The following is a 72089-nucleotide window of genomic DNA, read 5'->3' as shown; positions in this document are numbered from 1 at the left end:
TATGAGAGTGTAGGGTCACTACAATCTTATCAATTTTTTTAGGTGTAGGTATGGACTCTCATAATCGAGTCCATGAAAGTTCAGAAGTACTTGGATTACTCTCAGTTTAAAATCCACATTTCTTATATTATATGGAAACACCATGCAGGAAGGTGCAGTCACCCTCACTGGTTGTAAGTAATCACAGGTGTTCTAGGTGGGTAAGCATTATGTACATCATTCTCATCTTGTTGCTTTTTAGTGAGATTGTGAGTTAATTTGCAGCCATACTTTCTTTTAACTTAAGAGTTCTAAGGTGGTGTTTAATCAAGTGATGGACATGCAGCCTTTCAACTAATCCCCATTCACTTAAGAGACGTAGGGTGTTGTCACAAACCCACTTAGGCATGAAACACTCTCAGCCTAAGTTTAAATTAAAACCTACTTCAAAATTTTTTTTATAAAAATTAAGAAATTTGAAATACCATAACAAGATGAGTTGGAAGGATATTACTATATTGGTGATTCTATGTTAGGCACTACAAAACATAAGAACAAATTCAGTATATGATAATTTTTTTAAAAAAATAAAAACTAATTTGGAAACATATAAAAAATTAAACATAATCCTAACTTAATTCCAATACTAATGTACTTTAAAAAAATGCAACTGAAGTCCACGACAATGCGCTAAAAACTTATTATGACAACCCTAAGTGCAAGATTGTGATGTAGTAATAACTCGGTGACACCAAGGTCGTACACATAGAGACTTGCTATTGTCTATTGTGAGATTTTTAGAATACATTAGAACTATAACTAAAAGCTAAACTAACTATTAAAATTTAGTTTTAAAGAGTAATTGTGGAAGAAACTATCAGAATTAAAATATTAAAATGCCCAGGATCCACTCATGGTCATTTTATTGTTAATTTATGTTGAGACTCAAATATTACATAATTTTCTCCATTTATATCTTGGTTTTATAAACATAAATCATCTTAATATTCTATTTTACTCATGTATGTGTTGCAAGGTGAATGTAAGAGCTTGGATTGAAAAAGGGTGTTAAAAAGTAAGAATTTGATGCTCAAAAAATCATCAAGGTAAGGGATGGATCTTAGGAGATCAAGATTGAAGAATTCACATGCCAAAGATCCAAGAAAACCAAGCGAGGAATAAAGAGAATCGAAGATTTAAAGTGAAGAATCCTGAAATCGTTCTAAAAAAGTGTATTATAAACCTGTGAAGTTTATTTTGGAAAACTGCGCAGCAGGAAGTCTGTTTTAAACGAACTATGCAGCGAAAAGTCTATTTTGAAAAAATATGTATATTTGAGGCATTTTCTATGATTTTCAACTTTGTACGAAAATTGGAGTTCCCTACTTATAAATAGGGCCTCCTAGGGTATTCTTAAACATCATTAGAAGCATTAAAGAGCAATATTTAGGGTTTTTTAAGAGTTTTTAGTTTTATTAAAGCTTTATAAGTTATTTTTTTTTTTATTTTAGATATTTTCTATTTGCATTTTTTTCTTCTTTCTTTCTTGTTGCTTTTTATTTCTGCAATTTAATTATGTTTTTCTAAGTTCCCTCTAGCCCAAGCTAGAAGGGAAGCACATGGGTTTATTATTTCTTTAAGATTATGATGATTGATTGTTTTAATGATGAGAATAATGGTATATGCATGTTATCTATTATTTAGGTTTTGTTTTTTATCCTCTTGTGAGATCTATATGTTTCCATCATATGAGATCCACATTGATGGATAGGCTTAATCTAGATCAATCAGATTTCCTAGACAGGAGATGTTCTCGACCTGTTATATTTCTTTGATATTCATTATCCTATAGATATTGAATACTTAAAATCACTGGGGCTTGAGAATATATGTCAATGGTGCAAATCCATTATTTTCTAATTTTTTATATCATTTATTAAAATATTTAAACTGTTTTATTTTCCGATTAGGCTAACCATAGTGCTCAGATCCTAGTTGTGTTATCCAAGTCATCATGATTTTGGAACATTAACCTATGTGTGAAATTTTGAAGCTTGGGTGTTATTTTATTCAGTTGAATTACATCCATTCAAAAATTCGAAAATCAAATCATCAGTTTAGTTTTTATTACTTAGTTTGTTTTACATTTGATTTTTTTCCTCTCGCAATTCATCTCCCTGTGGGATCGACCCTGTATTAACAGGATATTACTTATGAACATCTGCACTTGGAGGCAAGCAATCATTAATTTACTTGATTCAATTGGATCACACAGCTGTAATCGAACTCTTATCCTATCCATTTGGATAATGGAGCGGTTAAATTATCATTCATGCATCGAAATGAATTTGAATTTTATTAAATTGGTTCCCTCCTAAAGCATCAACGATATGATTGTATTATATTCAAAGTATCTATCGTGCCTGAAATCAACGATAGATCAATTGATTCTACATATTAATCCCTTACAAAATAGGTAAGAAAATATTCTTAGTTTTCCTAAGCATCCAATGTACCCAAAGTTGATAGTGGATCAAAATAAAATAGAAATACATCTTCATTCAAACCAATTATATATGAATTGTTCAACATATAATCAAATAACTTGGATCAAAGTAAACTAAATATTAAGAAGAATTACAAGCTTCACCTCTTAGATCTAGCTAAGAGATTAGTCAACCATATACATGATTGAACCAAAACTTTAAAAAAATATATAAAAACTAACTAGAATCGAAGGATTGGAGAATAAAGATGTAATGTCACAGAAAAATCCATATAAAGACCCAAGTACCACCTCAGGCAGAAATTACTAAGGACCAAATCCTTTAGAAATTAGACGAAGATTAATTAAGTGCTTAACTAAATCACCTGTCGAATTAGCTTGAACAACTTTCAATATGAATTGCAAGACCCAAAATTAGTAGGATCGCTGACGCTACGTTACCCTAAAGCATAGGATCAATCTTTAAATTCGGTTGCTCTCGGGAGCACGCCGAAACTTCGTATCGGACCTGAACCGAATGTCGAAAGACCAATTAACACGAAACTATACGCTTGTGACCACCTTGTTGGACTTGACAACCACCTCAAAAATTAAGTCTTAATTGTGTCTAGAAACGCACAACTTGAGCCCAGAGCCAAGTGTATGAGAAACACGAATATATTTAAAAAATGAACTGAAACTTAAGTGAATTGAGTCGATTCACTTGCAGGCCAAATATAAGGATTCAGACCATCAGAATCTGACCCAATTACACTCTCGGATCAAGAAAAATTTTCAACACATGTCAGTGTACTTGTGGCCCTGATCGAGGACTGGTGACAGTTGAACTGAAACTAGTCCGTCACGGTCGATCTGTAAATCCGTCGGACCGAAAACCTAGCTTGGCCTAGATCCATAACCAGGGAGCTTAAGTCCGACCACATTCAGCAAAGGGGCCTCCAGAAGTGCTCCGTTGGATCGGAACAGACATTATTTGGCTGTAACCTAAGTATACCTTGGCCCTGGGGTCATTCCCATCAGTTATGGGCCTATATAAGGGCCTTAAACCCTCTCTCTCCCTTGCCATACGAATTCATAAACCCCAAAGAGAGGAAAGAGAAGAAAGAGAAGGAAAGAGAGAGAAAGTGAGAGAGAGAGTTGGAGTTACTCCTGAGATTCTATCCCTGCCGCTCCACGTACTTAACCACCACGTTTGTATTGCTATACCGATGATTCTGATTCCATACTTAGGTAAGAAATCCTAACCCTAATTGGTTTTAGGGATTTGAGTAGAGTAAATGATGAAATAGCTAACCTATTTCGTGCTGTAGGTTGCCCTTTTACCGTAGACAAAGACATCGTGTTCAGACTGAGCTCGTTACGAGTCTACCGGCGAAAGGTACGGACTATAAATGTTTAGGTCATAGTTTTCAAGGCTTTCAATGTTAGTTAATGATTTATGACTGAATTGACTGCGATTACATGTGCTTAGATACGATGTCTTCCGTATGTTACATATATATGTAAAACTATGTTGTTTTCAATGCATTCCAAGTGTTTGTTGAAATGTTTGAAGGAATGTGGAATTATGATTTGTGCATGCCATGACTATTGATTGCAAATACATGATTGTTGTATACGTGGCATTTCCTTTGTGAAAGGATTTGCTATAATATATGTTTTAACTAAGTTATTACCTATATGTAATATGTGTAATTTAAGTATTTGATAAAATGTCTCAATGAGGAAATACTTGTTGAAATGCATGTAATAAGGGTGTTGAGATAGGATTCTCAATTCCTTTAACTTTGACTATAGTTTCCTTTATGTAACCTATATCGTTACAACGTGTTGTATAGTTGAAATGCCTATGTATGATAACGTGTACCCTATGTGTTTGTTGAAATGCTCATATGAGATTTGTATTTGATTTCAGTTGCCACATGATGTTTTGGCTTACTATATGTGAATGTTATTGTCTGGAATGTGAGTGGGACTACTACATAGTCCAGGCAATCGATAACAATTTCTGTTGGAGTAGCTGAGCTAGTCTCACTACAAGTGATACGTTTAATGAATCCGAGTCATACGATGATTATCAACAGTGGTTAGCGCACTATGTCGATTCATTCAGCGTACGCTTGTACCAATCAAACTTGCGAAGTAACTCGATTTGCCTAATGTATGTTCACCATGTATAGACGCTACTGCTTGAATCTATGATACCAAACTCACCAATGAAAACTCATTTAACCTTGGTACCTTGATCCGCTAAGACTCATGAGCTGGGCATGGTGGTATGGGACACCGTGGTCGAGCTGTCGGCCTACGTTGGGGTGACGAGCCTCCCTGTAGTGACCAGTGAGCAACCCCAACTCGTGAGCCGAATACGGTGGTATGAGATACTGTATTCGAGCTGTCAGCCTACCCTTGCGCAGCTGGCTGTGGTCCCCAGTCGGGTTGGTGACAAGCCTTCGAAAATAGACTGTTAGTTGGTAGGGTGTGGATGGTAGTGACCTCGAGTGTACTCTGAGACTGTTGAGGCGACGAGTCTTTTCGTAGCAACCAGAGTACAAACTAGGCCTACACTGATCAGGTGACGAGCCCTTTGTAGTGACTTAGAACGCAACATCGTATAAGATTTGCTAGGACTGACGACCCTAGAATGGATCATTGTTTGGGAATTGATATAAGAGAAGTACATTAACTTCTCAATCCTGTTGTATGAATAAACCTAAGAACCTGGCTAATCACGTGTGTGCACCGCATTACGTGTGCATTTGGCGTTGTAGGTCAAGCACTGAGAAAGGGTTGCATGCCGTGATCGTGAGAAGAAGTCGTCGAGGGAGTGCAAGTAAGGGCATGCATCATTATTTCATATCATTCTTACATTAATAAGAGTACTTAGGACTTAATTGTTGTATTGCGTTATCACTACTGCTTGACTGAATTGATAACATATTAACCTTTGCTTTATTGTTCCACTGAGTTGATCACTCACTCCCACGTTACGGGACGGTGTTTTAAACACCCCCCAGACCCTGTTTTAGTTTCAGATGATGGCGATGCGTATGAAGTGGAGCCGGACTTTTATGATGATGAGGAGGGTTTCTCCTATATGCAGCTATCAGGCGGGTCTATGTAGACCATGTTCTGATCGACGGGATTACAGAGATGCTGATTAGATGCCATTACACTTGTTATTTTGCACATTTGAAATACTCATGTATCTTCATTTTGTTCATTTTTGGAGTATACATGTATATATTTAACCTGGAATCATGTTCACACTCTGGAGACTTACAACGATTTATATATTTTATATATTTATCACAGTCTTCCGCTTGCGAATGTAAACTGTCTCTGGAGTATGATATGCTGTTTTGGTATAATCTCACTCATGTTTAATGCACTAATATGAACAACATTCAATCACCATTATCTATGTTGCATAAGTGATGCGTTGGAATTGGGGAGTTGAGCTTCTGCTCAACCCCCGATTTTCAGGGTGTTACAAAAGAGGACTCCCTGAAGCTCCTTAACTCTTTGCTCTACTTCTTCAACCCTAATTCGCATTTATAAGATCTTAAAATACTCATTTATATAGCTTCAATTTGCACCGACTTTAAAATCAACTTAAAATTACGCACTTGATCACAACTTTGATGTCATTTTGATGGTATCGAACTCCTATCGAAGATATCAACTAAAAACGAAAAATTGTCCAGCAACGAAATTTCGAATTCAGGTATTTTCTTGATGAAATCGAACACTCCTTCGATGACATTAAACACTCTTAAAATTGGTGCATGAATATGTCTAATAACAAAATCATAATTTCATGATTTTTGTGATGGGATCGAGGATGTCTTCGATGACATCGACACTTACTTCGATGGCATTGAAGGTATCGTCGATGTCATTGCAGGGTCGATTTATGCACTTATGATTTTCTGCCCTTTCAATATTCGATTTTCTTCATTTCTTTCTGGTTTCCTTGGATCTTGGACTCTTGAATCCTTCAATCTTGACCTTCATAGATCCAGTTCTTTATTTGGTAATTCGTCGAGCTTAAATTTACACTTTAAGCGTCATTTTCTACTTAGCTCTCAAAATCACATCATAAGAGAAAACATGTGTAATTAGATTGATTAAACGTATTCATGCTCATAAACCAAAGTATAACATGGAGAAACATATAATATTTTATACTCAATAATGACGCTCATTGTGATTCATTGTTATGTCACCTGAGATTTCGGGTAATGTCAATGGCGTCTCTTGTAATTTTGATTTTTATATGTCATATGAGATTCCCTAGTAATGCCGACGACATCTCTTGTGATTTCAAATTTTTATGTCACCTGATATCCCGGGTAATGCCAATCACATCTCTCAATAGTTCATGTTTTTATTTAGCACGTGAGATTTCGAATAATGCTGATGACGTCTCTCGTGATTTCTATGAGTTGATATGCATTCATGCATTAATTAAGATTTATATGTGGTGGAATTATTATATATATTTGTTTTTTATTATGTTTGTAAAATATACTAAACTGTGATAATAAATGTGTAATTTTGGGGGAAAGTTTTCATTAAGCTAGCCACTCATGCTTTTAAATTCGAAAAATAAACAATATTAGATGTGGGTCTAGAGGAGCATGGGGAGACATCAAAGGCCTTATGTGAAACACGTGGATGAGGAGTTGTACGTGAGCGCGGAGGGTTTGCAATGGATTTGTTTTACACTTTAGTTGAACTAGGAGTACCTGTGGATTATTTCATTTTGTAATAAATACCTAGTAGAGTGGACAATTTAATTATTAATGTGTTCATTAAAACTCTGATTTCAACTTCAGTTTATTTTACTTTTTATGATGCATACCATAAGAATGCGAAATACAAATTGAGAAAAAAAGGACAATGTTTTATGAAGAAGTATTCGTTCATTTTATAGTTAACGCTATCGAATTAAGGATATGAGTATCAAAACTTGGGTGTCGGGTTTTGGGGTGTTACAACTCTACTACCTTGTCAGCTTAAAAAAAGGTATGATTGTGCCATTACTCTGCTCAACTGTAAGAATATTCAAATCAGAAGAAATTATTTAAGTCAATTAATAGAGTTGGAATTGGGGATATTCGACTATTCATTTTTTAAAAAATAGGGTGTCAGGTTTCTTCTTTTTCTTTTCACACCTCAAGTCAGCTTGCATTTCAGTCCACACATTCCAGACACCTTAGCAGTACACACTCGCCTTTTTATTTTATTTTTGTGATTATCTTTATTGTTTTTATGTATTTTTTTCCATTTTGTTTGCCTACTCGGTCTCTTAAACCATGTGAAGTAAGGATAGGTGTTGCTCATCTTATTTTTTCATCTGCCCAGACTCTCAAACTCTACGAATCACAAATAGATGCAATGACGCTGAAATTCTATTGAATTTCAAAGAGTTGTAAAATCTCATAAAGTAAAGACCACACATTGTGTGGGCGAAAAAGGGTATCAAACCCATTCCCTTTTCATAATAAGGCTTTTACTCAAAATCTACGATTATAAATTTATCGTAAGAGTAACTTGAGTCGGGAATTTTATGATTCTCCAACATTTAAGCAATTATATGGTTTCTAACTAATCATAGAGTCTAATATTTTATTTGGCTAGTGTCGACTCCAAGTTAAATCTATCTTTACATTTGAATCAACTACACACTCTAACCGAACCAGAACCAAAGCAAGAGAAGAAAACCGAGTAAGTGAGGGCATCTGTGCTCATATAGGGGGCGTTCACATAACGTTATAAGCTTCTTTGACCCCTTATATATATGTATGTATAAATGTATAAGTATCTCTTCACTATCTTTCTTAATTATTCCATTATACTATTCATTATTACTTTTGCAAAGCAAGCGTAAGTATTTTTATTAATAAGTTGATAAGTCATCCACATTAATTATAAATCTCAAGACAAGAATTATAAATCTCAAGACAAGTCGATTACCCTCAGCAAGCAAGCCAATCACCTACTCGCATGGGATGCTCAACCCTCACATATGAATAAATGTATATTTAAGATTATATTTACAAAATGAGATGTAAACCACTAGTCGTAGTGACTATTGGAGGATGATAATATAATGAGATAAACAATATAACCACATTCAATTATGAAAAATGAATATAAGACTAATTAAAAGTTGAAACAACATAATCATAATTCATTTTCATATGTGGTGACTTGGGCCTTGTGGAGCAACTGTGCAAAACTTATCTATTTTATAATGTAGATTTATAGGCACCTGCTAGGACCCCTACTCACTGGATGCTTTGATTTGATTTGACCATTGCATCACGCCAATAGTTGGTTTCATAGGTAGGGCTATCCATGGGCTAGGTTCGAGCCGAGTCTTAGTATTCTCAGGCTCGAATTGTTCGAGCTGGGTCCCATTCAGTTCGAGTAGGATATTTTAGTTCCCAAACCTCAGAGCGTTAACGTGTCCTGTGAGCTTCTCCTATATCTTATTAGGCCTAGCCTACAAGGATGCACTTGGCGAATTGAGTGGATTTTACATACACAACACATGGGCTCCACAAAGCTTGGGTGGGGTACTATTATGATCCCAACGGTTTAATTGCTTAATGAGTTTTATTAGTTATAGTGCTTTTGGTATATTAGTTAGGTTCTTAACATTTAGTATTAAAGCCAACCCCACATCTTGTATTTAAGTTACAGAAGGAGTGGCCCGTGAAAAATGATAACTTGAACAAGAGTAAGAGCAGCCATGTCATAGAGAGTAAGTGGACATGGTTACTTAGAAAAGTGGCTAGAGTAAGTGTCACTATAAAGTGTGCTAACATGGATGTTAAGCTATGAAGTGTGATCAAATATTATAGTTTCGATGATTTAATAAATTAACTTATAGATTCTATTGGTTGCAAGGATTTAATAGCCTAACTTGACATGTTACATCAATTTTAAGATGTTTAATATATAAGTTAGATTAGGTGTTACTTAGGTAATAGCTTAGTCAATGTTACCCTTAGCTTGGTAGGGCCTACACTGATTGTATTTTGTATATCCACTCTACCCAATCATTTTTACCACCTATATGAGGACACTATTCCATAAATTAAGTATATCCAAATTTTGGTGGACCACACCACAGGAAAGATTGAACATTCACCATTAAAAACTACCTAAAACTCATTGTAAGCAGATCCAGAATGTTTATTTACCATCTAACTCGTTGATGAAAGGAAAATACAAAGATTAGCTCAATCAAAAATTTTTGTGCCCTAAAAAAAGTTTTTAATGGTCACTCACCACTTTTTTCCAGTGGTGTGGTTCACAGAGATTTGGATCTGCTTAAGGTTTTTTTTATATAACATCCTTAAATGAGCTGTAAAAACAGATGGGCGGCGTGGATATGAATAAATTGATCACGGTGGGCCCCACATGGTAAGGGTAAAACACACTAAGCTGTTACCCATTGGTTAGGTTATTAACAGGTGCGTAGCGTAGTTGTCTGCTGCGTACAACTCAAATGATGTTGGGAGTTCAGTTGTCAAAGGGAGAACGGATTGACTACTTCCCCTGCCACCAGCCCCTTAGCTGGTGGTCGGTCCTCCGTAGGCCCCACCATGATGTAAATGCTTCATCCATTCCGTTCATCCATTTTTAAAGATCATTTCAGGGATTGATGCGAAAATTGAGAGGAATATAAATCTCAGGTACACCACACCACGGGAAAACAATATTGATCGGATATCCACCATTAAAATCCTCCTAAGGTCAACTGTACTGTTTATTTGACATCCAGTCTGTTGATTAGGTCATACAGACCCAAATGAAGGGAAAAAACAAATATTAGCTTCATCCAAACTTTTACGCCCCCAAAAAGTTTTTAATGGTCGAAATTCATTCAAAACTGTTTCCTATAATGTGGTCCACTTGAGATTGGTATATAAATCAATTTTTGTCTCATACCATAAAATGATCTATAAAAATAGATGCACATAATCGATGAAACACATATATCATGGTGGGGCCCACAGAGCACCGAACAACAACCATTGGCTAGTGGCAGGGGGAGCAGCCAATCCTTTTCCGGACCTTTTATCGGTGGGTTTAAAGGGTGTAACGACTTTGGAAATTCTTGTGCTAATCTTTCCTTAAGTAGTTGTTTTTGGGGTAATTAGCGCTATACTCGATTACTTGTGAAATTCGCATCAATCACTTTAAATTGTATCTGCATGGCTCTAAACTTGTAGATTAGTTAGCGCTATATTACTCTGAAATCTGGGATCCATAGCTAAATCCAGTTGTTCTGGAAAATTTTTGGAAGATCTGGATCGGACCTGGACCGCGCGTCGAAAGTCCGATAGCGATGATCTTAGGCTGTTGCGATCACTGAGTTAGGCTTGACCATCACCTCGAAAATTAAGTCCATGTGATGTTCTGGGTCGATTTGATTGAGTCTAGAGTGAAGTGTGTGAGAACGGTTGAAAATTTAATAAGCTTTTATGAAATCTGAGTCGTGTCGCTTGCGCGACGATTTTAAGCTATCTGACCGTTGGATTCTGACCCAATTTTACCCTCTGATCAGGATAGGTGGCCCAGGCATATCCTTATGCTTGTGGACCTGATTGAGATTCCGTGACCGTTGAATTGAGTGTGATCCGCCACAGCTGATTTGAAGAGCCGGTCGGTACGAAAACTCAGCCTGACCTAGATCCATGGTCAATGAGCTTAAGTCCGACCTTTCGTGGTTATAGGCCCACCAGAAGTGCTTCGTTGGATCGAGAGAGGCATGCTTTGGTTATAACCTAAGTATACCTTGTCCCTGGGGTTATTTTCATCAGTAATAGGCCTATTTATAGTCCTTAAACCCTAGCTCTCTTTTCCATACGAAGAATCTCTAACCCTAGCTTGGAAAGAGAGTGGAAAAGAGAGAGTAAGTGAGAGAGAAGTTGGTGAATTATCTTGGATTCTTCCTTGTTCTTCTTCATCCTTGAACCTTCACTTTGAATCGTTATTCTAACGATTCTGAGTTCATTTTGGGGTAAGTTAATCTAACCCTAACCTGTGTTAGAGCTTAGATTGGTCTTGGTGTTGTTGTATCTCATTTCTATCATTGTTTTAGGGTATTCTATCACCGTTGACAAAGACAACTCGTCTAAATCAGTTCGGTGTTCTTTTCTGGCTTAAGGTGCGGACTTTAAGTGTATAGGTTATGGTTTTCAAGGCTTTCAATGCCAGTTAATGATTTATTCTTGTTATAGATGAGATTTCACATGCCAAATGTTGTGTTTATGTTGCTTTCCTGATATGCATGCGTTATATTGAGATTTGTGTATTCTATGTGTATTTATAAAGTACCGTATACGTATAAAATATGCACTTATGTTTGCCATGATTATTTGTCATGTATGTATGCTAGATGCATGTATGACAACTCCTTGGTAAAAGGAATTGTCGAAATGCATATATTTCAACATACGTCATGTATGTTGTTCCATGTATGCTAAATGTTTGTAGAAATGCATGAATGATCTAAAGTGTAACTTATTACACTAATTGCGGGCATTGAGAATTAATTCTCAACACTCCCATTGATGTTCATGATTTCCTTTATGCAAGTTGCATTCCATGTTATTTAAATTCAAGCATTTCATATGCTTACATTTATGTTAAGTTGATATTCTTCAGATGCATATGTACCATGATTTAAGTTGTTGCTCCATTACTATTTTACATTCAACATGAATATCTGTTGTAGTGTAAGGTGTTTGGGACTATGCATTAGTTCAGGAAATCGGTAATTGACCCTATGTTCGTGGTTGAGGTTGCTTTCGCCACGTAGGACGTATTAGATGAACCCGAGTCGTATTAGAGTTGTCGGCAGTGGTTTGGCCACGCGGAGTGTTTGCGCACTCTATGTCGTTCAATTCAACGTGCGCTCGTGCTAGTCGAGTTCGTTAAGTAACCCGATTGTCTGATGTGTGTTCACCATGTATGGACGCTACTGCTTGAATCTAGGGTACCGAACTTACCAGTGAAATCCTAATAACCATGGTACCTTGATCCGCTAAGACTCATGAGCCGGACATGGTGGTATGGGACACCGTGGTCGAGCTGTCGGCCTACGCTGGGGTGACGAGCCTCCCCGTAGTGACCAGTGAGCAACCAAACTCGTGAGCCGATTATGGTGGTATGGGACACTATATTCGTGCTGTCGGCCTACATTGATTGGTGACGAGCCCTTTGTAGTGACCTCGAGCATACCTGGATACCGCAAGGAGGTGACGAGCCGAACTGTGGTAGTAAAGGTATGAAAGGCGTGCATTGATTGGTGACGAGCCCTTTGCTACGACCTCAAATATATGATCGTATGAGACGACTAAGATTGACGACCCTAGAATGGATCACTGTTTGGATGGTGATATGAGGAAGGTATCTTAGCTTCCCAATTCGGCTGTGTGAAATGGACTAATAACAACTTGGTAATCATATCCATGCACCGCATTTGCATGTGCTTTGTAGATGTGGCGCACTTTGAGGCGATGTCATGCGTAACGTAAGATGAAGACGCTGAGGGTGTACGCGTGAGGGCACACATCATTTTGCATACATCCTTGCATTAATAAGAGTACTTATGATTTATTTAATTGTTCTGCTTTATCATTACTGTTTGATTGAACTGATAACATGTTAACCAGTGCCTTATTGTTCCACTGAGTTGATCACTCACTCCCACGTTTCTGGGGCGGTGTTAAACACCCACCAGACTCTGTCTTAGGTTCTGATGTTGCAGATGTTGATGCGACTTCTGAGGCAGAGCCGGAGATGGATGATGATGAGACTGCCTTCTCTTATATGCAGTTTTCAGACGGGTTCTAGCGAGCCTTGGTCTGATGCGCGGGACTCTGGGATTATTTTTGAAAATTTAAATGATGTAACTTGATACTTATAATTTTGTTAAATAACACTTTCATACGACCTGGCTTGTATATGTACTTTAGGGATTTACACTTGTACACATATTTTTCTACAAGTCTTCCGCTTGCTTTATTCACTCATCCCTGAATTATATCTGTGTTTTGGCTTAATCTATTCCATGTTTTGTGCACTAATACAGTCAACATACATCCATTGTTAAATATGTTGCATAAGTGATGTTTTGGAACTCGGGAGCTGAGTTATGCTCGACCCCCGAATTTCAGGGCGTTACAAAGGGGCACGAAGGACGCGAAACAGCTACTGTCTACTGACAAGTTGAGTAGCCAGGCGGGCTAATGGAGTGACGTCACCAAGTTCTGTGGGCCTCACTATGATGTATGTTTTGTATTTACACCGTCCATCTGTTTGAAGAGATCATTTTGGGGCTAGAGCCAAAGAATGAGTCAAATCCAAAGCTTCAGTGGGCCCCACCGTAAAAAATAGTGGGGAGAGTGACGCCCACCATTAAAAACTTCTAAAGGCATAAAAGGTTTCGATCAAGCTGATATTTGTTTTTTCCCTTCTTTTGTGTTAACTTGTGAACAGGTTGGATTTCAAATAAATATAATGGTGGGCCTCAAGAAGGTTTCAACGGTAGGCATCACTCTCCCCATTGTTTTCTGTGGTGAGGTTCACTAAAGCTTTAGATCTGCCTCATTCTTTGGCTGATGCCCTAAAATGATATCTTAAAACGTATGGACGGTGTAGATACAACATATACATCATAGTGTGGCTTACATAACTTGGTGACGTCAGTAGCTAATCAGCATCCAGGCATGAAACCGTTGTTTTAATGCTCGGATGAGCCTGATCTCAGTCCATAATATGGTTTCAAATTATGAGCTAACCCTCACCCACTGATTCAGTGAGTCACGACTCAGTTTAGATCGGGACGAGTTAATCTGAGTCACAGTCTTTTGACCCCCCTTAAGAGCCATCTGACTCTAGTCGGATCTAGATCCATTGTACCCGTATCTGCCACTTTCTCTCGGGTCACGCTCATGCTAGATCCGAACCCGATCCTGTGATCCGTTAACACTTCCAGGCACTAATCTTTAGTGCACCCTCAGAGTACCAGACACTTGGTGCGCAAACGGCAAACGCCCTCCAATTTGAAATTTTCGATGCTGGTTGAGGCCCAGTCAGCCACTAGGGTTTGGATGGTGGTTGATGCATGCGCACCGATTATTCATGCGCATAGATGCACGTGATCTTTTCACCTTTTTATGAAAGAGATATTGCTTGGGAGCCTCGCACCTTCTGCCCCGTCCACATGCTGAAAAAGCCACTCTATCTAGAATGCCACAGGGTAAAAGCATCAGCGTTTATAGATCTACCGTCCATACTGAGGTGGTTAGAAATGAATAGTGTAGGATTTAAAGCATGCTTATGGAAGTGAGGCCCGTTAAAATCAGCGACGCTTTTTCATTGTAGGACATCTAGGTGAGACCTACTAGATGAACGGTTAGGATCGTCAGATGGTGGGATAGAAGGGACGAGCCTCTTGTAAGAACCCTTGCAGCAAAACCTTTGAGAAATGCCAAGGGGGTTCAGACAAGGAATAGATTCAAGGCGAGATTCTTAGCTAAAAATAGGAGAAATTGGCCACTGTAAACGCCACCTTTTACTCACCGTCTTTTCCAAACACTCCCAAACTTTACTTTCCCAAGCTAAAACATTCCATACGGACATATGATTTTTAGACAAAAATACCCTTGCATTCAGCACAGTTGCACTGTCCATTCTATAGACCTATAGCTACGGATTATAACCATAGATAGTGTAGCAACTGGGTCCCGAGCCTTTGCAAAACATACTTAGTAGACCTTTGCTACCACTAGCTACGGTTATAATCCGTGGCTATAGGTCTACATAATGGACGGTACAACTGTCTGAACGCAAGGGTATTTCCCTCCGAAAATGGTGTGTCCATGTAGAATGGTTTAGTCTGGGAAAGTAAAGTTTGGGAGCGCTTGGAAAGGATGGTGGGTAGAAGGTAGGGTTGACAGTCGGAAATTTTTCTAAAAATAGTAAACACGTGTGAGATCAAGACCACTCGCGAGGAACGTGGATTACCTGCGACAACGGATCCATATGGTGCGACCCTGACAGTGGGGCCGACTTTGATGTATGTATTGTATATCCACGCGGTCCATCCGTTTTTCTGGCTTATTTTAGTGCATGGTACCAAATATGAAGCAGATTCTATTAGTGTTTTCCTTAAAATGTTAGATGGCAAATAAATATTAAGTGGGCTTAGGAAGTTTTTAATGGTGGGTGTTCAATGACCATCCTATGGTGTGGTGTGGTCCACCTGATATTTATATCCGCTTCATTTTTGCCAACACGCCCTTAGATGAGCTGCGAAAATAGAAAGATGGCATGATTATACAACTCATCCATGGAGGTGGGCCCCACGGTCAAGATTGCACCCACGTGGCCCCACTGATGTATGTGTTTTATCCATGCTGTCCATCCAATTTTAACCTCATACTGTGTTTTCTCTTCGTTTACGTCTGGCAAATAAATATTACAGTGGGCCTGAGTAAGATTTTAACGGTGGATGTTCACTCACCACCGTTTGACTTGGATTTGCCTAATTCATGAGCTCATCCCCTTAAAAACATGCCAAAATAAATGGACGGTGTAGATATAAAACATATATCGTGGTGGGCCCGCAGGGATTTTCCAGCAGCACAAGGGAACTCATCTGTGCTGTGTGCGACATCAGGCAATCCGGGTCCACCAATCAGGTGGACCAAACACATCAATTTACTACAGAAGTTTTTCATTCTAAGGATCAAAATTTCGAACACATGTGGTCCACTTCATGAACTGATGGGCCTAACTTTTTTTCTATGAAAAAATTACGGTACTTTCCACTTGATGAATGAACCAGATACCTTACATGCTATTTGTGAAGGCAAGTGTGCCGCGAAGCACCTCTTTAGTCATTCGCGCGCATCGCCTTCATATTTTACGTAACTTTTTGTTTGGCGAGTGTGAATAGGTGTGAACAGGGAAGTCTGAAGTCAGATTCAGGATATATGGCACGACTTGTGGGCCCTACGTTATGTATGCGTTTTATCCACGCCGTCCATCTATTTTGCCAGCTTTTCATTAGGGCATTTTTCAAAAATGAAGGTATCCAGGCCTTAAGTGGGCCACACCACAGGAAACGGTGGACAATGACGTCCACCGTTGAAAACTTCCTGGGGCCCACCGTGATGTTTATATGCCATCCAACCTGTTCAGATTAGGTGAGACCCCGGACTATTGGGCTCACAGTGATGTATGTGCCTTAAATCCACACCGTTCAACCATTTTGACAGCTCATTAAAAGGCATAATCCCAAAAAATAAAGCAGAATCAAATCACAGTTGGACCACACCACAGGAAACAGTCAGTGATTGAATCCTCGTCATTAAAAATTTTATGAATCCCAGCAAAATGTTTATTTTCCATCCAACCTGTTGATAATGTAAAAAACACCAGGATGAAGAGACCATACAAATATCATCTTGATCCAAAGCTTCTGTGGCTCACAAGAAGTTTTTAATGGTTAATCACCACTGTTTCCTGTACAATGGTCCATTTGGGATTCGATCTGCTTCATTTTTTGGACCATATCATTAAATGAGCTTTCAATACAGATGAACGGAGTGGATGTAGTCAAATACATCACAGTGGGCCCACAGTCAGGGGTCCCACCTCCCTCGGTGGGTCCGGTGTCTCACTCAATCCTTCAGGTGGTTCCATTCGCACAGCCACGAATGAAAGAAAAAACAAAAACGAATATCAACTTGATTCAAAACATCTCCACACCGATGATTTTTTTAACGGTGGGTGTTCAATCTCCACTGTTTTCTATTGTGTGGCCCACTTTAACTTTGGATCTACCTAATTTTTAGGATCATGCTCTACAATGATCTGAAAAAACGTATGGACGGCGTGGATATAAGTAATAAATCACGGTGGGACCCACAAAGTCGTGCCATCAGGTCTGCCCTGGTCTCGGGCGCGGCAGGCAACCCGCTTCACACGTTTCTCCGGCGAGCATCTGGAGGAGTTAAGCGAATTCGAGCACGTATGCTTTTTTGGGAACTCTCGCACCTCACACGTGACAGCATGTAATCTTTAATAAACATCCAAACCGTTCATCAGGTGCATCCTACGTTTTATTTCATTTTGAAAAGAAACGATGTTTGAATTATCATGTCCTCCACAAACCTCTGCCCAAAATGGATGGTTCGTCAATTTATCTTAGCCTTCTTTTTTATATTGTACACGTGTTGCCCCACCTAATGAACGACTCATCTTGTTTTAACAGAATCCATCAACAGTTGCAACATTATGATCTGCTTAGATCTAACTCATATGTGAGATGAGTTACAGAAAACATGTGCTCCCTCATGTATTTGAAATTTGCAGTTTCGCATCATAATCCGAAATCAGACGATAAGGATCAAATGGAGGGAAGCGGATTGTGTACTGAGTAACTCAGTAGGATGTGGGCCCCAATGTAATTTATAAATTTTATCTACTCCATCCATCCATTTTAAAAGATAAATTTAGGTCTTTAACCCAAAAAGGAAGCATATATAATTATTACGTGGACCACACCACATGAAACAGTGTGAATTAAATGTTTACCGTTGAAAAAATCTAGGGAGTCACAGAAGTTTTGGATCAAGCTTATATTTTCTAATTATCTTCATCAATGTCTATGGAATATTATGAACAGGTTGGATGAGAAATAAACATCACAGTAGGCACTAGAAGGTTTCAACGGTGGAAATCATTGTTCCCACTTTTTCCTGTGGTATGGTCCATTTGAGACTTTTATATGCTTAAATTTTTGGATCAACCAGTAAAATGATCTGAAAAAATGGATGGACGGTGTGGATAAACCACATACATTAAAGGTGGGCCCAATAGAGTTTACTCATTATGATATAGGGGTACTGTGTAACTCAGTACGGAATCCGATTTCCAAATCAAGATAAGTGGCACTTTCGATATTTTGAAGAGGAATATGAGCCTTTTCAGTTCTAATCTGGTGGTATGCACCATCGATTCCATACTCCCGCAGGTTAGCTGTTCAAAAAGCCAATCTCAAAGCTCCGAGTATTTCGGTTTCGGACATTTGGGGTTCTTTTTCAACCGAATGCCTGAAAATGGAATAAAAATACTCTATCTTCAATCCCACAAGATAAAGATTCTTTTGATTTCTTGGTATTCTTTTGCTGCTGCTTTCCATAAAAATCTTCAAGAAAAGAAGGAAAAACCAGAAGAATCAGTGCTTTTTTCAGGTATTTTCTAGTGTTATTCTTTCAATTCCCAACGAGCTCATTGCCTTTCTAATAAGTTTGATTGTGGCCAGGTGGTGTTCTTGTAAATTAGTTGAGTTTTTTGAGTATTTGGTTCTTGGTGCTTCTTGGGTTTTTTTTTTTTTTCCCGTTATTTCGAAGAGATTTTTCAGCTTTGATTGGGGTTTTGATTTTGAAAACAGTGGTAGTATGTAAGTACTCAGAAACTCATTTGTACTGAGAGGTTTCTTGCATGTTCGGTTATTATTTCTTGTGCCTTTTTTGATCTTTTGGAATGTTTGGAAGAGATTACTTGGCTTCTTGGGGGAATTTGATTGAAAATCTGTTCATAAATCTGTCAGTACTACAACTCTTTTTGAATTTATTCTTCTATATTTTCAATTTATATGATTGTGCCCGTATTGTGTTGTTGCTGAGAAATTGAGTTTTTCAAATATTTTTTACTGTTTCTTGATGGGCTCTTTCTCTTTTTTAGTTTACAGCCTGTTTCATAAGCGGGAAAAGAAAGGAATCCACGGTGTGGAAATGGATAACTGCAATGATAATTTCCATTGATACTATTGAGAAAGTATATTTGTTTTGCAAGTGGAAATCTCTTATTTATTAGACTATGGTCACCTTGTATCTTGTCTAGAGAATTGCAATTGTGGAAAAGGCTAATGTTTACTTTGGGGAATCCATGTTTTTTATTTTTATTTTTATTTTTCCATATCAAACAGGTAAAAACGTCTTGTCAAAGGCAATTGTTTTCTTTTCCTTTCTTTTCCCGCTTATTATTTAGAATGTTTGAATTTGGGCGCAAATGGGAATTTTCAGATCCATTAGATTGGTGAAAGGAATAATTCATTTTTTCTAATTTTCTAGCTTGTTAAATAGGGTTTACCGTATTTAGGAGTTCCAAGTAGCTGCATTATGGTGCATTTGGATTAGATGCATATTGCCGGTGGAGCGGATATTTTGCGGGAATGGGTGGTTTTTTGTTATGCTGTGAGTTTGAGGCAGGATTTTTCAGGGAGTACTTTTCTGTGGTTCCCACTTTTATGCCTTCCCATACAAATCAGTAGAAATATTTCAGATGATAATTTCTGTGGAAAAAGCATACCTTCTGCTTGGCCTTTTTGGGGCTTCCAAGCATCCTATGGTTTTCTCTAGTAAGAGAGGAATTGCATTACATGTGGTCCATCTATACACATGGCATTATGCGCAGAGGTATGGAGTGTTTCCCAGTGGGCCCTACCATGGATAGGCCATGGTCCAGAAACTGTATTATGGAAAGTGTGATCAGTGAGTTGTTGCTTGTTGAATGCGCGCTGCTGTTATTTTAGGAGTTTGTGGCCGCACATTTGCAGGCTGCCAATTGGACTGTTAGGATGGTCCAATTTGCATGGTTTTGGGGGTGGGTTTGTCTAGGTCATCATACATGTTGCCATGGGTGACATGGAGATGGCCTGATATAATTACAGTTCTGGTGTAAGATGTCTTTTTGTTGGAATGAAATAAGGGGTTGACCATAGTATTTGACTAATTTATTTCGAGAGCAAATGCTTGCTTAGTGGAAAACTAATCAGGCCTATCACAGATCTGATATGTTGTCTACTGCATTATTATCATTATAATTTTTACCATAGGATTTAGATGCTGTCTCCTATGAATTGGGTGACGTAACATGTTCTTATGTCAGTGGATGATGGGAAAATTATCTCAGTCACATTGGCACTTAGAAATTTCCAGAAAATTGAACGACCAAAAATGATATAGAATTTATTGATCAAAAGGGGAAAACTTTCAGTTTTGATCTGTACGAGGATGAAACAGAACGTAAACCCAAATCGGTCCAAAAGGTGGAACATAGTTGCTGACAAATCGATTGTTAGATTGTGATGCACCTTGATTTGGAGAACATGGGTGCTGACAATTTGATTGGTAGATTGTGATCCGCTTTCATTTGGAGTTAATATAGTGGAACAAGTCATATCTGCAAGACTATGGAGAGTTATGCAAAGGTTTGTGAGTTTTTCCCACAGAATGACACGTATCACGTTTTGACCGCATCGTGGTTGATTTGTCAGTGGTGTTAATCATCAAACCCAGTGCTAGTACTTCCTGTGAGCTCAAGATACCCCTTTGAATCTTGGGAAGGTAAAGATTTGAAAGCTTTGGTTAATTGAAGGTTGTTGGAAGTGTTGAAAATCATGTTTCTGATTGAGGAATAACCTATTTTCTCTATAGAAGAATAAGAAAGAAAGTTAAGGGTTCGAAGTCTTGCATATCGTGAATAAATCAAAGTTCCATGGAAGATTATGGGGCGGTGTTATAGCAGCTCTAGTGTCTTTATGATGCTAGACATTAATTTTCAACTAATAATATCACACAGTTCACAAGAAATTTATGAATTATGGTTTTTTGAAGATTCAACAAGTGCAACTAAGATCAATGTGCTGAACTGAAGAAGGTGAAGCTATTCTGTGTAGCAAGTTCCAATTGAAGGACAAAATGGCTTCTATATGCATGTCTATACTTGCTAGAAGTGTAAGGGGAAGTAAAGTTAGGTTCTAGAACAGCTGAACGGGGAAGCATCTGTTTCAAAATGTTTCCAAGTTGAAATGGCTAAACAAGAGTGGGGAGTGAGTCCTAAGCGGTAGTGGCACCTTGGTAGAAAGCATATGCAATTAAAGCGTTTGTATCGAGTTCTCTATCTCACTTTACCATTCTCTTATTTCTCTTCCAAACTTGGCACTTGGACTTGGCTCTGTTGACCGATGAGTCAAAATTTTGATTAGTGGACCCAGTGATGTGACATAGTTTCATAGATATTGACCAAGTGTAATTAAAAATTAATAAAAATGGGAAATTGGAAGGTTGATTTAATCTTTCACAAAACAAAGTGTCAAGACTTATCGTATATATTAATATAACATGGAAACAATAAAAGGTTTTATTAAATCTTAAAAGTGTAAACCTTCCAACCTAATATCATTTTGTGACATCGCCCATCCATGATGGTGCTCGTCGGGTCGAGGTTGCGATGGCTAAGATTGATTGTTTGCCACTGATGTTATTGCTAAAAATGATCATTTGTGATCATTTAACCAGAAATCCAGAATCCATGATAGGGTGACTCACTATATTAGTGATCCCTATCATATAAAATGCTAGTGATGGGTTGACTCATGTGATTTAAATTTGAAAAGCAACTTTCAAGTTTTTTTAGGGGCAAACTTTATTTTATTTTTTAATTTTTGAAAATCAGCGACCATTTTATTAAACAAGTGGCAAAGCTAGAAATAGAAAACGAAACAAGCCTAAAATAAAAGAAAATTACAATCTTCCAACATCAAATTTGTGCAGCCCACTCCACCTCTTGAAGCATGGCTGTGGTTAACAACTCGTTAACCGGCATGTATGTATTTCAGAAGCATCTGCCTGTCCTCTCACTCCACAATGTCCAAAGGTGAGCCAGTAACACCAATTACCTGCATGCCTTCCTATTTTCCTTGAGTCCGACTGTGTGCCAATTGCTAAGCCAAAAGGAAATCCCCAAGTGACTTCAACATCATCCATTGGATGTTGAATTTGCTTAGAAATGTAGCCCACATCTTCTGGGCACAACTGTAATGAAGGAAGAGATAGTCTACTCTTTTTTTTTTTTTTTTTTTTTTTTTTTCCATCTTTGTAGCACATTGTAACGCCTTAAAAATTGGGAGTCGAGCATGGACTCAACTCCCGAGTTCCAACGCATCACTTATGCAACATAGATAATGATGATTTAATGTTGTCTGTGTTAGTGCATTAAAGATGAATGAGATTAAGCCAAAACAGCATATCACACTCCAGAGACGAATAAATTTACGCAAGCGGAAGACTGTGATTGATAAATATAACGTATAAGTTGTTGTAGATCTCCAGAGTGTGAAAATGTCACTAGGTTAACCATATACATGTATACTCCGAAAGTGATCAAAATGAATATACTAGTGTGTCCCAAAATACAGAACAACAGTGCAAGGGCATCTAGTCAGTGTCCCTGTAGCCCCGGCGATCAGGACACAACTCACATGAACTCGCCTGAATACTGCATATACGAGAACTCCTCATCGACATCAAAATCAGGCTCCGCTTTATAAGTCGTGCCGTCACCTGCAGCTAAGACAGAGTCTGGTTGGTGTTTGAAACACTGTCCCGGAACGTGGGAGTGAGTGATCAACTCAGTGGAACTATAAAGCAAAGGTTAACATGTTATCAATTCAATCAAGCAGTAATGATAAAGCAGTATAGCAAACATGTCCTAGATACTCTTGTTAATGCAAGAATGATATGCGATAATGATGCATGCCCTCGCCTGCACTCCCTCAGCGTCTTCATCTTACGACGTGCATGGCAACCACCTGAAAGCGTCTTCCTTGCCAAAGCACATGCAATGCGGTGCATGCTCATATTAGCCGATACTTAATTAGATTTATTCATACAATAGTTTTGGGAAGCTAAGGTACCTCCCTTGTATCATTTCCTAAACAATGATCCAGTCTAGGGTCGTCAGTCCTAGCTAGTCTCATACGATGTTGCGGTTTTAAGTCGCTATAAAGGGCTCGTCACTTGATCAGTGTAGGCCTAGTTTATACTCTAGTTGCTACGGAAAGGCTCATCGCCTCAACGCTGTCTCAGAGTATGCTCGAGGTCACTACAAAGGGCTCGTCACCTGATTATTGTAGGCCGACAGCTCGAATACAGTGTCCTATACCACCGTATTCGGCTCACGAGGCGGTGTTGCTCATTGGTCACTACGGGGAGGCTCGTCGCCCCAGCGTAGGCCGACAGCTCGACCACGGTGTCCCATACCACCATGTCCGGCTCATGAGTCTTAGCGGATCGAGGTACCAAGGTTAACGGGGTTTCCACTGGTGAGTTTGGTACCTTAGGTTCAAGCAATAGCGTCCATACATGGTGAACATGCATCGGGTCGATCGGGTTACTTGACGAGCTCGACTGGTACGAGCGTACGTCGAGATGATCGACATGAAGTGCGTAAGCACTCCGTGTGGCCTAACCACTGTCGACAAACTCCATACGGCTCAGATTCCTCGAACACATTTGTTGTGGCGAAGCTAACTTAGCCACTCGTTCAGGAACCGTTACCGATAGCCTGGACTACGTAGTAGTCCCAAACGCATGTAAATATAATAGGATAACATACGTGGTAGGTATATCAAAGTTAAACAATTAATTCAAGTAACATAACCAATTGAACATTTCACAAAATACAAGGTAAACATACTTTGCATAAATGCATTTCATGCTAAATCACACAAATTTAATCTAAGTTACATGAAGGGATATATACACATAGCTAAGGTAGTTGAGAATCTCACCACAACACCTGTATAACATACATTTTACTAAATATTTACTCATCCAGACATTTTCACAAACACTTAGACTACACACATCAACATACATGACGTATGTTGATCACAACATGTATTAGGGCAAATCCTTTCACTAAGGAGTTGTCACGAATACAACACGCATATATCCACGACGGATAATCATGGCAAGCAGGGATTCAAATTCCATATTCAATCATTTCCACAAACACTTAGACTACACACTTCAACCTACACGGTACAACTCAGTTATAAGCTATATTAGGGCAAATCCTTTCATAAGGAGTTATCACGAATTCAACAATCACATGTTCACGGTGAATAATCATGGCAAGCACAAAACCAAATTCCCGACATATCCTGTCATTTCAACCTACACATGGAATAGCCTATATTCAACATAGTTCATATATAACCGTAAAGCGAGGAAAACAGCGTATCTAACATGTGAAATGGCAACCCAGTCGGTTATAAATCATTAACCGACATTGAAAGCCTTGAAAACCATGACCTATACGTTTATAGTCCGCACCTTTCGCCGGTAAACTCGTAACCGATTCAGTTTGAACACTCCGCCTTCGTATACGGCACAATGACAACCTATAGTATGAAATAGGTTAGCTATTTCATCACATACCCTATCTGAATCCCTAAAACAGATTAGAGTTAGGATTCTTACCCGAAAACGGAATTAGAATCATCGGAATAGCGATACGGTAGTGGTAGCTAAGCACGTGGAACGATGAGATTGAGTCTCGAGAACAATCTCCCACACTCTCTCTCTCTCTCTCTCTCTTTCCTCCTCTTTTCTCTCTCTTCTCTTTCTAGGGTTTGCAAATTCGTATGTGAAGGGAGAGAGAGGGTTTAAGGCCCTTATATAGGCTCAAATGTGAGCTCAATGGCCCCAAGGCCATGTTATACTTACGTTATAGCCAAAACCCATCTGTTTCGGCTCAACGGAGCACTTCTGGAGGCCCCTTTTCTGCATGCGGTCGAACTTAAGCTCCTTGACATTGGACCTAGGTCAGGCTAAGTTTTCGGTCCGATTGGATTTCCAGATCGACCGCGGCGGACCAGTTTCAATTCAACGGTCACCGGTACTCGATCAAGGCCACAAGTTCACTGACATGGGTTGGAAATTTTCCCTAATCCGAGGGTGTAATTGGGTCAGATTCTGACGGTCTGAATCCTTAGATTTGGCCCGCAAGTGAGACGACTCAATTCATTTAAGTTTCAGTTTTCTTTCTAAAGGTATTCGCGTTTCTCACACACTTTGCTCCGAGCTCAAGTTGTGCGTTTCTGGATATAATTAGGACTTGATTTCTGAGGTGGTAGTCAAGTCCAGTAAGGCGGTCATAACCGTATGGTTTCGTCGTAATCGGACTTTCGACGCGCGGTTCAGGTCCGATACGGAGTTTCGGTGTGCTCCCGAGAGCAACTGGGATTAGAGATTGATCCTAAGTTTTACGGTAATGTAGCAGTAATGATTCTGCACGTTTTGGGTCTTGCAGATCATATTTAAAGTGATTAGTGCTAATTTCACAGGTACTCTAGTTTAGCACTAGCTAATTCTCGCCTAATTTCTAAAGGATTTGGTCTTGAGTGATTTCTGCCTGAGGTGAAACTCGGGTCTTTGTACGGATTTTTCCGAGACGTTACACACATCTTGCAAATATTGGGAACCACCATTGATCATTTTTGCAGATTGTCCACGGTCAACACCCTTATCCTCTCCACTAGCCAAGCAAACACCGTCTCTTTTGGGGGAGCACCGTTAGCCCAAACAAAAGATGTACAAGCACACCTCTCATCTATTGCCCGAGGCTGGAGAATGTGATAAAACAAGTGAACCAAGAAGTGTCCTAAATTTCCCCCTTCCACTCGATTCTATCCTGCTTTGCCACGTATGGTGAGCAACTCTAATGGAGGCCTTGGAACTTCACAAAGCTCAATTTCCTCTTTTGCAAGGTTCCTTTTGGCACGGAGGCGTCCAAGTAATCATGTTGCCAACCCTGGAAAAGCATCAGGATATGCTAATCTTTTTCACTGTTGTTAGATTGCTAGTCTCGGAAAGATCTCCTTAGGCGCTTTGTCTCCTATACAAATATCCTCCCAAAACCGCACGTTGTCAACCTTTTTTTATTTTGAAAGATTGAAGTTTATTAAAGGATGCCAAAAGCAACCCAAAAGAAAACAAAGCAAAAGCAAAACCAACAAAACAAAACAAAAGCCAACTATACAACGTGATGCAAAGAAACAAAAACCAAAGGAAAACAAAAACTAGAAAGCTAAACCAGCCATACAACTTGAAACAGAAAAAACACACAAGACTAGAAACAACCAGCCCATTACAAGCCTAGAATAGAGGAGATAACACTATAGTCTGGAGAATGGAGACTATGCAAACAAATAAACCAGCTATACAACTCACCTTTGCCAACTACGAATTTGATTCCTTCACAAAAAATGTTCTTTAACACTGCAACTTCCAAATGCATGAAGTCCTATATAAAGATGAATTTTGGGTCCACTGTCCTCCTTCCTGGCAACCATATTTTTCTTCAATGACTTTTCTCCACAATGCTTCTTTTTCTGCTTCAAATCTCCAGATCCACTTTCCTATTAAAGCTTGGTTAACCATCTCCAAATTCTGAATGTTGGCCCCTTTCTCCTCATATGGCCTACATACCTTCTCCCACGTAAAGGTAATTTCTCCTTATCTTCCATTAAGGAAGTCCTGCCTTAGCCTTTCCAATTCATGCAACACTGATTTGGGGCATTTGAATAAGGACATGAAGTAGACCGGCATATTTGACATTGTTGCTTTTATAAGCGTTTACCGACCCCTGAGCGACAAATAGCAGCTCTTCCTTTCCATCCTTTTTATTTGTTGGGGTAGACTCTACCAAACCTTATGGGTCAAAATTCATGGGATAGCTATAAAACCAGCTGTGCTTTAGGGGATTGAATGTTGGTAGATGAGGCGCAACATGTTCATAGGATGAGTGTAGCTGAAATGAAGACGTTGAGATGGATGAGTGGCATAACAAGGAAGGATTGAATTAGAAATGCATGCATTCAAGGGAACTTAATAGTAGCTCCAATAGGTAATAAGATGAGGGAAAGTAGACTTAGATGCTTTGGTCATGTGGTATGGGGCCCAAGAACAGTGCTGGTTAGAACAAGTGAGTTGGTACAAGTTAAAGACTCTAAAAGGGTGAGGGAAAGGCCCAAAAGGACGTGGATGGAGGTAGGGAAAAAAAGACCGGTGCCTATGGTCTAATCGAAGGTATGGCCCTTGATAGAGTGGAATGGCAGAACATGATTCATGCAGCCGACCCAATTAATTGGGATAAGGCTTAGATGATGATAATGATGACGAGACGTTAGTAGACCTTGGGGACATTAATGCTCTTAATTGCCTTGTGTTTGAAGTGCATGGATGGTCAAATCGTTGATTTGGATTGTCCATTAGATTCACACAACTATTTATGGGCCATGATGAAAAATTCAGACTGATTAGAGGAACCTTACCATTGCCATAAAAAATGGCCAGTTTGGGTAAAAGGCCTAACAAGTAATAAAAATAGTCCATCTGATGGAGTTCACTTTGGCTAATATGTCTTCAAAGAGCCATTTTTATATGGCCATAATCATCCCATCTGTGGCTTGACAAATTGAACGGTCATAAAATGAAAAGCCAATGTTTGCAAGGTTAACGTCATCTGATGGATATGAGCTTTTCATGGTGGCCCGTGGAAAGTGGGGTGAAACTAATGGATAATTCAGATTGATAATTAGATGATCCATGTCTTAGTGGGCCCAAGAGATGTTAAGAGCATTAATGTGCCCTAGGGGCTATAAATTTTTTCCGTCTGTATACAATTAAGGCAATTTTTGCAAATGTACTGGTGGCAAGGTACCTTTTTTACCTACTATGGGTGGGAGGTTGAAATCCTCATTTTTGTGTTTTTGTCAAACACAATTTTACCAAACTTGCCCAAGTCATACAATCAGCTGATCCTCCAATTCAGGGCCAAATTCGGCCATGTTTATGAGGAATTAGCCACTTCTTGTATGGAGTTGAGTCATGTGGGAAATTGACTCATTTTGAGGCAGATATGGGTCGAGTCGGCCAATTCCCGAGTTGAGTCCCTGAGTTTTCAGACAATGATCTAAATGAAATGACCAAGAAAACATCTACACAACCTCTTTGGTATGCACAACCTCCACTCAAGGTACATAAAAAGTATTTATTTCCAGTTTTCTACTTCAAATGTGCCCTGGGAGCAATGGGCTTCTATTATATTTAAATTTTAAATAATTAAGGCAACTTTTGCACAGGGCGTGTGTTTTAGTGGTAAGATACCCTCTTTACCTATCGTAGGTGGGAGGTTTCAAATCCTCACTTTAGTATTTTTGTCAAACACAACAACTTTTATCGAACTTGTCCAGGTCATACATCCTTAAAAGAAAGAGGAAAAAGCAAAAAAGAAAAGAAAAGAAAAACCTCGTCTGGGGCATGCACAACTTGGCCAACCTGAGTCAATGCCAAACCTTGGAGAATTTTGGGAGGAATCAGCCTGTTCTTGTATAGACTTTGTCTTGTAATATTGGAAATTGGCTCTTTTTTATGCTGATCCAACTTGACTTGGCCATTTGATGAATCTACCTTCGGAGTTTTAAACAGTGTTCTGGACAAAGTGACAAGTGAAATAGCTATGTAGTTACTTTGCTACACACTAACTTCCACTCAATATATATATAAATGCATATAATTGTAGTTCAACTTACTAGTTAAAACTTACTAGTTAAACTCCACTAACTTCTGAATATTATTTCAACTTGAATTCTAAATAAGAAATCTTCTTTTTAATAAGAAAAACCTTGAATAACTAAATCTGTTCACTAGTATGGGTGAAGTGGCTAGATGTATAGTTGACTTGGCTTATTTATTATAGGATTCTCATAATTAAATGTTTAGTTTCCTTAGATTAGTAGGTTCAGCTATCATAGATTGACATGAAGATTCCTTCATGTTATTTTGTGTCCAGTTATTAGAAATTTAGGTCGTGTCCGGAAGTTCCCATTCCCTGTTGTTGACATGATACGATAGTGCCAAAATGTATGTGAGATATGTTCCAGGCCTTTCTGTACAAATTTAACTTGTGATTTGGAGCAGAAAATTTGGAAAGATCTAGGTTATGTTTTCCACATTGTTCCAAATGCAAAACCCTCCTTAGAAGTTCCAAGTTCCAACCTTAACTTGTTTAGTCCTTTTGAGTGTTATTGTTGCCTAGGACAGTCATCTTTTAATCTTTTAAGTGATAGATTTTTGAAAGGAAAAAGCATCAATTTTTAAAAAATCAAAATTTTAACCCTCAACTCTTGTTCCCATGTGTATGTAATTAGTTTCTAAAAAGATCTAAAACAGATGGTTGACGTCATACCTTCACTTGTCAATAAGAGTGATGATTTGATGTTGTTCCTTCTCTGACGAAGGTCTCTCCTTGATCTATGTCCAATGAAGGGACAAGTGCAGAGTTAAGAGTCTTCTTCTTACTACACTATAGGGTTGTTTTAGAATAGGAGACTGAAAATCGTCCACAAGGTGGACTACACTGATGATGACTACACTGATGATGAGGTAGAATAGGGGGTCTCTCTTTCCCCCCCCCTTTTTCTCTCTCTCTCTCTCTCCTCTTTCTCTACTTGTTTGGACATCCAAGGGAGGAGGGGATGTATGACTCTTGGGTTTATCCTCCTTGGATAGGTTTTCGCAAGGAGACAAGAGTTTCCTAGTATGAGTACAAAATGGAAACAATGTGGTGCTCCCAACCCCTATGGAGTATAGTGTCCTACAACATCAAAAGTCCATATTCCTACATATCTTATGCACTGTAATGATTAATGAACCCAAATCCTTCCACCATCAGTAGCATCTACTCTTTGCCCAAGGTCCCATGCTAGCACAAGAGGTGGACCACAAAAATGGTCCCACCATTTAATTTCCATCAAGCTTAATCAAAGCATTTTAATTTTTAACAGTGAATCAAAAGATTGTTGAAATCAATTGTAAAACTTTTCGGGAACAATTGGAAATGCTGACTGAATATGTATAGCTTGATGGACCATCTAATAGCCAAGATCTAGCCACAAACAAAGTTCCGGGTGCTAGTGGATCCCATGTGGGAGTATATTGGGCTTCAACCGAATTAATGCATGTGCCCAATCACACCTGTGTGCTGGGCATCAATAGGTGTGTTAAAGCCATTACACTAAGACCACGAAGCCCCTTCGTAACCTCAGGTTTAATGATAAGTCCAAGCTGGTGCACGATCAAATCAACTGTGCGAAACATGATGGGCCTCTTGGTAGGTGATATGATGCAATACAGTAAATGTAGATGAGATTTGCATTCCTGTTTGGTAAAGGGTATAAGCAGCTAGATGCTTGATGATGGAGATGAAGCCATCCTAACTCGTCATTGGTTCACTTCACTCAGGATAACTAGGAACCAATTCTGGGAAGCCAATTATGATGGAGTGTTTATGGAGTATAGGGTACTCAACAACTGTGGCACAACTCTCAGCCATCATGGCTGTAGTGTCCACTTCATTCATTCTTCAAGGGCCCACTAGAGACTCCATAAAGGAATCTACAGTAACCCACTAAGCATATACGTCCAAGGTTCCACACACAGTTGATAACAATAGGTCACTAATTCATTCCATTCGTCACAAGGTGTTTGCTAATGGCCAGCTCCAATAAGCAAGAACAATTGGCCTTCCAAGGCATAGGCATCCAACATCCAGATGGCTAGGTTTGTTATTTGCAAATCTATGGTAAAGAGGTGTAATTATTTCATAAGGTGGTAACAAACCTAACTAAATTTTGCTGAATGGAGCAAATGCAATTCAAGCATCAATTGGCTCTTTTCTTCTCTCTCTCTCTCTCTCTCATTGTAAGAGTTTGGATACCTCATTTTTTGTCCTCTAAAATTTATTGGCATGGGAATCACTAATGATGGTGCAAAAATTTCTGTCATTCTAGCATGTTGTTTGTTTGAACTCGAAATTGTGACTTGCAGAAATGCATCTGCAATTGCCAAATGCAGGCGCCTATGTGCCAAAATGGCATGCATATGTGAGATCCAGGTAGTTCAACAAGTGACCACCCCCAGCCCAATCCAACACCCACGCAGGTAAAAAATCAGGTTAATATACTCATAGGCGGTTCAAGTTTGTAGAAAAAAGTACAACTAGAAGATATAACCAACAGTCCACATTCATTATACATGTATACCTACCTCTTGAGCGGACCGGTTGGATTTTTTTAGGCTAGGGTACATTAAAAGCGGGCCCACCTGATGAATACATGCAATATCCCATGCAAGTGCCACATTGGCACATTTGTGAATGTCTGCATCTAGCAACCATAGATTGCTTGTAGACCATTGTTTTCAGTATCGATATCGACGGATGTATTGCACTGTTGGGATGTGGAAACATATCAGGTATCGCATGGAAAATATCAAATGTATCGTTGTTTTTGGAAAATATTGGGAAAGTGGTTGAATTTTTCAATGAAACTTCCGAAGATGTCAAAAAAGACATCAATACCCACTTAGAAATGAAAATATCACAAAAAAACCAGGTGCACATTATAAGTTTCCTTTTTAGAAGGTCCTAAACTATGCGATGTGTGAATACATGAACTAATGTACTAAATAATAGGATCTTAGTGCATTCAATATACTAAATACATAAATATTAAGGCTAAATATCCGTTGACCAATCTGGATTTTTTAAAATTGATTATTTTTTGATATTTTAATCTTAAAAAGTAAATTTTTTCAAAAAACCCAAAAACCTCTGTGAATATGAAGATCAGTCTCCAACATGTTTAACGTGATTTTTCCATGCTTTAATTGTAATTTAAATGGGTGAAATAGGAGAAATTGTGGATTTTTTCAAGTTTCCCAAATTTGCAAATTAGAGTGTAGTGATATTAGTTAACACTCGTAGACACTTATAAATTTAGGCTAAATAACCATTGATCAATATGGATTTTTTGAAAACATTTTTTTATTTCAAAAAATTCAAAAACCTTCGTCAATTTGTAAATTAGCCTCCAACATGTGCAATGTGATTTTTTCATACTCTAATTGCAATTTAAAAGGGTGAAATGTGGCAAATTTTGGATTTTTTTCTAATTTCCTACTTTCCTTAAATCTCCAAATCATAGGCTGAAATCCATGATTAAGCGTGCAAAACATGCAAAATCATGAATATCCATATTAGTTCTAGTGTTTCTAAGTGATTTATAGAAAAAATGGATTAAAATAAAGAATTTCCCACCATTTGAAAAATTAGGCTTACCCACTGTTCAATATTGATTTTTGCACCAAAATCTAGTTGTTTCCCTAAAAAATGGAAGAGTGTTGGTTATAATTACCTCAAGAATGAATTACAAGCAAAAGATTTGAAGAAAAATAAGATTTTTAGGTTTTTTTGGGGATTTTTTTTTTTCTGAAAAAGGAAAGGGGGTGTTAGCTGGGAAAGTATCGACGATATTATCGAATGTATTGTCAATATCAAGTAGTATATAACAAGCAATCTTTTGAGATTATTACATTGTATCGACATATCGTTGATACAATGCGACCTTTGACGATATTTCATTCAATACCCATAAATCAATGACTTCCGCGTTGTTTCATATCGATCGGCCTTAATATCTATAGTATCGACAAATATACTATTGATATTGCAAACACTGTTGTATACAAGTGCCATTTTGTTGTCTTAATTTTGAATCATACATGGTATATCAATATGTGCACACATGGTCACATACGTATTTTGATTATTCATCATCATTATTATAGCCTTCTATCAACTACTTAGGCATCACGCCTTGCTAATAGTGACATGGAAAAATGGACCAGCCACAATCCTTCTAACCAGGTACCAACGCTTGAATTGCACTTTGAAGTTGGGCTCCTACTTCCGCATCATACTTGCTTATACTTGAAATATTTTGGAAGACTTGCTTCCTTGCTCCCTCACGTGAATTTGTTGCCGCTTCACACTTACATTGATGATTGGATTGTTTCATGCATCATTTACTAGCTTTAGGCATTACTTAAAAAAAAAAAAACTTTAGGCACTATGCCAATGCACCCATGATCCAAACTAGTCCAATTGGCCCGAACCAAAAGTCCACATGATGTCATAATTAAGTAACTATAAACAAATAAGGAAGCCTTCTAATCATCGTCGTCGTTATCATAATGTAAGCTTTATGCCAACTAATTGGAGTTGCTACAAATATCCCGTTCTGCCATTCATGTCAAGGATCATATCCTCAATTAAACCACAAGTCATCAAGTCTTTTCTTACTACATTCACCCACATCCTTTTGGGGCCTTCCCCTCCTTTAGAGCCTTCAATTTGGACCAACTCACTCCTAATTGATGCCATTTTTAGTTTTCATTGCACATGACCAATCCATCTTAGTCTACTTTCCCTCATCTTATTACCTATTGGTGCTACTTCTAAGTTCCCTCAAATGCATCCCTTTCTAATTCTATCTTTCCTCGTCTCGCCGCTGATCCATCTCAACATCCTCATTTTAACTATGCTCATCTTATAAACATTTTGTTCCTTGACTACCCAACATTTTGTCCCATAAATTATGGTTGGTCTCATAGCTATTCTATCAAAATTTCCCTTCAATTTGATTGGTATGCAATGATCACATAATATACGCTACAGGCACATGTCTACTTCATCTAGTTAGTTTTGATTCTATGAGCAACATTCTTCTCAATCTCTCTGTTCTCATGAATCATCGACCTAAGATATTGAAAATGGTTGTTTTTTGTACTTCTTAGTTGCCAATCTTAACTAATTCCTTGTTTTTAGTCCCAATGTTGCTAAAATTGCATTTAATATACACTTTTTAGATCACCTGCTTTTAAAACCTTTAGATTCTAAGGGGTCCCTCCATAGTTTTGGCTTTATGTTTACCCTCTCCCTCGCCCCATCAACCAAAACTATATCATCTCTAAACAACATACACCATGAGACCTCTTCTTGTAAATGGTTCGTTAACTTGTTAAAAAAAACCCCCTTCAACAAGTGGTGAAGAAGAAGAAAATCCTATGAGATGTCGGCATGGAGGTTAAGAGTAGATGCCATAAAACCTGACCAAATGTAGTCTCCGGCAAATGGTTGTGGAGGTTTGGAACGGAAGAAGGGGTTGCCGAGGGAGTTAATTGCAAATAAGTATGGGACTCAGGAAGGGGGATGACGAGTAAAAGAATCTTCATTATGTAGGGCATCAGGTTTGTGGAAGGAGGTTAATAGATTTGCAGTTGAGTTTAAGGAGGTGGCTAGCTTTTCTCTTGGGTAGGTAAAAGGATCCATTTCAGGGAGGATGTGTGGGTTGGAGAGAGATCGCTCCAGATTGAATTCCAAAGGTTAGCTTGGGTTTTTCTGAAAAGGAATATCCCTATTGCTCAATGCTTCTCTGCATGTGGTGATGTAGTTGTTTTAATGCAGGGGCATTTTCACACCAGGCTCGAGTGGGGTGGCTTGTGGGATGCAGGGGCACATTCGAGGTGGGCGACTCATGTGAGGTGAAACCCATGTGATTTGGGGCCCACGAGGGGGGTTCGGCCGAGGACCCAACCTATGTGATGTGAGGCCTGGGCTATGAGATAAAGGGATTGATTCACCATGCTCTATCAGTTCGAGCTTTTGGAGCAAGTGGTTAATTGTCCCACATCATGTTTGGTCTTCTTGCCATAAGCAATGTTTGCAATATTGATTGTGCCGATGCTATCAGTATCAAGGCTTGTTAGTTGTTAATACGAAACAAGCTGAAAGTCTATGGACTTTTTGATATCGTACGAAATGTCATTAAATAAAGCGTTTTATTGGCGATATGTCGATATAAAATGACATTTTCAAATTATAGCCCGTTATATACTACTTGGTACTGACGATACATTCGATAGTATTGTCGATATTTTCCTAACTGACAATGTCTTTTCAATTTTTCTAAAAAAATCTAAAACCTAAAAAATTCCATTTTTCCTTAAATCTTTTGCTTGTAATTCATTTTTGAGGTAATTTTAACCAACTCTCTTTTCGAGAAACAACCCAATTTTTGTGTGGAAATCGAGATTAGACAACGGGTGGGTTCGATTTTCAAACGGTGAGAAAATTTTCGATTTTGATCTTTTTTTTAATTTCTGTAAATCACTTGGAATCGCTAGTACTATGATGAAAATTCATGATTTTGGTTGTTTTACATGCTAAGTCATGGATTTCAACCTCTAATTTGGTGACATTGGGTAAAATATAATTTTTTCCTAACTCTTTAAATTGCAATTAGAGTATGAAAACATCACATTGGACATTTTAGAGGCTGACCTACCAATCGATGGAGTTTTTTGGTAAAAAATGTTTTTAATTAAAAATATATAAAAAAATAGTTTTTTTTTTTTCAAGAAATCTATAGATTGATCAATGGTCATTTAACCTTACTTTGTCAGTGTTTACGAGCGTTCGCTGATCCTAGTATCAATTACACAATAGTTTGTGAATTTGGGGGAAATCCAATTTTTTCTCATTTTGACCATTTAAATTGCAATTAGAGTATGGATTAGACTTGTTGGAAGCTGATCTATAGATTGAGGGAGGTTTTAGTATTTTTTGACAAAAAATATTTTTTTAATTAAAAAATATCATAGTTATATTTCTATTTCTTCTTTGACTTTTTGAATGTATTGTTTATGTTTTCATTTAGATTTATAAATGATATAAAATGATTTTGATTATTGTTACATCACTTCAGTCAAACGGCGCATAGTGTAGGACCTTATAGAAAAAACAGTTATTATGAACACTTGTTTTTTGTCTTCTTTTGTTTTCTAAGTGTACAATGGTGTTTTGTTTAACATCCCCTTGAAGTTCTATTGAAAATTTTGACCAGTTTCCCTATGTTTTCCAAAAATAACGATACATTACGCGCTACATATGATATTTTCCATGCAATACCCAAATTGTTTTCGTATCCCAAAGGTGCGATACATCCGTCGACACTGATACTGAAAACATTGGCTATAAGAATTTGTGGGATGAGGAAGCAGATGAATTCCAATAAGGTTTTGGAGTGTCTTCATTGTTGCTAACCATCTCTAGGTGTAAGGGATGTGATGGTGTGGAACAAGAACAAGTTGGGTTGATTCTCTGTCTGCTCTTTCCACAAATTGCTTTGGAAATCTTTGGTAGGAGAGTGATGTGGTCACAACTTCAGTGTTTGGTTCTATGGCTCGCCTCCTAAGATAGTGGTTTTTGTTTGGCTAGTGGGGCAAGAAGAGGGTCTTCGCAATAAGACAAATCGTCAAAAGGGTCGATGATGGTGCTCGCCAACATTTGTGCAAATGTGCATGAAAGATGCGAAATTTGTTAATCACGTGTTCATTCACTGTCCTTTTGCTCAAAGGGTGTAGGAATGCTTCCTTGATATTCTTAGAGTTCCATGTGTGGTGCCGAGGTCAATTGAAGTGTTGCTATTGGCTTGGCAGGGAGGGATTGTTGGGAAAGAAGGGTGGTGTGGTGGCTTGTCTTAATGGCAGTCTTATGTGTTATCTGTAGGGGTGTACACCGAGTCGAACCTAGTCGAGCTGGCCTCAGCACTACTCGACTCGGCCACTAGCTTACCCCATCTTGAACTTGGCTCGGCTCGGTTCAGTCAGCAGCTCGGGCCAGTTCGAGCCAAAATCGAGCCTCTGCGGCATTTTCACAAACACATGTAGGGCATTTTTTATTTCTCACTATATGTAAAACAGCAGTAGCTGTTTACAAGTATTTTATCCAACACCTTATAGGCAACATCAAAATCAAGGAAAAATGGTATTTGTTTCATATACATACCTTCCTTGCCACTAGCCGACACTTTGTTGAGTCATTTCATCAAATACTTGGTGAGCAACATTAATATCAAAGTAACCAAGTCACCAAACTAGTTCGATTCGAGTTGGGGTTCGATCCGAGTCGAGTCGAGCTTGGGCAAGCTCGAACTTGGTTTGAAATTTTTTCGAGCTTAAAAAATCAGCTCGACTTGGCTCGAACTCAGCTTCGAATCGAGTTGAATCGAGCGAGCTAACTGAGCTAACTGAGCTAACTCGGTTCGTGTACACCCCTAGTTATCTGGGGAGAAAGGAACAATCTGTGTTTTCAGGATCAGAGTAGATTGGTGTGGGAGGTGTCCAGTAGGGCTAAGTTAGATATAGTGGGATTGGCCTCTTGTTCAAAGGCCCTCGATGATTTTAATTTGTTTTCCTTGTTTGGTTTGTAGATGTTTTTCTTGCCTCAGATTCTTATGGAGCTTTTGTTTAATAAAATTTCATTACCTTAAAAAAAGAAAAAGAAAAACAAGTTACCAAATACTGTAGAGGATATATACCCTGCTGGATGTCGGCCAAGAGGTTGGAGTAGATGCTGAATACCCACTGAGGTAGGTGCTAGATATCCACTGGGGAATGCCTTTGGAATAATTTTTCTTTCTCGAGTAAAAGAAGACGTAACTCAAGCAATTAAGCGACCTCTTCTGCATTTATGATTTTGTCTTTTCTTTTCTTTTTTCTTTTTTCCTTTCCTCTTCCTTTTCCTTTTTTTTGAAGCAAAGAATACCTAACTTAAGAAATTTAACAACCTAGACAGTTTGATTAAACCTGCCCGGGTTGGGCAGTCTGATGGTTGACTCACTTGGCCTAGACAGTTTTCTAGCAAAAAGATACATAAACAGCCTGGTCATTTCTGCTCCAAAAATGGTCCGATTCTCCAAACTTGTCTCAACAATTAAGTGACATGGATGGTTTGCATAAACCTGCCCTAGTAAGATGATCCTGTCCAAACAGTGCCTCAAATGCAACTAGTTGGATCACTAAGTTAGCACATAATTGCTAACATGTGATGTCATACATATCCAACCCATCCAAAAGGTTGTCCCCACCATGAATATCACCTACTGCATAAATTAGGCCAATCCACTCATCAGGAGGGCAACATGTATACTGTGGATCAAATCAGCTGGTGTCCATAGTTTTCTACACTGCTGCCCACATGATGAGTGAATGAGACCGACTTTCTCATGAGGTGTTCTTCATGCCGGGGCCAAGCTTTGGACAGGTGGATGCTGTATACGCTTAGACACCTTTATACTGTTTGGACAGTAACTTATCCAACTAGTTGCTCCTTAGACCTCACGCACACACATTTGCACATCCTGAGCATGTTCAAACTTCAAAGTTCAATCAGAGCAGTTCATAACTTGCCAATGTACATGCCTGCTCACACACTCAGACTGAGTATGTTTAAAGTTCAATAAAACCAGTGACATTATAAAGTATTTCCATGCCAAAAAGTTAATGATCAGTTCACTTTCCAATTAGACTTTAATGAGTGGTCTACGAAATTTAGGATTTTGTGATCAATATACTTTAGAATCTGTCAAACAACCAGTTGATCTAAAAGCTTGAGCCCTTAAGAGGATGGCGTATCAATGTATATCAAATGATTTTAACACTGCAACACTCCCCCACACGTACGGGGTGGAACGCCGCACGGGAACATACTAGGCAAGGGTGGAGGGACACAACTCACACTTAGGTGGAGGGACACTCACAACTCACACCATAAACAGTCCCCCGTGGGAGTATATTCTGGTGGCATATTTATTACTTCCGGGATTTGAACACTTAACTTTCTGCTCTGATACCATGTCAAACAATCAGTTGATCTAAAAGCTCGAGCCCTTAGAGGATGGCATATCAATGTATATCAAGCGACTTTAACACTGTGACAGAATCTATAGTGGTGAATCACCAAATAATGTTTCCTCAAAGTGGATTGGGATTTACACTGAATGAAACTGTTTCAGGCCTAGCTTTTAATTCTTTGGATTCAAGCTGATGGTGAATCAGGATGAAGATCATTACCTCAACCTCCCACGCAGAGAACTTCAATGGTTATGCAAGAAACATGGTCTTTCTGCAAATAAAACAAATTCTCAATTGGCTGAGTTGCTAATCTCCTTTTACAAGGTAATTTCTGTACCCCACATGCCATTTCATATTTGCAATATATTGTGTAGGTCTGATGGCTTGAAACATGCATGCATCTGTATGCAGAGGAATTATTGGGCCCTGATACATCTGGATGTGAATGTTACCCTATCCCTATCTGCCCAACCTATACAAGATGTGACAGTTGATATGTAAAGCCCCACTATGGACTGTTAGTCTTGGCCTCTTGTATTTCTTTTTGCTGGACAATTGCTGTATTTTATTTTTTTTAACCATTTATTTGTGTGCTGCCGATTAAATGGCGGGGCTTATTAGTTGTGTTCTGGATCACCAAACCATGGACCCCACTTGGATGGACTGGGCACATCAGGGTATCGTTCACATCCAGTTGCATTAGGGCCTGATTTTCATAGTCACATTCATTTAACCTCAATGTTCATTGAGAGGTAATGACATTCTTTGGTTTGTTGGATGATCTCATCTGTTAAACCCATTTCTGACTTTCTCTAACTGCACAGGGTCAAGATGCTGGTCCAGCACCCACACAGGAGGAGAGATCCAGTGAAGAGGTCTTGCCTTCTGCATTACCTGCATCAGATTTGAAACTTGGAGTACCATTGAAATCTTTGGAAGAACCCAACAGAGGTACAGATCGTCTGCAGATTATTAAGAACCATTTAGTAAGACAGTCCAGATCTTAGTTGCATGACCCTTCTCAAGACTCCTCTGCTGCTTCAAATTGTGCCTCCAGCTCCTTCTTCCTACCTGTGTATACTTGAAAACATTTTGAAACAGACGCTTCCCTGCTCCTGTACCTGAATTACTTTGTGATTTCCTTCATGTTTCGTGCCACTATAGTCCAGATTACTGTGTATTTTCCACCAATTTTTAAATGTGGCGACTCATCCATCATATATGTGCCGTACATTTATTTCAATGACACTGCCGCGTCTGATGAAGAGTAAGTCAAAAACCAGACTGATCCGATGATTCTAGCCAACCTGCTGCTGGCCATCAATGAACAGTTAGAAAATGGTCAGAAATCCAAATTCAACAGCCAGTCTGTAATGGTTAATATCAGTGTGATGTTTGGGCGCTGCTCACAATATGTTCCACAAAATGGATGGTATGGATTGATGTGCATGTATGCCACATGCATTGTGGATGAGGATACACCATTTAAGAAACGTGGAAAATGCTTACCTAGTCCAGCCCCAGGAAGATAACTAGTTCATGCTGGCACCAAAAAGAGTGTACGTCTTATTTTGAAACCCGTCTTATTGATGTTCAGTGCGTAAAAGAAGAGTGGAATCTTCTGATGCTGATTGTGATGGACCATCCTCTTGTTCCAAAGGTAAGGGAGGTGATGATAAGATGCATCCTCAAACTGTTAACTGCACGGAAATTAGTAGTCACGGGGCAGCTCACCCTTTGGATGAGGTACGGTTCTTGAGCATACTCACCCTCTTAATGTGAATTTATTAGAAATAAGGGAACAATTTCTGTTTACAACTGTGTGTGTCTTCCAAAACCATACGCATGTGAGCAAGAGTTGGATTGTTCATGACAGTCCATAGTATATGATTTTACCAAGTATCCAAATTATCTAATCCCAAGTACCTGGATGGCTTGGGTCATCTAGTCAATGAAAATTTCAAGCTATGGGCCATCCATGATAGGATCCATTTTATGAATGGTCCTGATTTCATTCACATGTGCCATGTGTACAGTTTTGGTTTGAGCACATGATTCGCAATTGAAGCATTTCCTTATTTGTAATTATTTTGATAATAGTTCCCAGGTGTTTCTGTTTCCTTTGTTGTACTTGTTTGCAAAATAGTTCCCTTCTCCGTAATTTCTCCTTGAATTCCTTCATCTCTTTGGAAAATGAGTCCGGGCAGAATTGAATTGCTTAATCCATTTTGTGATTTCTTGATTATTTCTCATATATTTTCTTTTATCTGGCAAGTTCATTTTGCCTAATTCTTACATTTTGGTCATGTTGATGACTTGATGCAGTTATCAGATACCTCTGCAAATGTGATCTGTACACATCCTTCTGATAACAGAACTACTGAAAGCTTCCGATGTTCTAGTTCCAATCCTAGAAACAAAGAGGCAGAACCCATGTCCCATCTTGAAGCAATCACAGTGTGCTCAAAATTTGGTTCTGGGCACGAGGAAAGTGGTGTTATACGTAGAAAGATCGAGTCCCTGAATCATGGGGAGCTGAGAAATTTTGATGGCCACTTGTCGAATCCCACTAACAACAGGGTCAGTAGCATTCCCCAAATTCAATGTAGGAATATAGAGGTTGGTGCACGTCCTGTAGAGAGTGGTGTGGTTTCCTCAAGCGAGGCCTCCATGGAAGCACCTCCTGCTTCTTTCCAGTTCTTTGTCAGGTCAGAAGAGGGGATTAACCTCCATGTTGATTTGAGCTCAAGCCCATCTGATTGGGTCAAGAGACTGAGGGATGAAGTGTGTATGTACCGGAAAGTGCACCGTAGCAAGCCTCGCGTCCTTCATAGGGAGCTTGGGTGTTTAGGAGATGGTGGTGAATGCATGAAGACTAAAGTGGCAGGGTGTCCAGAGACGAGCCTACAAACTAAAGGCATCGAGAGGAACATTGATTCCTTCTGCATGAAATCTTCCTTGAGTTCAACTGACGTAGAGACTTCAGATTGTGGGGCCCATTGTCAAGATGCAGCTAATGAACCTTCAAGTAGCAATCCTATAAATGTGTCAGGACATCCGGGTGAGGATAAGAGGGTGGTTTCATCATCCTTGGGTAAATCTGATTCTGATGTACAAATTCAAGTGAGACCCACTTGTGCGTTACCCCAAAATTCAGCTGCTGCTTCTGTTAAAATGACTACAACAGCAGACAGACTACATTGCCCCAACTCATTGGAGTGTCGGACTTCAAAATCTACTAGCAGTTATCACAAAAATGCTGAAGCACAATTTGTGGGCATTTCGGACATGGTTAGTAGTGTTTCAGAGAAAAACAGTCTTCCATTGTCCGGTGAAACTTGTGAGGGTTTGTCCCCCCATGATTTGGGCTGTCTTGAGAAACATAGTGAAGTGTGTCAAGGATCCTCAGCAGGTGGGACCATGGAGATGCATTTATTGAGACATACTGCTCACTGTGATGACGCGTCAGCTTCACCCCATCAATTTGGTGGCCAACCAGAAGTGGATTCTCCACTCGAGGGGATGCCATCAGGAAAGGGACGATCTGGAGAACATCAGCCTGACGACAAGAGATGCAGTAGTCCTATTGCCGAGGCTCCAACATCTGCATTTCCTGAAGAACAGGTACTATCCTTTTCTTATCTTAGAGGAATTATATGGTGCTGAGTCTCAGCAGAAACTGCAGGATTCCTTGCATTTGGATCCGTGGTTCAGTCTTTGATACAGCTTATCTGATGGGCCTTAGATGAAGGATGCCTCGAATCTCCTAGATTGGAAGATCCTAACCATTTTGTCATTGCCGCTGCCCCCCCCTCAATTTTTAGGGCACTGATAAAAAGGTTGGGACTACCCAATCTGGGGGGTTTTTGGGTTATCCGTTGTCCACTGTGGAGTCCAGCAGACCAACGGTTTAGATCACTGGAATATGACCCCAGAGATGCAGAACCATGGGTGTGGGGAAACTGTACTTTTGCTGAACTGCTTGTCATATCTTACTTTAGGCATTACCAACTTTTTAACAATGCCCAGAAACTGAAGAATGTTGGAAGTGGGTGTTGAGATTTGGGAAGTGTAGTGCATTTTCAGTATGTGTTTTCTTTCTTCCTTTTTTTTATATATACATATGCAAAGCTCATATCAAACTAAGTTTTATTTCTTCATTAGGTAAGGATGATAGCATATATTGTAGCCAATAGCCTGTAATGGTGTTGTAGAAGTGTGCAGCCTTTATTCAGAAACATTTAACAGAGAAATGATCATACACAATGGCTTTATAAGTTATGACACAGCTAGTTTTTTCCTTGCCAACATGTCACTACATGTGTAGAAAATCTGAAAAGGTGAGCTATCGATGTCTTAGAGGGCCTCAAGTGGTAGACTGAGTGAAGATACCCTCGTTTCAACACTGAGGTCTTGGTATCGATTCCCTAGTGGGGGTGGCTAACAGTGGGCTGTGTACTGACAGTGGGGCTTGTACTAACAAGCTAACCCCCCCCCCCCCTCTAAAAAAAAAAAAAAGAAGATGTCCTAGAGGGGGGGTGAATAGGATAATGCTAAATAATCAAAATAAAAGCGGAATATATAAAGAATATAAATCTCAATCGTCCAAGTATTGAAACCTTGATTTGAAATAATTCGAGGACAAGCTTTACCTAAAATATTAGGCAGGACAACCTTATTTCATGAATATCGTTAAAATCAATCTTTCAAATTAGCAAGAGAAAATAAAATAATTACAGCATTCACCACAAGAATGAAATAAATAACATACCCCACAAAAAAGAATAAAGCATTTACCACAAGGCACAAGGGGTTATAGTAGTTCGGTGCTTTAAAAACCACATCTACTTCACTCCCAAAATTACTACGCTCGTAATTTTGGCTTTCACTATAACAAGGTTTTCACAGGTTCAGCTTAACAACCTAATATAGTTCTTTGTGATTTTCATGGGCTCACTACAACAAAACTCCTTTTGTGATTTTCACGGGCTATCACAAATCAACCCACTTAGATTTTCATAGGCCATCTCAGAAAAACCTAAATGAAATAGAATAATAGAGTACTTATCTTCAAACGTAAATTTGAAGATGCAGTAGAAGCTTGTAGCAAAGTTCTTCTTTCTTGTATCTAAAGGAGGCATTATTCGCTCAAACGGAAAGAGTATAGGGTTCTAAAGATTTTTTAAAAATAAAAAACCCAAATGCTACTGATTCAATTCTCTTAAATTTCCAGAGGAGTATAGATTACTCTTTAAAATAAGATTGAAATAATCTCGATGAAGGGAATTGAATAAGCTTAAAAAGAATTTATAAATACCACATAATTAGCTTGCCGAGGACCTGAGCTTCTCTCTCACTTGCAGAAGATTTAGAGTGATTTTTCGTTGTAGTTTAGAATGAGAGAAGGTCTCTTTTTATTGTCAAAGAGATTGGAAATTCGGCTAGCCTAAGAATAGCTTTCGCTGGCCGGATTCTACTGGATTCGTTTCAATGGCTATCGGATTGCGTGGGTTAAGATTTATCCAAATTCGTCTGGCCTGAGGTGAAATTCGATTGGTCGAATTCTCCCGAATTCCAAAAGATTGCATTGCTGGAATTTGACCCGAATTTCACTCGAGTTGGCCGAACTTCAGGTTAGGCTGACTGAATTTTCAACAAATTTTAATTTTTAGCCCGAACTTGAAGGTAGGACAGTCGAGAAAATTAGGTTGGCCGAACCAGAAGTTAGGCTAGCCGAACTCTAGAGCAAAAATACTATTAATAACCCAAAAATGAAATAGATTTTTGAACGTACCTAACCCAAGGTCTCTCTAGGGTTATATCACCTGTTGTTTAGCAAATACATAGTTCAACTTGTCTTCAACTTCTCTTGAAATCAGGTGACGTCTTCTTGAGATGATAAGCCAATCTTGAGCTGATCTTCGGACATGTAGAGTAGTTGCAATTCCATACTTGCGATATGACTTGTATTACTTTTGTCTCACGAAATTTGACAACTATATGTGTGCTAAACATATAAGCACTTACAAAATCCAATTTGTTCAAAAGTTGGGTTATACCATGATTATCTTTTATCTTAAAAAAAAAAAACCCATGATTATCCCCTGAAATGGAAATCAGGACAATCTACTCATTAGGTGGGCCAAACCAGTACACTGAGTTCTACCGTTGGATGCCCATTGATTTTGATGTTATGTCCTGATCAATTTGGATCAACCTAATTTCCATAACAGGTGTTTATCATGGTGTGGCTAGCCTTTTCATGGATTGGATATTCAACACGTGACATGCTGGAACAAGGTTTTGAATAAATGTATCGGCGGGCGTATCCGCCGGGTCTAAAATCGATATTATGCGGTGCGTGTAGACCTTGTCAGATCTGCATAAGACGAAATATGTTTTTTTTTTTGGCCCAAGCAATCTTGAAAAATGAATGGGAAGTAGGAAAAATGTAAAACACCAAAAGAAAATTGTATGTTGGCTTGACCTACTAAAAATCGACCATTTATGCCCTAATCAAATAGAAATCACTCATTTTTGGTGGAGTATGGCCCACTGCATTGAAAGACAATGAAAAGAGGATTTAAAAAAGAGTGATGGTTTACCCTTTTTCTTGCTTCTCCCCAAAATGTTCCATTCCGTTTGGATTCGTGGAATACTTGAATCCCATTCAAATCTAGTCTTAAGTAAGTTTTGATTCCCAAAATAGGCCTAGATCTAATCTAAAGTTTCTAGCTTCCTCTAGTGTTGAAACGAAAGGAAAAGTGAAATAAAAGATAATAAAAGAAAAATAAATAAAAGTGTCCGTTTATGGTTGTATGGCCCTATATTGGTGGCAAAAAGCTGTATTGGTCAATACGGACTGATACAACCACTTTTTTCTAGTCAGCCGATTCACCCCTCTATCATGTAACGGTGGGGACCAATATTGCCGTATTGTAACCGTTTTCAAAAGCATATGTTGGAGGGGAAAATTGGTTGCATCATAACTTACGATACATCCTCTATATCTAATCAAATTTCTTTTTAACATGTATATCATCATATCTAAGCCGTATCCCAATTAATTGGGATCGACTACATGAATCCTATACAACCATTCCACTATCAAGGGCCGTACCGTCAGTAGACTATAGGTGATCAAGTCTTTTCGTACTACCTCTATCTACTTCCTTTTGGGCCTTCCCCTCGCCCTTTTAGAACCTTCCAACTTGTACCAACTCACTCCAAACCAGCACGGTTCTTGGTCTCTGTTGCACATGACCAAAACGTCTTAGTCAAATTTCCCTCATCTTATTACCTATTGGTGCTTCTCTAAGTTCCCTCTGATGCATTCATTTCTAATTACGCCCTTTGTCTTGCAGTTCATCCATCTCAACATCCTCATTTTAGCTACACCTATCCCATGAACATTTTGTTCTTAAACTGCCTGACATTCTGTCCCATAAAGCATGGCTGGTCTTATAGCTATCCTATAAAATTTCCCTTTCAATTTGACTGCTACATGATGATCATGTAGAACTCCAGACACACATCTCAATCTCTTCTACCCAGCTTGAATTCTATGGCAAAATCCTTCTCAATCTCTCCATGCTCTTGAATTATTGACTCAAGGTATCGAAAGTGGCCATTTTGGGAAACTTCTTTGTCAGCAATCTTAACTAATTCCTCATTTTCACTCTTATTATTACTAAAATTGCACTCCTTATTCTCTGTTTTGGTTCGACTAAAAATCCTTTAGATTGTAAAGCACCGCTCCATAAATCTAGCTTTTTTCTTTTTGTTTGGGCCCTTCCTCATACATATCCTTAATCATGTCAATATATCTTCTTGAAACTTCTTCCTTTACCAACACCCCCTAGATTAAATCTCTGTCTTATGCTTTCTCTAAGTCAACAAAGACCGTGCAGAGATCCATCCTCCTTTCCTTATGTGTCTCTGTCACTTTTCTAAGTAGGAAATTAGCTTCTATGATAGGCCTCCCAGGCATGAAATCAAATTGATTTTCTGATACATTCGTTTTATGCCCCAGTCTTTGCTTATTCACTCTCTCCCAAAATATCTTGGTATGGGTCATAAGTTCAATCCCATGATAGTTAGTGTAGCTTTGTATCCTTTGTATCTCCTTTATTCTTATAAATAGATACCACGATACTTCCCCTCCATTCGTCTGGCATTTTCTTTGATCTTACAATCTTGTTGAACAACTTTGTCGACCAAAATAACACGGTATCACCCACACCTCCAAACTTCTATTGGTATACCATTTGGTCTGAGGGCCTTCCTGTTTTCTTCTTTCTCAAAGCTTCCTTCACCTCAGATATCCTAATCCAATGATAGTATCTATTCAAGTCTTCTTTTTCATCTGTATATGTTATTCACAAACTTTTAAGCAGGTCTTTATACAATGTGTGATGTGTTGTTGGTGCTGAAGTTGCAGTACTTAGTCCCTTTCACTTTTCTCTTTTATGCATCTGTTTTCTACATTTGTTCTTTTCAAGAAACCTACCCGGACCCTTCAAATCCTATAGGGTGCTCATTTGGGCATGAGATTCATTTGTATGGGAGTGGTATCCATGTAGAGGATATGGAAAATGTACCAATTTTTTTAACCAAACAATAATTAGAACTGACAAAGTATTTCATCACCATCATCATTGTAGCTTTGTCCTAGCTATTTGAGATCAATCTTGCTTTTCCAATTACAGTCGAAACATGAATTCTCGTGATTTCTTGGCAAAGTTCTATGAACAGCTGCCCACCTGATATCAATGCTTCTCCTTCACATGGGCTTGGGATCAGCTGGTGCACGGGTCCCATACCTATTGACATTTGTTGGCTCTTTTCTTTCAATTTTCAACTTGAATGCTAGAAATGAACTTTATATGTTTCATGTATGCAGGGAAGGGGCGCACTAGTAAACGAGAAAGAGAGCTCAGAGTAATGTCTTTTCCAAAAACAAAAATCAAAAACAAAAAAAGTTCTATTTCACTATTACTTCTGATTCACTGTTCCAAATGTAAAACTTGCGTTTTTCTTCAGCTTTTTGCAATTTGACAACCCGTCGGGCTCAGCCGGTAAAAGAACTCATGACTCAGAATTCCCAGAAGAACTCCAGAGTAAAAGACAGTGCGGTGATGGTCAAAATCATGACAATGCCCACACTGAATCCACAATGAAGAATTTAAGAAGTTCAAAGAATTTAGCAAGGGAACAGCTGCCTCCTAGGAGATCCAAGCGGCTAGTGCCTAAGGTTTTATCTTCTCTTCTATGAAATTTATCGTAGCCAAGGAATTAGAGTATGGTTAGTTTCTGCAAGTAAATCAAAATAGGGGAATTATAGGTTCCTTAAGCTGAAGATATGCACAGCATGCTTGGGTTTCTTGGACAAGCAGGACCTATGGTTAGTGATCGAAAATATTGGTCTCTTGTGCGCTACCGCAGATGGACTATGCCCTAACAATCTTCTTGATATGACAATGCTGACCTTTCAATTTGTGGCCTACAAATAGGCAGTTAATAAGAGAGGGATGAGGTCCACATGCAACTGGAAAAAGTTCCAAGATGTGGTGGCTAGGATCTTCTAATCTGGGAGATTTTAGGTGTGATCCATTTAATGTGGGTCCAGCAGACTGATGGTCTGGATTAGATCAGGCAATGGGTTGAGTCGGGTCCACAGGCCAGCTCATCTGACCTTGCTTTTTTGTTAGGTTTAGATGTCTATTAAGTCAACAGGGCGGGCTCTAGCTGACCTGATGTAACCTGATCAAATTATATGATGGTTATAAATCCATAAACCTCTTAAATACTGCTAATGGGCCTAAAAATGAGGTCCATCAAGTAAATAGGTACATTTGAGTGGGGCTTGGGCCTGATAATTTATTTTGGGTCGCTCAACTTAATATTCTAGACCTATTTAGTATATGCATGCTTCATCTTCAAAAAAAAAAAGAAAAAGCGTCATGCTTAGGCCATGGGCTGTAGATTGAGCTTGGATTTCAATTTTTGGCCCATTTAGTAAATGAATGAGACCATGGCCGAGCCACCGACCTCAAGCTTGAACTAATCCTGACCCACTGCCACATCTAGTCTGGATCATGAGTCATGCTCTCCACTTGTCCAAACAAAAAACCCATGTACATAATGCACTTTCCACAGCCAAAGGATCACATGATTTCTCATCAACAGAATACACATTCGTGGGCAATGGTGTGATTGTTTACCATCATCTTCAAAATTGTGGTGACGCGTCTGCCGCACACATGGCCTACACGTACAGCAATCCAGGCTATCCAAATTGTATACTCATTGTGGATGGATCATAGCTTATCAGCCTAACTGAAAAATCACGACCATCGGCTATCAAGTGGGTGGTTAAACATAAAGTGGTTGGTGGTCAAATATTCAAATTCAATAGCTGGAATCAGATGGTTGATATCATCTCGGTATGATTTTCGGGCTATGTTCCATCCAGTATGGGGTCCATATAGTATTTTTGGGCTATGTTCCGTTCAGAATGGGGCCCATGATTTTGGCAGTCCAGATTCCGGAACATTTATTCCACAAACCTAGTGGATGCAAAATGTGGGTGAACTACATGGTCTCTTAGCTCCACATTTCTACATGAATGGTTTAGCTGTCTGGATGTTGAAGCAGTTGAAGTTTAAAAGATAACCACATAACTCATTCCACACCAATCAAGTCTGTTCATAGTATATTATCATATGAATTTACAGAACACACATACAGGTAGAGGTGCTAACACCTCCACAGAAGGTGGAGTTCAAAGTCAACTCTAATAGCCCTGGAATATGCAATCCTAGACCCTTGGTGTGGATGGCATTTCTTCTTCTTCTTCTTGAAGGTAATGGTAATTTGTTAATGGAGCACAAAAGCTCAAGCACTACAAATATATTACATCCCTCCCAAGATTAACATACATTCTAGTTGAGTTTCTTAATATAGAAAGCCCACCCTGTTATATACATTTTTTGTCCTCTTATAAACTTCCATCACAGAGCCACTCTTGTTTTGGAAACATCTCCCATTTCTCTCCCCAGTCCCTCTAATAGCCCAGAAGATCTTCATCATTACTAACTTCCAAACAATCCCCTCTACTTGAAAAAAAAACTGCCTCCTAGCCAAGCTAATAGTACCCCACCAGGGACCTTGGACCTTGGCATTACCCATGGAGACTCGAAGAAGGATATGAACTTTTCCCATACCATTCTTGCAAAGGAACAGTGAATGAAGTGATGATGCAGTGATTCTGTCCCACTCAAACACAAAGACCAACAATTAGGAATTACTATTGATCTTTTTTTGAAGATTGTCGATGGTGAGAATCTTATTCCTTCCTGCCCAACATGTGAAAGCTGCAAGTTTTGAGGGTACTCCGCTAGACTAAACAAACGATAAAGCACCGGATTCTTCACTCGAACTTGCATGGCCAATTGAACTGTAAAAAGACCGAACCGAGATTCGACTTGATTTATCTGATGACCACAGGATTGAGTCCTTTTCTTCAGGAACCACTTGTAGCCGATGTAGCCATTCCATTAGACAGACCCTACTCCTCCATTTCAATTTCCGATGTCTCTATGACATCGGGGTGTCCGCACCACATAATCACCGGATCTTGTGAAGGATAGATCTACATTCAAGTCCAGATTTTCTGCCACTCTGGCTAATGATGGAAATGTCTCCAATAAGGGAGTTTCCCTGATCCATAAGTCCTTCCATAATCAAATTCTTTTCCCATCCCCCGATGAGTAATGGATCATCGCCCTAAAACTTGTTCGTTAATGAAGATACCCCCTTCCAAAAGGCAAAGGCCTACAACATGTTGATTCCTTCACCCACCAACCCCTATCCTGAAGGCCATACTTTCTACCACTTCCCTCCACCACCTGTCTTCTTCCGACCCAAACCTCCATAGCCATTTGCCTAAATAGAGCTTGATTCATTTGCGCCAAACTTCTAATACCAGGTCCGCCTCCCTATATGGTTTATTAAACTTCTTCTTCCCACTTTAATAATGGGAACTTTTGTTTTACCCTGACCCTTTGTTATAGAAAATTCCTTCATGCCCTCTCCAATCTATCAATCACCGATATTGGGCTTTTAAATAAGGACATAAAAAGCAATTTGGTAAGTTTGATATGGCGGCCTAGATCTATTTTAACCTCCCTCACGATAGGCTTCTGCTTTTCCATCTCGTCAACTTCCTATCTTTTCAATAACATTATCCCATGGATGTTTAGTAGGCTTGTCAACACAAGGGAAGACTTAAATACGTAGATGGAAGAGACCCAACCCTACATCCAGAAATACTTACCAATTCTGCCACCTCTTCTTTTGAGCACTTACACTAATCACCTTGCTTTTAGATATGTTAACTCTACTTGATACGACCTCAAAACATCTCACCACCATTTTCAAATTGTCCACCATTTGCACATCTGTGTCACAAAATAGGATTGTGTCGTCCACGAACTGAAGGTGAGAGATCAGAAGCTCCAAATTTCCCACCGTGAAACTGTTAATCAACCCTATTTCCTAACCTTTGTTGAGCATCTTGCTTAGTGCTTCTGTCACCACCACAAATAGGAAAGGAGGTAACGGGTCCCCTTGCCTCAAACCCCTGGAATCCCTTAAGAAAAACTTTAAGGGAGCCATTAGCCATGACAAAAAATCTGGCGGAACTGACACTCCTCTTCATCCTCCATTTCAAACCACAACCCAATCGGCCCAAAATATAGTCAAGAATTCCCTAGTCCACATGGTCATGCCTTCTCAGTATCCAGTTTATATATAACTCCTTTTTTTTTTTTTTTTTTTAAATTCCTTCTATGTGCCTCGCATCCAAGTAGTCGTGAGCGATAAGTGCACTATCCAATATTTGCCTTTCCTTGATAAAAACTCATTGACTTTACAAAATTACCTTATCTAGAACTGCCCTAAATCTTATAGCTAGTATTTTTACAATGATTCTATGTTGTCCTTTGATCAAACTAATCAGGCGAAAATCACGTAGATTTTCTGCTCCCTCTATTTTTGGGATGTGAGCAATGAATGAGGCTTCAAGTTTTGGCACTAGACGAGGCAACCCTTTTTCAAAAATTCTTCTATAAAGCTGATAAGTTCCTTCTTGACTAATTCCCAAAAAGTCGTGAAGAATGCTATTGGGAAACCATCCAGTCCTGGAGCTTTTGTCTTCCCCCGTGTGAATCCATTGCTAATTTGATCTCTTCCTTTGCGATCGGCCTCTCAAGATTTTTTTGCCTGCATTGGCATCAACTATTTGAATGGCAAATGTTCCAACCTAGGGCTTTTCCACCCTTTATCCTTCAACAAATCTTCATAGAAATGTGTAATAGTACTGCAGACTTGTTCTTTTTCCTCAAACCTTATTCCTTCCACTATCACTCTGAATTCCGTTATTCATTGAGTGCGCACTAGCAATACTATGGATCGGTTAACCACGTGGCACATGACCTTTGCTTCCATTTGATCTCTTCTTCTATCAGCCCATTCATATAATCCTGGGAAAGTTTGAGCCTGAATGCCCTCTCTTCAGCTGCTAAGGCACCACTTTCTTCCTTCACATCCAGAGCCTATGTCTTGTGTAGAATGGATTCCGTTTCCTCCTTGTTATTCCCCAACACATCCTTTTTCCACTCAACAATCTTGTTTTTGAGTAGTTTCTTTTTCGTATACAGAATGAATCTGGCTTGGCCTGTGACTTGGAATTAGTTCCATCATTCCTTTACCAAATCTGAGAAGCCTTCAATTCTCAGTCACATCAATTCGAATCTAAAAGACTTCGGGCTCCAATCTTCCTCATCACTTCCAACAGCACCGGAAAATGATCAAACACTGGCTTTTATAAACCTCTTTGCGTCATGGGAGGATTCCTATCCACCCAATCAGATGATACCAACAATTTGTCGAGCTTTGACATGGTTGGAGTTTCCTATCCATTACTCCATGTGAACTTGACGTTACCCATTGGTTTATCTACCATTTCATGTCCGTCTGTCCAGCTTGAGAAAGCCCACATGCTCCTTGTTATTTGACTCTGATTCGATCTTTCTTAAGTGAATCTCATTATGTTGAAGTCACCCCCACAACCACGGAGCCTGCTATTTATTCCTAATTGGATCAAGCTCCTCCCAGAATGCTGACCTTTCCGCTGCCAAATTTGGACCATATATGGGATGTAAAAGCCCATCTTGCACACTGTGAAGAGCCTTTCAAGTTTCGACAAAACAGAGACAGAAAATTTGCCATTCCAAGAGTCCTCCATTTTCCAAACCCTTGAATTCCACATCACTACCTTACCCCTGCTGAACCATCAACATCCAACACCACCCATTCTTTATCTTTAACATCCCACAGAGTCCGCAAAAATCCTTTAATCTTCACCCTCTTCTGCCAACACCTCAACCCCCTAACATTCCATATTAGCATCTTCATTTAAAACATTTTGCACTTCCCCCCTCTTTCTTCCCATTTCTAGATGACGCCCCTGCATTGTAATAGACAGATGATTCTAACCTTGGCAGTTCCCTTATTTCTTTCGGAGACAATAAGTCATCCCTTTGAGCATTTTTCTTCCCCTGCTTCTTTACAAATTTAAACAGAGCCATGTAATGCCTGTCCCCTCACCAAATGATACACCTACCCTTCTTCCCACCAAACAAATTGCATCTGCTTCCGAGTCTTTGCCGTACCCCACCCCAAGCAGCAGAGAGTTGTGATTTTCACTCATAATCTCTCTGATTTCTTGAATGGGGGAGATGTCCGTCGTCAACAACATTGAGTCAGATTCCCCTTGACCCATATCTTCCTCTTCTGCTCTATCCAGAGTCTGTTCTTCACGTAACACCAATGCCATCACTTGCTCTTCCATCTCCAGTAGCACTTGTGAGAGAATAGAAGCCTTTGCAGGAGTCACCTCTGCTTGAATCAATGACACAGCTCGATGATCTTCTCACCTCAGCAATGCTGTTTCTTCGAAGCTCTTCCTTTCAGCTGCATATAGCTGGCAAGGGCTTGCTTTGATAAAGAGCAGAGAAAAAATAAAATCTATTCCCATCCCCAGTTTCTCTACCATTCCTTACACCCTAAGTCCCTAATGAATGCAGTGTTGTTAGCAGCTTTTGGTCCGTAATGAGCTGCAATGGCCCGATCCAGCTCCTCCTGTAATGCCATTCTCACAAACACCAAACCCCTTGGAGTCCTTAGTTTCCTATCCTTTGGAATAACAATGTCCATCACCTTCCCGCAGCTTCCGAAGGCTCCCCACTGATGTTTCTCAGACCATTCTATCAGAAAGTACTCAACGAACAACATTGGGAACTATCTATTCGATCAATTCTCCCCTGCTTTCCCCCGGTATCCCTAACCGAGCCCTTCTTTACCACCAATCATCCCTCCTCCCAGGCCCACTGGTTGTAATCCCCCCTTGCTTTGAGCTCCACCCCTTTGCCTTTTTCATATCTTTGATCCTTCTTCCCTTCTACCCTCCCTATCTGCAAGTATTCTGTTCCTCCCTTGCATCTGTTTTTTGTGTCTTCTTCCGAAGCTCAGTAAATCTTCTCTTGAATCTGCAACCGCGATCTGAATCTTGTTCGTCCCCTTGAACGGCTCCTCCCACCTCACTCTTCAGTTTTTTGTTTAGAGGTTTGATGGAAATGGTAGTTCTCTTTTGTGATGCTTAGCCCAGGGATATGCATGGTATCCTTAGTTTGCGTCTTAAATTTGAAGCTATAGACACCCTGTGTTTTGAAGACAGATTTACGTCCCCGTTGTATTAGATTTGCTATTACTGTTAAAAGTATCAAATCTGTCTAAATATAAATTTGAGGGCATTCCGGTCGTCGTATTGTTTACATAAGATGCTCGTAACTTGCGACTTTCTATTCCCAAAAGCAATCGAATATAAATCTTTTGGGTTGGTGGCATTTGGTTTTTTGGGGTATCAAAGTTTTCCACGAAATCCTAATTGCAGGGGGTTCAAGATGGTCCTATATTCAGAGTTCTGCGAATTTTTTAAATCCAAAATCAGTGTGTATCTGGGCTGTCTGAACTCTTGTCCAATATATTTAGGTAATGAACATAACTAACCCAAAGCCATAGTTCTTTTGTTGAATTCATAAAATATTGTGCTGCCCTTTATAAATCTTGAGAATCAATCAATATCACAATTCTAGTGTAATGCTGTGTGCTCAAATCATTTTATCAGAACGAGGGACCCACTTCTTGCAATTTGTTGTTTGTCTTTTTTTTGGTGCTTTTTTAAGCTTTCTATATGAGAAATGCAAAGGCTACTCTCCGATGTGCATGCCGCATCTGTGCTGTTCATCATGTGTGCCCCAGTGTTTATGTTCGGTGGACCAAGATCAGGCTGGTCCGGTTATTGATGGTCCATATTAGACTGTAAACTTGTGACAGCCAGACAAATAGACGGTGCACATGCCACGTGATGAGCAGTCCTGATCTTGAACACATGCCACATCAACCCATGTTGAGGGAGTAGGATTGGTCACAAAACATTCCACCCAGCACCTGTGCTAGGAAGCTTAATTCTGATGTTTGTTATATAGTTCCTCGGTGGTAATCATGCATCTTTTGGCTTATGTAGACGAAATTGCATTGCTTTACGGCTTCTTTTTATTTATTTATTTTCTTGCAGTGACCATTATTCTTTGTAGACTTGAACATTGGAAATGACGGTTCGTATTAAAATCATCTGTTCCCATTGGAAGCAAGAGGCGTTATGGCGATAAAAACTTACTGTGGTAATGAGGGAACACTCGTATATTTGCTCATCTGATAACAATAAGTTGGGTTTATTCGATTCATCAAATTCTAACTAACATGCACTGTTCTTCGTTTTTGTTTTTTGTTTTTTAGAAGTCAACTTTTAATACCAGAGTAAAGTTGGGGGGAGTCATGGTGTTCAACTTGTAACCCATAGGCACCAAGCTGCTCATATCAATCAAGGTAGATTCTAACTCGACCCGTATAATCTCAACCATTCATTTGCAAAAGATACAGGATATTAAAGCCACTCCTCCTTTGATCGACCTTAAGTCCATTGGACCATCGGTGCTGCAAGAAACTTTTTTGTGTTCAGTCATCATGGCCCAATAGATCATCGGCGCTGCAAGAGGCTTGTTGTGTTCAGTCATCATGGGCCAATCGAGGATCTTTTCTCTCTCTGGGAAGCATGGATGTTTGATGCGAACATACGATGATGGCCCACATGTAGTTTTTATGTGTAATTCGATTACACTTATTTTGATGCATTACATTCACATTTTACACAGAAAAGGTAAGGAAAAATTCTCTCTTCTTTGGAAAGCAATGGACCATGGGAACTTTCTAGTATTAGCATCTCGAAACAATTTTACTAAAATATAGGATTGTGGTGCATCAGGATGGTGTCTTGACTCTTGATGCTTGGAGTGTGTACAAAGTAAAGTGGGTCCCATTGTTAAGCAATCTAGGCTGTTCATCTGATGGTGCCATGCCATGTATTCAGATGCGCAAAAATCTGCGGATTCTAAGCTTTTGTCATAGGATTCTTCCTATTTGTGGGTCATCTGTGGCATGCGGGAAGGGCCCGTGCAGCTGCAGCAGGATTTGAAAAAGGAATCGATCATGATTTTGAACCTGTTCTTTCCATGACCCCTCTTAACTGAGACAGGAGATGAAATGCATGTAGGAATCAATTTGATTCCATTATACATATTAGGATCAGGTCATACTTGAAGAGTATTCCTTTTAACTTTCTTTTTCCACTCAGTTATATCTATTTATCTATTTTATTGGATCTGGCTGCCAACTTTTTGTTTGGACTTCTTCTCTAGATGAATGCAGACAGTTACTGCATCTCTTCTTAACTGTCGATTTCCAGGCCACAAATTTGAAAGATAGGGGTTGTCATATTGAGAAGAGATCTGGAGCATGCTCTATCTAGGTTGGGACTCGATGGACTAACGGTCTGGATTGCCTGAAACATGGACCCACTTGTACAAGTGAAAACCTGGGTTTGCATGTTGGATGGCATTGATGTAGAAATGTAAAAAATAATTTGTTCTGGACGTTGACAATTGATTAATTAGGACACCTTTAAAACACTATGATGTGTGATCGAATCCAAACCATGCATTGGTGTGTGCTGCCTCATCTTCACTATACGTCCGAAACATCAGATTGATCCAAAACTCAGGTGGGCCACATAACAGGGAATAAGATGAAATCAGGGCTAGTCTGGAGCCTGTAAATTCACGTGGTGTGGCCCATTTGAGTTATGGAATGACCTAGTTCTGGGAGAGTCTGAAAATGGCTACACAGCTCGAACACACGGGAACTCACATACGTGCGAACCTATTAGATCGTTCCCACATCTTAAAATCATGCAAAAGGCATGCATAAAAGGACAGGGAGGAGTGATGGACCCCATTTTTGGATCAACGAATGGAAAATTGACACGTCATTGTTAGGTTTGAGTGCGGTAGGCTAGAGGCATGGAACTCCTATGATGGATACTTTTGGGGGTGGGCCCCTTGTGTTTTGGTGTTAGGTGGTTTTCAATCCATCCTCGTTGAGCATTGAAAACACCTGATCAATGGCTTTGGTAAAATAGGGGTGGAAACACAGACCAAACTCATGTTTGAGCATTCCGATTCATGGGCCAGGCATGCTTACCGTACGCAAAACGCAACTCTTTATGAATTTTGTCTAACACAACAAAAATAAAAAATAAAAAAAATACATGGACGTACTGACGAAACTTGTAGAAGGTTAGGCTACTTGTAAGCTTATGGTGAAGCATCATCTGGAGGGAATATTTTGGTTCGATTTCACTAGTTAAAAACAAGATTTTGTTGAATAGTTACTGTAGATTCTCTAAAATAAGAGCTTTGAAGTGATAGAATACATGAAGAAATGCAAGGAAGAAAGTACGTGGAGACAAAAAAGCCATAGACCAATGGATAAAAATTGGTGGGGCTAGCTTACTAGATAGGTTGGATGCCATAAAGACATCTTGGTGGGTCCGACGAAACTTGTAGAATAGTCTTATTGTATAAGGACATGTTGAGGAGCCAAACTTTAGGTAAAAAGACACCAACTAAAAGGGAATGCATACAAATGTTACTTATGTTAATCATGATATATGATGATGCTCCATCATGTCTTGGGCCCATTCTCACTCACTCTCATGTTTATGGGGCCCATCTCCCTCTCTCTCATGTTTATGGGGTTTATGGGGCCCATCTCTCTCCCTCCCTCTTTCTCATGTTTATGGGGCCCATCTCACCTCTCTCTCTCTCTCTCTCTCTCTCTCATGTTTATGGGCCCCTCTCTCCCTCTCCCTCTCATGTTTATCGGTTCATCTCTCCTTCTCATGTTTATGGGCCCCTCTCTCCCTCTCATGTTTATCGGTTCATCTCTCCTTCTCATGTTTATGGAGGCCATCTCCCTCTCTCTCTCTCTCTCTCTCTCTCTCTCGTGTTTATGGGACCCATCTCTCCCTCCCTCCCTCCCTCTCTCTCTCTCTCTCTCTCTCTCTCTCTCTCTCTCTCTCTCATGTTTATGGGACCCATCTCTCTCCCTCCCTCTCTCTCTCATGTTCATGGGGTCCATCTCTCTCTCTCTCTCTCATAACATGGGGCCCATTTTCTTATGAAGGAGATTTTTTTTTTTTCTTCCACCAATAATCATAGGTCATAAAGATTTTGGAAGATCTGAAATAAGTATGAACCACGTTTGGATTTTTCTTATTTCCTTTTTTTTTTTTTTTGAAAACATCCAAATCCTGTCACCATCGTTTAAGCAGTTATTCTAATCATTTTGCTTTCTTACCAAAGACAATTGCAATTATTCTTGTCACATTGTCATTACATACAAGTCGCCTCGTGTGAATAACGACGTGGCACACGTGTCATCCTTGTTGTGAATTCCATGTCAGCATCATCAGAACCATGTGGGCCCATCATATTGTACACATAAATCTACTCCTTCCATCAAGTGACTTTCTCTAAGTTCACGCCGTGTGGCCCACCTGAGTTTTCGATCATGCTGATTTTTGTATCTTCACTTAATCCTTACGTGTTACAACTGATTAACGGCTTTGATGAAAGTTTCATGCCGTAGTGGCCCCACACACAGACTACTTTGGTATCCTATCTCTATTTTTTTCCTGTGGTGTGGCCCACATGAGCTGTGGATACGAATTATTCTTTTATTCCAGGACCTAGAATTGAGGATATGACCTGATGGCGTAGTTGATTTTACATATTCAACACGGTGGGCCCCACCTAGCTTGGGTATTTGTGTTTATAGGACGCGGATTGCGTCCTACTACCGTCCGGGCAGGGATCTGTGGGGCCCACCGTGATGTAAGTGTTTTATCCATGCCGTTCATCTATTTTATCAGATCATTTTAAGGTATCATTCTATAAAATTAAGAATTTCCACATCTCCAGTGGACCACACCAAAGGAAGCTGCAGTGATAATGATACCCACCGTTGAAACCTTTCTAAGGGCCACAGTGATGTTTTCTTACCATCCAACCTATTCATAAGGTCATGTAGACTTGGATGAAGGTTATGTAGACTTGGATGAAGTGAAAAAACAAATATCAGCTTGATCCGAAACTTCTCCAGCTCCCAAGAAGTTTTTAACGGTGGAAATTCAATACCCACTTTGTGGTCCGATTAAGCCATTTTCGTTCCTCATATTTTGGCTCATCCCTTAATATTATCTGAGAAAAACGATGAACGGCGTGGATAAAACACTTACATCACGGTGGGCTCCACAGATCCCTGCCCGGACGGATTGGGGTAGGACGCAATCTGCGTCCGTGTTTTCTCTTGATCGGCTGTTAGGCTTTATCCCTCGTGGCTCACTGCTATGCGTCTGGGACGCCATTTTCCTGTAATCCAACTCCCTGTGGGACCCATTGCGATGTCTGTGTGACATCCCTTATGTCCATCAGTGTCTTCAGCTCATGTTGAGACATGAGCCCAAAAGTGTATCAGATCCAAAACTCAAGTGGGCCATACCATAAGAAATAGTGGGAACTGAACTCCCAATATTAGTTCCTTTGTAGCAGCTGCAGAAGTTTTGAATCAGGATGATCTTTGTGTTCTCTGTTCATCCTGGTGGAAATAACCTTGTAAAGGGTTTGGATGACATATAAACATCACTTGCCTGCCACAAAGGTTTTAATGGTGGCCATCCAATCCCTATTGTTTTTTGTGGTGTGCTTTACTTGAGTTTTGGATTTTATTTATTTATTTATTTATTTGTTTGTTTGACACACACACGCTAGTGGAATTTCACTACCTATGGATACTCGAACCCTTGACCGGGTGTTGAAATTCCCGAGAGTCTACCACCCGAGCAAGAGTAAGGATCCTTTTGGATCTGCTTAATGTTTGGGATTATTTCCTAACATGAATGGATGGAGTGGATGTCACACGGGAGCATCAGCGAGGTAAAGCTAGACACAAACTAAGCCATCTAGAAAGCTCAGCTCAGGTTGGTTTGAAAAAGCTTGACTTATATTGATTTGAATAGAAGTTAAAACCAAACCAAGCCTTGTCAAGCTCATCTAAAAGAACAAACTAAGCTCAAACCAGGATAATACCGGCTCAACTCGGCTTGAAGCTCGTCTTGATTCAGCTCGGTTTGATTCGGCTCAATTCAGTGCACACTGTTTCCTGTGGTGTGATCCACTTGAGCTTTGGATAATACATATACTTGACAATGTACATAATACATATACATGAATGCATGCTGTTTCCTGTGGTTTGGTCCACTTGAACTTGGAATATGATTTAATTTTCGATCATATCCTAAAATGATACGTAAAAATGAATGGAGTGTGGATAATACATATACATGATGGTGGGCCCACAAAATTTACTAAGTACACTAAAATGGGATTTGAACTGGCTGGTGACCTCAACACCCGCCATGTAGTTGGTGTTTAAGCTCTATGGCCCCACCACGATATATGATATACATATTTTATCCTGCTGTCCATTAAAATTTTCATGTAATGTTATATTTGTAAATATAAAAAAGTTCACATTATATATATTGTTTATTTAAGAAAAAAACCCAGCTAATCTGTGTTTGAACTTGGATTAGTTTAACTCAGCTTATATATTTGAGCTAAATCAAACTAAGCTCTCTCTCTCTCTCTCTCTCTTTGGGTAAGCTTGTTAGTGCACACCCATGTCAGTACACACACTCCATGTTAGCCACCCTCGCTAGGGCTCGATACCAAGACTTCAAGTGTTGAAACGAGGTATCTCCACTCAATCTGCCAGTTGAGCTACGGATCTGGGTGTAATCAAACTAAGCTTAAGCTCATAAGTTCTACACCAAACCAATCTCTAATAATCGAGATAGACTTAAGCTCAGCTCATATAAAGTTATAAGGGAAGTCTCATAAACAACTCAACCTAAACTTGGGGCTGGCTCGGCTCAAATACAGCCCTACCTTCCTCCAAGGGCTTGTTTGATTTTCCACTGCATTGGTAAATACCTACAAAAGGGGTAATAATTATTTCCCTATGCATTTACAACATTTTCATGGGAGCGGATTGGGTATTGAACACTTCAGTAGCCAAAAGGCTACTAAAGTGATGCGGTAAAATGCCATTAGTTAGATACCAATGGTATGTTCCCTTGGTATAAATGCTACTCCATTATATCTGTTAACGGATCTTTCTCCGTTTCCACCCTACACCCACTTGGCCACGAAATTGGATTGTCGTACTAAGAAAATTCAGTTGGGCCCATTGTGAATTTATGCGATTTATCCACACCTTCCATCTGTTTTTCCATCTAATTTTAGGCGTTGAGCCCAAAATTGAAGCTTATAAAAATCTCAAGTGGACCATACCACAAGAAACAGTGGAAATAATGATTTCCACCGTTGAAACCTTTCCAGGCCCCACAGTGATGTTTATTTTTCATCCAAACTGTTCAAAGGATCAAAAAACATGGATGAAGGTAAAAAACAAATATAATCTTGATCCAAAACTTCCATGGCCCTCGAGAATTTTTCAATGGTATAAGTTCAATTCACACTGTTTCCTTTGGTGTGGTTGATTTTAGCATTTTATATGCTTAGGTTTTGAGCTAAGGCCCTAAAATTATCTTATAAAATGGATGGACATACTAGATAAAATACATAAATCACGGTGGACCCCACTATAAGACCTGTATCTTAGTCCGTACCATTCCATAGGTTCCCGCGATTCTCCCTATTGAATTCCGGCAACCCGTGACCTGTAATATGAGTCGAATCAACTTGAAACTTGTACCCTAGCGACCGCGCCGTCGCCGCGGTTCCGATGCCGCGTCTCTCGCGCCGAGGCGATACCCAGGCTAGGAGATGTGAGCTCGCATTCAATTTGAGAAAAACGCAGCGTGTGCGAATTTTGAGAGAATCTCTACAACATGTCACATCAATCAATCAATCAATTAATTACCTCAACCAAGTACACATCACCTCACACCACATCCCCAAACAACCCTATAAGTCAACAATTCCTTACACAACCCATACCCCTCTTACATAAATGACCCCAAAAGTCAACAAAGCTCTTACACACCCATCACTCCATCACCCATCCCTCTCTCTTTCTCTCCTTACAACCTTCTTTCTCTCATTTCTTAAACTCATTTCCAAGTAACCAAAAGCTCCAACGCATGAGCTTCCCAAACTCTCATGGAGAAGCTCTAATGTGGCCCACTTCCTACCCTTTCATCTCCCATCGCAACCATCAAAACTTCATCATCTTCCATTGAAATCAAAGCTAAGGCGATTACCTTTCCAAGGAGCCAAGAAGAAGTGGATGGTGGGTGATCTTGGACCCATATTCTTCCTTTTTATATTTTTCTTTTTGTGATTTAAGGGCCCACATATGATGGGACCCACCTTGATGTATGCTTGTATCCAAGAGGGGCCCATAGTGGCGGGGCCCCTCCGTCATCGCCGATCTCTCTCCCTTCCTCTTTCCCTCCCTCTCTTTCGTTCTTTATGATTGATGGCCCACCTATGATGTGTGAATTTTATCCATGATGTCCAACAAGTGGGCCACCTTGATCCCGGTTGGGGCCTACATGATCGGACAGTCACATAGGCCCGGATGAAAGGAAAGGTCAAATATCAGCTTGATCAGAATTCTGTGGCCCACTACGTGGGACCACCATGTTGATGGAGCATCATCCAGCACCGTCCAGCTTGTTGGACGCTGGCCAGATGATGGTTATTATATATATATATATGTTATAATATTATATTATATTGTAATATTATAACATGATATAATATTATATTATATTATATATATTGTAAGTATATACCCTCATCAGGGCTTAACCGTAGGTGTGGGGCCCTCATGTGGGACCCACCCTTTTGAAATTTTGAGGGTTGGCATGCGCTGATCAGCAGCCACGCCCAACCATCTTGCGTACGATGCTGTCCATCCAATTTTTTGGGCCATCCATGTGTTGGACGGCCAGCAGCAGGATGCTACCTTCTTGGTGTCAGCAATCCTATGGGCCCCGCGTAATGTATACGCGCATCCAAGCTGTCCAGATGGTGGGACCCACTGTCCATTCACGTTAGCAAATTCTGTGGGTCCCACAAGACATCTAAACTGTCCAGATGGTGGGATCCATATGCTGATTAATGTCAGCAAGTTCTGGGATCCCACGTGTGGCTGTGTCCCATCCAACCATCCCTCCATTACGTCTGGTGGGCCACACGTGTGGACCCCACCATGAGGCATGTGCTTTAACTATGCTGTCCATCTCCATGGGGCCGTTGATGCATGTGTTGCATCCAAACTGTCCATCCTTTTGGCAAGCTCATTTTATGGCTTGAGGTAAAAATAAGATAGATCTAATATCAAGTGGACCACACTGCAGAAAACAGCGGGATGAACGCCCACCATTGAAACCCCTTTTGGGTTACAGAAGTTTTGAATCAACATAATATTTGCTTTCCTTCCCTGTTCAGGTCCTTGTGACCTTATGAACAGTATGGATGGGAAATAAATACTATGGTGTAGCCCACTGGGATTTAATAGTGGAAATCATCATCACCATGGTTAGCTGTGGTATGGTCCAAATGATCCTTTGGATATGATTCTTTTTTTTTTGTGATAATGTTCTAAAATGATCTCTAGCAATAGATGAATGGTGTGTTGGTTTGGGCCCATTTGAATCGGCCCATCTGATTCGGCCCATTCGATTCGTCCCATTTGAATCGGCCCATTTGATTGGCCCATTTGATCAGCCCATTTGATTCGGCCCATTTGATTGGCCCATTTGATCAGCCCATTTGATTCGGCCCATTTGATCGGCCCATTTGATGTATATGAGGCCCAATGAGACATATGCGAGGCCTTTGTGATGTATATAAGGCCTATTGCGATGTGAGATTCCAGCATGATGTATGTGATGGTGTTTTTAGCGGTCATGCCTTGGGAGTAATGATGGTTCGATGTCCACATTGTAAGAGCAATGATGGTTAAATGTCTACATTGTAACTCTCCTTAGGGCCCATTGTTAGGCCCATACTTGTAGTGTGTAGGCCGTCTAGGCCCATCTTCGTTATGAACAGAATCCATCACCATGTAACATGTTTGGTATAGTTCCATGATTCATGCTTATACGCATCATATGTATGCTTGATATGAGGAGTGACTGATCATAGCATATGCTTTCGGGCAGATTGTTTATAGGCTCCCTATAAGACCCGTGTCCTAGGCCGTACTGTTCCGTTGGCTTCCGCGGTTCTTCCGGTCAAATTTCGGCAACCTTCGCACCGTATTCGGTGTTTGTGCGCGATCCTAAGCCAGGTCCCGCGCACCAACGTCGGCTCGATCCGAAAGTTGTATCATAGCGACCGCGTCGTCGCCGCAGTTCCAACGCCGTGACTTGCGCACCGAACCGATACCCAGGCAAGAAGATGCCGATCTGCGTTTATTCCGAAGAAACACCGCGCGTTGCGAATTTCAAGGGAATCTCTACAATTAGTCCCATCAATCAATCATAAATGCAAGCCTTACCTCAAGTACATCAACCCATTCCCTCTTTTTTTCAAAAGTCTACCCTCTTTCCACCTCACCACTCCTCTTTTTCCCATTTTCAACAACAACCATACACCTTTTACAATTTTTCAACCCAACCCATCACTCCATCACCTCACCTCACCCATCCATATCTTCTCTCTCTCCCTCATTTCTCCAAAAATAAAAAAAATCTCTCCCAAGTAACTCAACCCCCACACGTCCAAGCTTTCCTCTCCCTCCCAAGTGTGGTCCACCTTCCTATCTTCCATCTCAACCATCTAAACCCCATCAACCTCCATCAAAGTTGAAGCTAAGGAGCATTGGAGTCTAAGGGATCAAGAAGGAGGCCAACGAGGTGGGTGATTTGCCATTATTTTAAACTTTAGGGCCCACTTGTTGGTGGGACCCATTTGGATGTATGTGATTTAGTCAAGAGAGCCCATAGTGGCGGGGTTCCTCTATCTCACCGTATATCTCTCTCTATCTCTCTCTTTCTCTCTTTCTTTGTAATGGTGTGGATCCCACCAATATGTGTTACATCTACCCCGTCCATCTACATCAGACGGTGTGGCCCACTCTATTGTACGTGATGATCCACACCATCCATTGTTTGGATGGACCCAATGCATTATATATATATGTATATGTTATATTTTATATAATATATATAATATAATATGTATTATATATATAATATAATATATATATTATATGCATATATGTTGGTGGGCCACATCTACGTGGGACCCACCACAGCAATGTGTTTATTTATGCCGTCCAGCGTCCCTGGACGCTGGACGTTGGCGAACAGTTAAGTGTAAACTGTCATGGGCTGTACTAACGAGCTAGCCAAGAGGAGGGAGTGGTGGGCCACTCATGCAGGCCCCACCTTGATGTATATATAAAATCCAACCCGTCCATTTTGTTCCCCATCTCATTTTAGGCGTTGAGCCGAAAAATGAAGTTGATCCCCTTCCTTGGCGGGCCATACCATAGGAAACAGTGTTCCTACCTTCGATAAACTCCCTGATGCTCCTGTATATCAAAAATAGCCCAATATTGGACTCTATGGGCTTGTATCAAGCCACAGGGACCCATGGCTGGAGTGGATGTTGCTGATGTGGGCCCTACTATAGAAAATCCGTAGAAAAACGGTTTTCTTTAAAAAAAAAAAAACAAAGCAAGGGAGGCAGCGCTGCTGCTGCCACAGCGCTGGCCGCGGACGGACGGGAGGGCTGGGGTCACGGCCCCAGCTGTGGGCCCCACTTTGATGCGTTTCGACCATCAACACAGTGCATTTGCTGGGTCCCCACGTACCGGCCGTCCATTCCAAAAATCAACCGTAAACGGAACTCAGGTGGGCCACACCATCTAAAATCATGTAAAGACTTGTCTAAACATATAAAAATACTTGGTGGGGCCTACCTGAAATTTGGATGCGGTTGAAACTTGGTCTGTACCCTCAGCCAAGTGGGGCACACACAATGAGCGGGCTGGATTTGTGAACCACATCGCGGTGGGCCCCCTATCCATGTGATATATAAATATATATATAAATAAATAAAATAAAATAAAATAAAATAAAATAAAATAAAATCATCACGGTGGGCTCCTCCACCACGTGGCCCTTGTGAACGGGATGTATGAAAAATAAACATTACGGTGGGCTCCTCCACCACGTGGCCCTTGTGAACAGGTTGTATGAAAAATAAACATTTCAGTGGGCCCTTGGTCCACACGACCCCATCAACAGGTTGTATGGAAATTAAATATTGCAGTGGGCCCTACCCTGGTCCACGTGACCTTATGAACAATTGGTTGGAAAATAAACATTATATTGGGCCCTAGGTTGTTTGGAAAAATAAATACCACTGTGGGCCCCGGTCTGAATGACCTTATCAATGGGTTGGATGGGAAATAAATATTATGGTAGGCCCCACATGGGACCCACTTATGTATGTATTGAAGACCACACCCTCCATTAGAGCGGGCCCCACCATGATGCTTGTGTTTCATCCAACCCGTCCAATCATTTAGAATTTTTTTAGACCATTCTATGAGGCCCATTGTAATGTATACAAGGCCCACTGGTGTAGCCCACTTGAGGAATGCAAGGCCCATGTGACTAGACCCATCTTGATGCATTTGTGGCCCGTTATTGAGGCCCACCTTGATATGTATCTGTGAGACCCATGTATGAGGCCATTTGATGTATTAGAGGCCCATGGGTCGAGGCCCAATAGGATGAACATAATGTCCCTTGTAGTGTGACTCCACCATAGCATATGTATTGACACTTATAACGGGCCATGCCTTGGGAGCAATGCTGGTTTGACGTCCACATTGATAATGTTGGTTAAATGTCCGCATTATAACTCTCCCCAAGGCCCATTGATAGGCCCATACTTGTTGTAAGTAGGCCATCTAGGCCCATCTTCGTTATGCACAGAGCTCATCTCTTTATACATGTTTAGTATAGATCCATGATTCATGATCATCCGCATCATATGTATGCCTGATGTGAGGAGTGACCGATCATATCATATGCCTTCGAGCGGACTGTCTATGGGCTCCCTGATAGGCGGAGTTGCCCCATATAAATGCATGGTACACACAGGACTGTTGCATGACTGATAGCATGATTCATGCACTTGCATTTGTGTGATTGTAGTTACTATATGCCCTAGCGACATCAGGGCCATAGCCTTCACAGACACATCGTGAATGGCTGGGTTGGATACCGAAAATGTTTGGTTCTAGCATACGGGTGCCATAGATATCCCTGGGTGAAAATTCCTAAGCCCGATGGTACCAGAGGATGACTCCAACGTCGAGACCAAGTGGATATGTGAGCGCACGAGGGCCGAATATCAGGAGGCCGCGTCTCCCACTGTGTCGTGGTCGGTTGGAAAGGAGTGTGGCCTTACTCGCCCGAGGGTAGGGGGCAATACTAGGCTGAGTTTGACCAGCTCGCGAAAGGGTCCGCTATCGACGTGCCGGATAGGTATTGGCAGACTATTGGCCAGGCGGATAGTGAGGTTTCTTACGCTCACTTGGACTGTGCGGCTAGGAGAGCGACAGTGCCATTTGGAGTGTATTGAACCCCAGTGATTATCCAGAATAAGAACTGTATTGATACATGATGAGGATTGGCATGCTTGAGTTGCATCTTGCATCGCATGGCTGTGTTATAGCCGATAGCATTCATATCTTGCACCGCATAGCCTTGGTACGACTGATTGCATTCATGTGCTCATTACCATGATTCCGCATTGCTCTTACCTTGCATTTTTGAGCACACTTATATTGCGCACATACTTACACAGCCCTCTAAGCTTTCTATAAGCTTATGCACGATTGATGCGTGCAGGTGACGCCAGGACGCAGTTGCAGCCATAGTCTCGCCGTAGTTGGACCGTGCAGACGAGCTTTGGAGTTTCTATCTTTTGCGCTACATTGTATTTTCCCTTTCTATAGCATTGTATTAGAAAGTTTTTGATCATAGTGGATTTTGTGGTGGTGTTCTTGTGGTTATTGTTTGTGGGTTATGCTTTTGTTATGCTCATTATGAATCAGACTGATGATTTGAAACCCTCCTTGTAGTATCCCAGGATCGGAACCTGGTGAATGGGTGCCGGGATCCGAGAATGGGGTTTTACGGAGGCTGTCGGTGCCGAATTCGGTGATTGAAAATTTTGTGAGCCCGATTTTCGAGTTCGGGGCGTGACACTCCTGGATAGGCGGAGTTGCCCTACATGAGTGCACGATACGCTCATGATTGTTGCACGACTGGATAGTGTGATACATGCATTTTGCATTGTGTGACATGGTTATCGTACGCCCTAGCGATATTAGGGTCGTAGCCTCCACAGGCGTATTGTGGTTGACAAGATTGGATACCGAAAATTTTGTTCTATATGGGGTGCTATAGATGTCTCTGGGTGAAAGTCCCTAAACCCTTATGGTACGAGGAGGTTGCTTCAACGTCTAGATCGAGTGAATGCATGAGCGTCGAGTGCCGAATACTAGATGGCCGCGCTTTCCACTGTGTCGTGGTCAGTTGGAAGGGGGTGCTGCCTTACCCGCCCGAGAGGAGGGGGCAAAGCTAGGTTGAGTTTGACCAGCTCAAGGAATGGGTCCGCTATCGACGAGCTGAGCCTGATATTGGTAGGCGGATAGTGAGGTCTCTTCCACTTACTTTGTTATGCGTGATGGGGCCGCAATCTGGTTCGAAGTGCACTAGACCTCGGTGATATTCCAGAGTTGAGCTATATTGATATGTGGATTTAGATGAGGATTGGTGTGCTTGAATTGTATCTTATATTGCATGGCCTTTGTATGGCCGACATCATTCATGCCTTGCATCGCATGGCCTTGGTACGGCCAATAGTATTCATGGATTCTTCAGCATATCCCGCATTGCCCTGATATTGTATAATTGCATTACTACCTTGTGCACACACTTTCAACACCCTCTAAGCTTTTTGTAAGCTTACGCATGACTGTTGCGTGCAAGTGATGTTGGATCGCAGCAGCGCCGAGGTAGGAGCGCACAGCAGATCCTCTTGGAGCTTTTGTCTATCATCATTGTATTTCCCTTTACGCGCACTGTACTTATAAGTTTTTGATCATAGTGGAAATGTGATGGAGTTTTTGGTTGTTGTTTGTGGGTTATGCCTTTGGTTATGCTTATTCCGAATCAAACTGATGTTGAAAATCCTCCTTGTAGGATACCAGGATCGGAACTTGGTAAATGGGTACCGGGAGTCGAGAATGGGGTACTATGGAGTTGTCGGCACTAGATTCCGCGATCGAAAATTTTATGAGCCCGATTTCTGAGTTTGGGACGTGACACCCACAGAGTTTACTCATTACGCAATCCGCTTCCCTTAGCCACATACCAGTAAACTCCACGTACTCTACATTTTTTCTGGACGCCGATTTCCTCCGAAAGGCTCTTGCAGGAAGTTCCTGTGCTGGGAACCCAAGTGGGACCCACTGTGATGTTTGTGAGAAATCCTTCCCTTCCATCCGTTTTTTGAGTTCATTTTAGGACATGATGCCAAAAATGGACCGTATCCAAAGCTCAAGTGGGCCGTACTAAAGGAAAATGTGGTTAGCGAAATTCCTACTGTTAAAATCTACCTGGGTTCGACAATGATGTTTACAAGCCATCCATACCGTTAATAATTTCATTCCTACTCGGATGAATTGAAATCACAAATATTAGCATGACTTAAAACTTACGTGGCCCACGAATATTTCAACTGTAGACGTTCAATTATCACATTTTTAGCCCACTTGAGCTTTGGAAACGGTTCATTTTTGGCCTCATGTCTTTAATTGAACTTAAAAAATGGATAGACGGGTAGGATTTCTCACAAACATCATAGTGGGCCCCACTTGGGTTCCCTGCACAGGAACTTCTCGCCAAACTCTTTAGTAGGAAACCCGCGCCCTTTTTTCTTAGGATAAACAATTACTTGTGCATTCACGGCTTAAATGGAAAACATCCGCTAACGGATCTCTGTTGGAAGAGCATTTATTTGAAGGGAACAGTCGATTGGTATCCACCTAAGCTATTTTGCCACCTCACTTCAGTAGCTACTGAAGTGTTAAGTATCCAATCCGCTCCCCATTTTCACCCCTACTTGATTTGACCACCTACTTTTTAAACACGAAAATTGAGAACATTGCAAAATATTCGTGGGTCCCACTGTGATGCATTTCGCTTATCCACACTGTTCATCCATAGTTGAATTTATGGCATGAACTAAAAAATGAGGCATATCCAAAGCTCTAGTGGACCACGCTATAGAAAAAAGTGAATCAAACACTTACCATTAAAAAACTTCTAAAGGTTACTGTTTCTTTTGGTGTGGGTTACTTGAGTTTTGGATTTATATAATTTTTCAGCTCATATTTCAAAATGTTGTGGTAATATGGATGAACAGAACATATTATATATATATATATATATATATATATACATATACATATATATATATATATATATATATATATATATACATATACATATATATATATATATATATATATATATATATCACTGTGAGGTCTAAAAATTTTAACTAATACTAACCGGTTTCCAAATTCTAAAATTTCCAAATGGGTGAAAGTGTCATAATTAACCATCTACCGTGTATTTACACTTGCATTGAAAAATCAAGCAGGCCTAAGTGTTGCAGGAAACTCACGTGCGTTTCCGTGAAATAAGCTTACTCTAGTGAGACATGCTACTGAAGTGACATCATCAAGTTATGTGTGTCCTACCATGATGCGTGTGTTGTACCCACACCGTCGATATATTTTAAGAGATTATTTTAGAGCATGATCCATAGAATGAGGCAGATCCAAAGCTATAATGGACCCCACCACACAAAATAGTGGAGAGAGTGCCCACCGTCATGTTTATTTGAGATCCAATCTGTTCATAAGTAACACAGACATAAAAGAAGGCAAAACACAAATATCTGCTTCATCGTAAACTTCTGTGGCCATTAGAAGTTTTTAATGGTGGGCGTCACTCTTTCCACTTTTTTCTGGGGTGGGGTATATTCGAGCTTTGGATCTAAATCATTCTTTAGATCATACCCTAAAATAGTCTCTCAAAATGGATGCACGATGTGGATACAAAACATACATCATGGTAAGACCCACAGAACTTGGTGACGTCACTTCAATAGCAAGTTCAGCTACTCAACCTGTCAGTAGCAAATCTGCGCCCATCTTGACTGACTGCCTGTACGAAAGTTAGATGCCCTGAGGTCAGGCCGATCCAACCCGTGCATTACGTGACTTCGGGTCATCATGATGGAAATCGGATTGCGTACTAAGTAACTCAGTAAGCTCTTATCGTACTAAGTAAACTCAGTTGGGCCCACATTGAATGTATGTGGTATATCCACACCGTTCATCCGTTTTTTCATCTAATTTGAGGAGTTGATGCCAAAATTGAAGCATATCCATTGTTAAAA

The 72089-nt window shown here is 40.0% G+C and overlaps 1 protein-coding gene across 10 annotated transcripts; it reads left to right on the top strand.

Moving 5' to 3' along the window:
* Window positions 1-18553: 18553 nt before the first annotated feature.
* Window positions 18554-56769, top strand: LOC131246375 (uncharacterized). 10 transcript variants are annotated; one of them, XM_058246451.1, is made up of 11 exons: window positions 18556-18777; window positions 39135-39297; window positions 39798-39924; window positions 40571-40719; window positions 41299-42597; window positions 47876-47913; window positions 48016-48226; window positions 49723-49837; window positions 55673-55778; window positions 55897-55983; window positions 56420-56769. In XM_058246451.1, exons 2-9 carry the CDS (start codon window positions 39166-39168, stop codon window positions 55708-55710), a joined length of 2109 nt encoding a protein of 702 aa, XP_058102434.1. In that variant the 5' UTR covers window positions 18556-18777; window positions 39135-39165; the 3' UTR covers window positions 55711-55778; window positions 55897-55983; window positions 56420-56769. The 10 variants fall into 10 exon arrangements, with proteins under 10 accessions (XP_058102436.1, XP_058102434.1, XP_058102435.1 ...); XM_058246453.1 differs by lacking the exon at window positions 56420-56769 and having other exon boundaries at window positions 18554-18777; window positions 40634-40719; window positions 55897-56370; XM_058246452.1 differs by lacking the exon at window positions 56420-56769 and having other exon boundaries at window positions 55692-55778; window positions 55897-56370.
* Window positions 56770-72089: the final 15320 nt, after the last annotated feature.

This window comes from Magnolia sinica, chromosome 5 (assembly GCF_029962835.1).
Source record: "Magnolia sinica isolate HGM2019 chromosome 5, MsV1, whole genome shotgun sequence".
Classification (NCBI taxonomy): Eukaryota; Viridiplantae; Streptophyta; class Magnoliopsida; order Magnoliales; family Magnoliaceae; genus Magnolia; species Magnolia sinica.
This window is presented reverse-complemented; position numbering and strand designations above follow the sequence as displayed.

Coding starts and splice junctions, on each gene's coding strand:
- LOC131246375 (XM_058246451.1), top strand. CDS start 39,166: ATGGTGAATCAGGATGAAGATCATTACCTCAACCTCCCACGCAGAGAA. Junction 40,720..41,298: donor CAGCTCACCCTTTGGATGAG/GTACGGTTCTTG, acceptor GACTTGATGCAG/TTATCAGATACCTCTGCAAA. Junction 48,227..49,722: donor CCAAGCGGCTAGTGCCTAAG/GTTTTATCTTCT, acceptor ACACACATACAG/GTAGAGGTGCTAACACCTCC.